Raw genomic sequence first — 72,089 nt, forward strand, 5'->3', positions numbered from 1 at the left:
TATTAATTTACTTATAAAAAAAGATGCAATATCTTTTGCATATATTGAAATTGGCAAATGATTGGCTCATTTCAGAATTTTAACAAAGTTATCTCAAATATAAGTTGTGATTAAAATGTTTAAATTGCATGCACAAAGAAATATAAGGGTAGATCAGTAAATAGAATCCTTTCATTCAAATAAAACATTAAGGGCCAGATTTCAAGTGCAATGCTAACTGTTATGCACAAATGAAAATGGGATTATTGCGGGGGTTTGAGTATGTCAGGTTTTCAAATTAAAAGTTAATAGTAAACTCAATCACTTGAGCACAATGGAAGTTAACGCTTGCTCTGGGTAACTGTTTCCACGTAACAACAAAGTTTCACAAAATACATCAAAAACACATTACAAAGTACAGTCAGTTATATATTATTTATAAAAAAAATGCACAAATCAAAGCTCAAAAATATGAGGTCTTAGGTGTAAGAAAAAAAAGGCAGGAAAAGGGCTTCAACATTGAGATACATACTGTACATATACATGTCTAAAGATGTAAACGTATATATATATATATATATATATATATATATATATATATATATATATATATATATATATATATATATATATATATATATATATATATATATATATATATTTATATAATGTAGCCAGGATGAGCAATCTCACCTTCCAATCATCTACCAGGGTGCTAGTGGTATACACAATAACAATAATAAAGCTTGCACTCACTGGATATTTTGAAACATCTAATTTACTGTGACAAATGTAACGTTTCGGGGACACTACATCCCCTTCCTCAGACCTGGTCTGAGGAAGGGGATGTAGTGTCCCCGAAACGTTACATTTGTCACAGTAAATTTGATTTTTCAAAATATCTAGTGAGTGCAAGCTTTATTATTGTTATAATATATATATATATATATATATATTATTTTTTTTTTACATATATATATACAGTATATACTGCATATATATACAGGGAGTGCAGAATTATTAGGCAAGTTGTATTTTTGAGGATTAATTTTATTATTGAACAACAACCATGTTCTCAATGAACCCAAAAAACTCATTAATATCAAAGCTGATTAGTTTTGGAAGTAGTTTTTAGTTTGTTTTTAGTTATAGCTATTTTAGGGGGATATCTGTGTGTGCAGGTGACTATTACTGTGCATAATTATTAGGCAACTTAACAAAAAACAAATATATACCCATTTCAATTATTTATTTTTACCAGTGAAACCAATATAACATCTCAACATTCACAAATATACATTTCTGACATTCAAAAACAAAACAAAAACAAATCAGTGACCAATATAGCCACCTTTCTTTGCGAGGACACTCAAAAGCCTGCCATCCATGGATTCTGTCAGTGTTTTGATCTGTTCACCATCAACATTGCGTGCAGCAGCAACCACAGCCTCCCAGACACTGTTCAGAGAGGTGTACTGTTTTCCCTCCTTGTAAATCTCACATTTGATGATGGACCACAGGTTCTCAATGGGGTTCAGATCAGGTGAACAAGGAGGCCATGTCATTAGATTTTCTTCTTTTATACCCTTTCTTGCCAGCCACGCTGTGGAGTACTTGGACGCGTGTGAGGGAGCATTGTCCTGCATGAAAATCATGTTTTTCTTGAAGGATGCAGACTTCTTCCTGTACCACTGCTTGAAGAAGGTGTCTTCCAGAAACTGGCAGTAGGACTGGGAGTTGAGCTTGACTCCATCCTCAACCCGAAAAGGCCCCACAAGCTCATCTTTGATGATACCAGCCCAAACCAGTACTCCACCTCCACCTTGCTGGCGTCTGAGTCGGACTGGAGCTCTCTGCCCTTTACCAATCCAGCCACAGGCCCATCCATCTGGCCCATCAAGGCTCACTCTCATTTCATCAGTCCATAAAACCTTAGAAAAATCAGTCTTGAGATATTTCTTGGCCCAGTCTTGACGTTTCAGCTTGTGTGTCTTGTTCAGTGGTGGTCGTCTTTCAGCCTTTCTTACCTTGGCCATGTCTCTGAGTATTGCACACCTTGTGCTTTTGGGCACTCCAGTGATGTTGCAGCTCTGAAATATGGCCAAACTGGTGGCAAGTGGCATCTTGGCAGCTGCACGCTTGACTTTTCTCAGTTCATGGGCCGTTATTTTGCGTCTTGGTTTTTCCACACGCTTCTTGCGACCCTATTGACTATTTTGAATGAAACGCTTGATTGCTCAATGATCACGCTTCAGAAGCTTTGCAATTTTAAGAGTGCTGCATCCCTCTGCAAGATATCTCACTATTTTTGACTTTTCTGAGCCTGTCAAGTCCTTCTTTTGACCCATTTTGCCAAAGGAAAGGAAGTTGCCTAATAATTATGCACACCTGATATAGGGTGTTGATGTCATTAGACCACACCCCTTCTCATTACAGAGATGCACATCACCTAATATGCTTAATTGGTAGTAGGCTTTCGAGCCTATACAGCTTGGAGTAAGACAACATGCATAAAGAGGATGATGTGGTCAAAATACTCATTTGCCTTATAATTCTGCACTCCCTGTATATATATATATATATATATATATATATATATATATATATATATATATATATATATATATATATATATATATATATATATACATATATATATATATATACATGTGTGCATATGTATTTATGTATTTATATGTGTATATATATATATATATACACATGTGTGTGCATATGTATTTATGTCTGTATATGTATATATATGCATTTATGTATTGATATGTGTATATATGTATTAACAGACATATATAGACATATATATAAGTGCATTTGAGCCCTTTGCAGTTAAGTAGATTAAAACATGTAAAAACATATTTATGCAATATTCATATTTAATAATGTGTTATACTGTGTATTTATTGTAAATATTTGACATTCCAATGTTCTGCACATAGCAGAATATGTTATATGTATTTTTAAATAGATACTCATATATATAGCTATAACTATATATAATTATATATATATATACACAGTATATATATATATATATATTTATATATATATATATTTATATATATAAATATATATGCAGCTTTGAAATGGCGCTATAGAATGCCATATACATTGAATTATATGAAGATGATTTTGACAAAGGCTTAATAAAAAGCCAAAACGTTGACTTTGATATGATGAATTTATGAATTGTTGTAGCTGCTCAATAAATGCTATTGGAAAAATACAAGACCTGTGAGTGCCCTCATACTTGGAAACATTAGATATTATTATTATACATATATATTTGTGCAAAAAAAATATCAGATATATGTAGAAATATGTATTTATGAATACATAGAACATATTCTTCTATGTGAAGAACATTAGAATCTGAAATATTCATATTTTCATGTCGGGTTAGCACACTTGAAAATATGTGATCAGGTTTGGCAGTGAGGAGCCCGGAGTAGGGTGTTAGTTTTTTTTTAACTTTTTTTGCTCTATTGACTTCTATGGGGGGATATGTTAACGGGTGTGCGATATTGTAAGTTCGGCTTTTTACACTCGTCGGGTTAGGGTGTGAGTGAAAACAGATTATTTCCAACTTGCAATATGAGTGCTACCTGACGCACGTAAAAAGCTTACTTCTAGTGGAGTTAACGCTTGAATGGGAGCGTTATATACCTCCACTTTTAAACTGGCCCTACAAGGGATATGAAACCCTAATGTTTTTCCATGATACAAATAGAGCATACATTTTTAATTAATTAAAATGGTGAAAACCATTAATGTGCTGGAAAAACACTTGGAACAACTATATATTAACACATCTACCATTCTACTATGTGCATATGCATATACAAAATGTAATTAAAAGGTCAGCAAATGAAAAGACAACGCTCAGTTTAATTGGATTTACATCTTTAGCACAGTTTAAAATGATCGCTGGAGTGAGCCTAGGGTTTACACCTCGGCCATGTTTTTTTTGGACACGTATGACTTATACATAATGCAGGGTATGCAGTGGGAAACAGCAATAGTGATTTCCAGCCTCAATATACCATATGCACACCCTGAAACATGGGTAACGCAGAACACTGCTAGTGAAACTAGTACACTGAGCAAACATCATGTTGGAGACTACTACATAAACGTGTGCGCGCATTATGATTACCTGTTAAACATTATAGTTTGCAAAGAATAAACTGTTTAGACAGCATTTGAGTGGGCAATACATTAGAATAATTTTATTAAATTGCGGATGCCAATATTACAAAATTAACATCAAGCACTTCATGCACAGAATGAAAAAAAAAATTACAAAACACATTTATAGAGATTTCTTTCAAGTGCGTGAACAATGTTCCAAACATATTCACATTACGCACACACAAAAACGTTTATGTAATCAACATGCTAATTTTGAATGGAGTTTTTACTCTTACATTTGCTATATAGCACAAAGAAATCACCTCTATGTCAATTCATAGGCCACTACTTGGGAAAGATGTGTTTAAAGGGACAGTGTACCAGAATAATTGCCCACATCAGTCTATAAATTTTAATTTTGTACTATTACATTGAATTTGATTAATTTAAAATATTTAAACATTATCCTACTGTTATGAATTACTAAAAATATTTTATTTAAATTGTCAGATATGGCCAAATATTTTTCTTTTATTAAGAAATAGATATTTACTGCAGCTGCTTTAAAACAAACTGGAAACCCATACTGCTAGATTACGAGTTTTGCATTAGCCTTAAAAAGCAGTGTTGAGAGGTCCCAACGCTGCTTTTTAACGCCCGCTGGTATTACAAGTCTGGCAGGTACAGGTGTACCGCTCACTTTTTTTCCACGACTCAAGCATACCGCAAATCCACTTACGTCAATTGCGTATCCTATCTTTTTAATGGGATTTGCCTAATGCCGGTATTACGAGTCTTGGAAAAAGTTAGCGGTAGACTCCTGTCAAGACTCCTACCGCATTTAAAAGTCAGTAGTTAAGAGTTTTATGGGCTAACGCTGTAACATAAAACTCTTAACTAAAGTGCTAAAAAGTACACAAACACCCATAAACTACCTATTAACCCCTAAACCAAGGCCCTCCCACATCGCAAACACTTAAATACATTTTTAACGCCTAATCTGCCGACCGGACATCGCCGCCACTTCAATAAATATATTAACCCCTAAACCACCGCACTCCCGCCTCGCAAACATTATTTAAATTGTATTAACCCCTAATCTGCCGTCCCTAACATCGCCGACACCTACCTACATTTATTAACCACTAATCTGCTGACCCCAACGTCGCCGCAACTATATTAAATTTATTAACCCCAAAATCTAAGTCTAACCCTAACCCTAACACCCCCCTAAATTAAATTGTATTTAAATTATATTTAAGTTAGGGGGGTGTTAGGGTTAGACTTAGATGTAGGGGTTAATAACTTTATTATAGTGGTGGCGATGTTGGCGTCGGCAGATTAGAGGTTAATGAGTGTAGTCAGGTGGCCGCGACATTGGGGGCAGCAGATTAGGGGTTAATAAATAAAAAGTAGGTGTCGGCGATGTTGGGGGCAGCAGATTAGGGGTTCATAAGTATAATGTAAGTGGCAGTGGTTTACGGAGCGGCAGATTATGGGTTAATAATATAATGTCAGTGTCGGCGATGTCGGGGGTGGCAGATTAGGGGTTAATAAGTGTAATATTAGGTGTGTTTAGACTCGGGGTTCATGTTAGGGTGTTAGGTGTAGACATAAAATTATTTCCCCATAGGAATCAATGGGGCTGCGTTAGGAGCTGAACGCTGCTTTTTTGCAGGTGTTAGGTTTTTTTCAGCCGGCTCTGCCCCATTGATTCCTATGGGGAAATCGTGCATGAGCACATTTAGGCAGCTTACCAATACCGTAAGCAGCGCTGGTATTGAGGTGAGATGTGGAGCTAAATTCTGCTCACCTTTTTGCTGCTAACGCCGGGTTTAAAAAAACCTGTAATACCAGCATTACTTTAGGTGAGCGGTGAGGGAAAACTGTGCGTTAGTCACGCACACCATTACCGACAAAAACTCGTAATCTAGCCGATAGGATGTACACTACACTGTACCTTAAGTTGTCATTAAAAATATGCCATTATAATAAACATAAACAAAAAAAAAGACAGATGTATTATCATTTGGAAAATTTATTTAAATATGTGTAGTACTGGCATATTTTAATTAAAACTCAAGAAAACAAAGTTTACACAACAGTGTTCACTTAGGAGTTCAAAGTGAGTGTTGGGATTTCTACCATCACCAAAACCAAGGTAAAATGTCCATTTAGTTCTTTAATATGCCATACTTCCTATCATAGGCCTTACAATTTACATCAACTACGCCTCTGTTACAATAATTGGATGTAACGATATCTCAAGACAGTCCCAATAATTATTATTATTATTATTATCAGGTATTTGTAGAGCGCCAACAGATTCCGCAGCTAATGCTGGATAATAATAATAATGCTAGAGATCATCATTTAATTAAACATATTTTTCCCCTTATGTGTTTGGTAATCATCTATAGTTCTTATTTTGTGGTTTTACAATCCATAAGCATCACTTGTATGGAGTATTTTGTTCTCTTCACTAATAAAGTATATGTTCAGTTTATATGTATCTGACATATGTATAATCTAATATGATTAATTTGCAATTCTAACTGTCCAACACTTTTCAACCAATCACATTTTTTTAAACAAAACACACGTCAACCATAATTCACCAAAATACAATTATAATTCGTATCAACAGCCAATGAGACTTTATAACATATTGTACCAATTGCATGACAAACAATATATAAATTGGACCACTTCCTTAAATCCCATTTGTCTTGAAAAATATTGCCATGGTGGTAACACATTTTACCCTGGGAGAAAGTTAAAAATCATAGAGCCACAATATGTCTACCTAATTAAATCATCGCAGAGGAAGAAGAACACAAATGAAAGGGATGTCACGTGGAGTGACATTGCAGTAGTTGTCAGCTTGACTGTGCAGGATAAGAAATCTGTTCCTCAATGTCTAACAAGAATTTCCAACATCAAAGGAAGGTTTTAAGGAGAAAAAAAACACAATTAGGCAAATTTAAAACAGTATGAAAAAGATTTCCTGAACTTTTGAAGTCAGAAAATCCAGTTTACGACATTTCGCAACAGATACATTTTGTACTTAGGACCCATCACATCCCTTTCATGTGGGTTATGTGTCCTCCTCCCATCCCGCAAACATTGAAAAAAAAAACGTACACAGCTAAGATGAACGTTCAACAGGTAAGAACCTTTTTTAAAATAGCAATTGTCAAATTATATACAAATCATTTGGCTACAAAAAATGTTGAATTTATATTTTAGACACAGTGGATTATGGCAATATTTTTAAGGACTCATGCCATAAATGCCAGATTTCACTATACTAATATCTGTTTTAACATTAACAATTCCAAATATAAACGTATTCACAGATATAGACATATGTTTAAATTTTTATATTTCGAATGGGAATTTTGGGAGATTAATACTTTGTTTACAAAATTATATTTACATAGATAAAAACATATCTCAGCAGAAAGAAATAACAAAGTTTGAAGGTTTGCAAAATATTAACTACAAACAACTATATCCTACTACCTATGAACTACTTATTATTAACTATTTACAAATCTAACCTACTAACTATTATTATTAATTATGAAATACTTAATTTTAACTCTTAACTATTTACTAATATCTATGAACTACTAGCTAATCTATACTACATATAGCCTCCTAAGAACAAATAATTTAGGGTACTTTTCCATTACCAGATTGCAACTGCCAGAAAATCGTGCTATAGATTTTTTTGTCCCGTTATTTCCAAAGCACAGTAGATGCTGAAGTGTCCCCATCTCCAATCTCTGGGGGATTCAAGGGGGGCAAATCATCAATCCATGAGTTTCACTTGGGCATCAGGAGGAGGTAACAAAGAGAGTGGAGATGGGGTAATTTAAGCTTTACTGTAATTTGGCAATAAATAAATAAAACTCTATTGTGCCAGAGTGATGTTCCATTAATGGAAAAGTACCCTAATGTATTTCTAATTGTACTGTATGTCACTCGATGCAAGTGAAACACATACATAGGGGCCGAATTATCAAGCTCCGAGTGGAGTTTGATGCCCCTGTTTCTGTGCTAGCCTTTAGGCTCGCCGGAAACAGAAGTTATGAAGCAGTGGTCTAAAGACCGCGGCTCCATAACTTGTCCGCCTGCTCTGAGGCAGCGGACAGAAATCAACCCAATCGAATACGATCGGGTTGATTGACACCCCCTGCTAGTGGCAGAAATCTGCAGGGGGTGGCATTGCACAAGCAGTTCACAAGAACTTCTTGTGCAATGATAAATGCCGACAAGCGTATGCTGTCGGCATTAATCGATGTGCGGAGGACATGATATGCTGCATCGTATCATGTCCGTTGGCAATATGATAAATTGGCACCATAGAGTATACTTACCGTGGTATTAAACACACAAATATATAAGTAAGGGAGCGTTAATAGGCTCAGGAGTATGCGAAGACAATAAATATTAAAAGACTTGTTAAAAGTAACTAAAATAATATTTAATAAACAGAAAAAAGATGTTTTACAATAAAATAGGGATGTCTCCCTTAATTGATTCCAATGTGTCTATCTCATAAAAGTTATACTTAGCAAGTGGTGTAATCAAAAAGTATATTCGAAAGTAAAATAAATCTAAAGTTGCGCAACAGATGGTTTTAAAATTATAAAACAAATGTTATCCACCTTAACACTGATACGAGTGTTTGAAATTTAAAATGTTCATCAACAAACTGACTGTGCCCAAAGTTCATTCAATGAGTTAATAACTTGAAGGTTGAATAGCAGATAGGCAATCCTTATACCAGGTATTTGAATATGCCACAGGTGAAAATTTCAATGTCTCTGTGTTTATATATTAGGCATTAGAAGTTATTCTCACCAATAGGTTAATGAACACTTTCATGTGTCAGTTAAAAGGAAAGAACTTAGTTTACTGGGATCTTCGGACACTTATAGTGTCAAGCACAGGCTTACTGTGTTACTTCTCCGGTGTTTCGTTCGGCTTGCATCCTCTCCTGTGAACCAAGCATAGCTGCAGTGATATTACCTTGTAATCAACTGAGTACTGGGTCTGAAACAGCTGCGCTGCCGCACGCTCCAGCATGTTTAAAGTGGATTGATTACAACAAACGGCCGTTTGTGTTCCCTGTGCCTGTTTAGCTTCAAGGTCTTGCAGGGGAAAGTGGACTTCTGTGAAACACTTTCTTCAGTTCTGTCGATTAACTTATGGTGGTCTCTGCTCAAACGTCAACGTGTTTTGCCCTAGTAGGGGCTTTATCAAGACGTGTTCCTCTGTGTGTTTAGTGGGCATTTAAATATCCCTAGAGAAAGAAGGGTGGTGTGAGTGCTAGTCAAATGGTTAATGCTTAAATCCCTTATGTTGTCTGAAAAATCTCAAATTTCAGACTATTGGTAGAAGAATAAAGATAGATGTGGGATAAGCGCTCTAAAGATAGAGCTAACCAACAGATAGTTTAGATTATACAATGAAATAACTGGAGAAACCAATGTTACTAAGAACAAAGTATTTTTATATATAATAAATTTATATAGCGGTTTAGGCAAATATCGTGTTAACACATACACAATTTACTAAGGATGCCGGCATCTAAAAACAATAATAAAACATCATAAATGTATTAAAAAATGCATTAAATGTCAAGGCACAGTACATGAAGAAAGCGTCTAATCTGTTAGGAGTGACTGTGGGTGATGAGACGTGAATTTGAACGTCACGTCACCTGACTAATAGTTTTCCTCCAATCTCTGGATTCAGTGGTTATTTGAAAACATATATTTCTTTGAAAATATGTATATATATGTCCCAGTTGAGGAGTGCACAATTGTATCAAAGTGTGATTAGAATATAGCAGTTAGTAACAATACTTGCAAGTGTCCGATATCCAATAATCTTTTCCAAATTGTAGCGAGTTGTTGTATCCGCGGCTTTAGATTATGTGAAATGTTGATCTGTTCTTTTTCATCCGTTCTTTTTCATCCGTTTTTTGTCTGTTTTTTCAGTGAAGCTCCTAAGCACTAGATCTTGATAAAGGCAGCTAACACTGCCGAAACGCATAGATTTGCTTACTTTTGTTCTCTGATATTTTTATTATCCACAGTGTTACAATTCACAGGTTCATCTCTATCTCTATGATATATATGGAGAGAAGACATATGAATAATTCCTGTGTGTAACAACTTCAACTTAACCTAAAGCTATTCATATGCTGAACTGTTTCATTGGCACTACAATCAGGTTCATTTCCATCCCCTTGATTAAAACACTGAGATGGATGTATGAGTAATTCCTGTGTGCCCCCTTGTTCCATCTCGCTCCCATCATAGCCCTAATCAAAACTACAGTACGGATAACAACTAAGTGCTTAGGAGCTTCACTGAAAAAACAGACAAAAAACGGATGAAAAAGAACGGATGAAAAAGAACAGATCAACATTTCACATAATCTAAAGCCGCGGATACAACAACTCGCTACAATTTGGAAAAGATTATTGGATATCGGACACTTGCAAGTATTGTTACTAACTGCTATATTCTAATCACACTTTGATACAATTGTACACTCCTCAACTGGGACATATATATACATATTTTCAAAGAAATATATGTTTTCAAATAACCACTGAATTTAGAGATTGGAGGAAAACTATTAGTCAGGTGACGTGACGTTCAAATTCACGTCTCATCACCCACAGTCACTCCTAACGGCTAACAGATTAGACGCTTTCTTCATGTACTGTGCCTTGACATACTAACTGTCTAATCTAAGCATTGGTAATATACATAGAGTTAAGATTATTGTGACAAAAGTCATCTGCCTTAACAAGTTTATAGATATATATTTCTACTGTCTATCTTATATTATTTAGAAATCAAGTATCGGCCGATTCCCTTTGTTTTTTAATGCATTTTTTAATTCATTTATGATGTTTTATTATTGTTTTTAGATGCCGGCATCCTTAGTAAATTGTGTATGTGTTAACACGATATTTGCCTAAACCGCTATATAAATTTATTATATATAAAAATACTTTGTTCTTAGTAACATTGGTTTCTCCAGTTATTTCATTGTATAATCTAAACTATCTGTTGGTTAGCTCTATCTTTAGAGCGCTTATCCCACATCTATCTTTATTCATTTAAATATCCCTCCTCTTCACTCTATTGGTCAGTTGTAATGTGCTGGTTTAGTCAGTTTTTTAAAGGTGGTATTGTTCCAAAGCGGATTCCACTATTCTATTCTATTGTAGTGAGGATGGTTAAGGTGGACTATTTTTATAATGAGTTTTCAGACATAATTGGATTAAAAATGTATCAGAAGCATAGTTAGAGAATACAATTTATTATTATTTAATTATTTAGTTATTATTAATTGTAGGTTTTATTTAGATTTATTTTAATTATATTTAAGTTAGTGGGTAATAGGGTTAGAGTTAGCCTTAGGTTTAGGGGTTAATAGGGACGGCAGATTAGGGGTTAATAAATGTAGATAGGTGGTGGCGATGTGAGGGAGGCAGATTAGGGGTTAATAATATTTAACTAGTGTTTGCGATGCAGGAGTGTGGCGGTTTAGGGGTTAATATGTTTATTATAGTGGTGGTGACGTTGGGGCGGCAGATTAGGGGTTAATAAGTATAATGTAGGTGAGGGCAATGTCCAGAGCTACAGATTAGGGGTTAATAAGTATAATGCAGGTGTCTGCCATGTCGGGGGCAGCAGATTAGGGGTTAATAAGTGTAAGATTAGGGGTGTTTAAACTCAGGGTTTATGTTAGGGTGTTAGGTGTAAACATAAATTTTGTTTCCCCATAGGAATCAATGGGGCTGCGTTACAGAGCTTTACGCTGCTTTTTTTGCAATCAACCAATAGAATTGAGCTCGCATTCTATTGGCTGATTGGAACAGCCAATAGAATGCGAGCTCAATCCTATTGGCTGATCCAATCAGCCAATAGGATTGAAGTTCAATCCTATTGGCTGATCCAATCAGCCAATAGGATTTTTCCTACCTTAATTCCGATTGGCTGATAGAATCCTATCAGCCAATCAGAATTCAAGGGACGCCATCTTGGATGACGTCATTTAAAGGAACCTTCATTCGTCGGGAGTCGTCGGAAGAAGAGGATGCTCCATGTCGGCTGGCTTCAATATGGACCCGCTCCGCTCCGGATGGATGAAGATAGAAGATGCCGCCTGGATGAAGCCTTCTGCCCGTCTGGAGGTCCTCTTCTGCCCGGATCAGATGAAGACTTCTGCCCCTATGGAGAACCACTTGTGCCCGGCTTGGTGAAGACGGCTCAAGGTAGGGTGATCTTCAAGGGGTTAGTGTTAGATTTTATTAAGGGGAGATTGGGTGGGTTTTAGAGTAGGGTTGGTTGTGTGGGTGGTGGGTTTTAATGTGGTGGAGTATTATATTTTCTTTTTACAGGTAAAAGAGCTGATTACTTTGGGGCAATGCCCCGCAAAAAGCCCTTTTAAGGGCTATTTGTAATTTAGTATAGGGTAGGGAATTGTATTATTTTGGGGGGCTTTTTTATTTTATTAGGGGGATTAGATTAGGTGTAATTAGTTTAAAATTCTTGTAATTATTTTTTTATTTTCTGTAATTTAGTGTTTGTTTTTTTTGTACTTTAGTTTATTTAATTTAATTGTATTTAATTGTAGTTAGTTTAGGTAATTTATTTAATTATAGTGTAGTGTTAGGTGTAATTGTAACTTAGGTTAGGATTTATTTTACAGGTATATTTGTATTTATTTTAACTAGGAAGTTATTAAATAGTTAATAACTATTTAATAACTATTCTACCTAGTTAAAATAAATACAAAGTTGCCTGTAAAATAAATATAAACCCTAAGATAGATACACATGTAACCATTCGTTATATTGTAGCTATCTTAGGGTTTATTTTACAGGTAAGTATTTAGTTTTAAATAGGAATAATTTATTTAATTGTAGTAATTTTATTTCGTTTTATTTAAATTATATTTAAGTTAGGGGGGTGTTAGGGTTAGGTTTAGACTTAGGTTTAGGGGTTAATAAATTTAATATAGTAGCGGCGACGTTGGGGGCAGCAGATTAGGGGTTAATAAATGTAGCTAGGTGTCACCGATGTTAGGGACGGCAGATTAGGGGTTAATAAAATTTAACTAGTGTTTGTGAGGCAGGAGTGTGGCGGTTTAGGGGTTAATATATTTATTGAAGTGGCGGCGATGTCCGGTCGGCAGATTAGGGGTTAAAAACTTTATTTAATTGTTTGCGATGTGCGGGGGGCCTCGGTTTAGGGGTTAATAGGTAGTTTATGGGTGTTAGTGTACTTTTTATCACTTTAGTTAAGAGTTTTATGTTACAGCGTTAGCCCATAAAACTCTTAACTACTTACTTTTAAATGCAGTAGGAGTCTTGACAGGAGAGGGTCTACCGCTCACTTCTTCCAAGACTCGTAATACCGGCGTTATGCAAGTCCCATTGAAAAGATAGGATAAGCAATTTACGTAAGGGGATTTGCGGTAAGCTCGAGTTGCGGAAGAAAAGTGAGCGGTACACCTGTACCTGCCAGACTCATAATACCAGCGGGCGTTAAAAAGCAGCGTTGGGACCTCTCAATGCTGCTTTTTAAGGCTAATGCAAGACTCGTAATCTAGCCGTATGTTTCTATGATCTGAATGAATGCAACTGATTTACTGGTACTGAAATTCACTTGCTTCTGTTGCACTATCCATTCCATTAATCTGCATTGATATTTTACCTAAAGCTTCTTGTAACCAAGTTTAGCTTGTCATTGTTTACAAATACAGAAATATAACCTCACATTTTATCCTCACTACACTGTTTTAAGCATTTTAGAAACAGAATTGTTCCCCAAAAAGATTTTGTAATGGTTATGGAAATGTTTGACACACAAATCATTTTATGGAAACTTTATTTATTTTATTAATTGTGCAGTACTATTGTTTCTTGTCTTCGGTTACTAGTGACGTATCGAAATGTTGAGCTACCATTACTGCTGTAAGATGATACCTGTGATCAAATAAATAATGACTATTATTAGTTGTTTTCTTTTATTTAAAAAAATCTAATTTTATAAAATATCTAAAGTGTAGATTGTTGTTTTCATGGGGGATGAGAATAAAAAGACTAAAAAAAATTAAAACAAGTACTGAGTTCTAATTAACAAATCTCTTCACAGGTACACTCAAACAAATGTTACGTTATACTAATCTAAGTTTTATTATTAATTTCAGCTTGTTCAGCGCATGCATATTATGCAAACAGTCTGTCAGCAAAAATAAGTCCAACGTCCCTATCAACCAGAGGTACCTAGAGCATTAACAACTTCTGCAAATATTGAACTGGTATTAGCAGTCAAACAACACAGTGCCACTGAGCAAGTTATGTCCTTTTTGTGATAAGTATACAGTTAGTACAATGGATAACTCACATCCATTATAGAAATTGATGTTTAACTGTAAATCACATAAAAAACAGGCAATCCCTTGTAAGAATAAAGGCGAACAAAGACCACAACATATCTCTGTTTCTGAAAAGAATGTCAATGCTAGTCAAAAAACTGCATAAATAATTAGAACCAGCAGAACTATCGCAGAGCTAACAAATGTATCTGGTTAATACTCCAGCACCACTAGTATTGTCAAATATTACTCTGAACCTGTAGAAGGGCCCTTGTGTTTCCAAGCTCCCTCTATTTAAATTAAGCTCTAAAGGTGTACACCTATATGGGAGCTTAGGGGAAGAAATATTATAGTGTCGCTCACCTCTGATTCCTTACTTTGTAATGCAACAAACTGTTATAGAGCAGAATAATATTATTTCAGAAACCTGAGACCCATAATAGGCCACATTTTGGTATGTGTAACAGCATATGCAATCAGAAAGAGAACTGCTCTACTAGGAATGGACAGCTCTGTAGCATAATCTATGCAAGTTACAGTACCAACGAGGAGCAGCCTCTTTTAGCCAAATTGGGCTTTTCTCAGAAGAGAAGTGTCTTTAAGTATATCAGTCTGATCTCACCAAGTAAGGTCAGTCCAGCCTCAAAACACCAGGCAGTCCTCATCTGAACAAGGAGCAGGGCAACCCTAAATGATCGTTTCAACCTTCAATGGGCCTCGTCAGTGAGGTGCAGCATATGTTGAAAAACACTTGCAAAAATGGCATGAAATTCAATGTAAATTACATAAGTGTCTGTTACACATATGGATTTCTGTATTTACCTATTTGGAAGCAAAGACAAACTTTAGAAAATCTGGTGTACATGTCTCTTGTAATTTTTAAGACCATATGGTAACATACTTCTTGAGATAAAATACAGTGTAAATTCCATCAAGTTTCACGGTAAAATTCTAAGCACACCAACTTTATTCTCTTAGAATCTAGGTACATCAAAGAACATGAATGAAGAAAACCAGACAATGGTTACATTTTTCATACTTAAAGGGATATCAGATATTCTTGAGCTACAGACTCCAGTCTTCGTGACAATTCTTTTTATTTATCTTCTCACACTTGGTGGTAACATGACTGTTCTTGTTCTTATCTGCATGGATCCTCACTTGCATAATCCCATGTATTTCTTTTTAGGGAATTTATCTCTCATGGATATGATCTCTGTCACTGTTACTCTACATAAGGTCCTTGGGAACTTCATATCTGGAGATAAGACTATGTCATTCTCTGCTTGCATGGCACAAATGTATATATATTCATCATTTACAGGTGCTGATATGTTTATGCTAACAGCAATGAGTTATGATCGATATGTGGCTATTTGTAACCCCTTACTGTATCCAGTCATTATGAGCAACATTGTTTGTGCTTTGTTGGCTGCCTTATCCTGGCTTTTGGGTTTCATAGATAATTTAATTTTTCTCTTATTTATGTTACGTGTTTCCTGTTATAGATCCAATATAATTGATCACTTTTATTGCGACCCTATGCCTCTTGTGGAACTTTCTTGCAGTGGGACTTCTACATTGGAAAGACTAGTTATCATAGAAGGAATACCTGTGACCATCATTCCTTTTTCTCTAACCTTTACTTCATACATTTACATCATCTCCACCATCTTGAGGATCCGCTCCAGCACTGGAAGACGCAAAACCTTCTACACATGTTCGTCACACCTCTCTGTTTTTACTCTTTTGTATGTAACAATTTTCTTTGTGTATTTGACACCAACTTCTTCAGACAGGATGGTATTTAAAAAAATATCTGCTCTTTGTAACACAATGGCTGTACCTTTGTTAAACCCACTTATTTATAGCTTGAAAAACAAAGATATGAAGTCTGCCTTTACACGACAGCTACGCCGTGCTAACGCTGTTATACAAAGATTAGGTTTTTGAAGTTTATTTATTTAGGTACATTTTATAGGAAAGTAACCCTTCACATGTATATATTTTTTTTAGTAGACAACCCACAGTATTGATCTACGCCCATTTTGGTATATTTCATGCAACCGTTTCATCGCCAAATGCGATCAAATAAAAAAAAATTGTTAACCCTTTTCAAAAACTTTAAGTTTCTCACTGAAATTATTTACAAACAGTTTGTGCAATTATGGCACACATGGTTGTAAATGCTTCTCTGGGATCCCCTTTGCTCAGAAATAGCAGATATATATGGCTTTGGCATTGCTTTTTGGTAATTAGAAGGCCACTAAATGCTGCTGCGCACCACACTTGTATTATGCCCAGCAGTGAAGGGGTTAATTAAGTAGCTTGTAGTTTTAATTGTAGTTTTAGTGTAGAGATCAGCCTCCCACCTGACCCCTCCATGACCCCTCTCAAATAGCTCTCTTCCCTCCCCCACCCAACAATTGTCACCCCCACATTAAGTACTGGTAGAAAGTCTGCCAATACTAAAATAAAAGGATATATATATATATATATATATATATATATATATATATATATATGAGAAAAAAAGCGGAAATATACAAAGGCGCTAGGCTGAGGGGGTTAAAAAGATATATGAGTACACAAAAGGGTATACCTATATCGTACTAGAAGGCAGTGTTCCCCTTAGAGCAAAGAACCAACCATATAGCAGCTGTCCCTTTAAGAGGAGTGTGAAAGCTGCACCAGATGAGAAAAAGAATTCCCCAGCTAGCGCAGTATTTCCCCTCCTCAAAATTATGGAAAGGACAAGAGCACGTAAAAAGGGATAAAGTAGCGCTGGTTGTATAGAAATATAATTAACACAATCAATATGTGTAAGAAAATAGCGAAGAAAATGACAAAGTATACAGGAAGTAAATCACCATTAGGTATGTAAAATAATGTTCTCTAAATGTCCCAGATGCTTAAACACTTATTTGATATATATAGATGGTTAGAGAATTCCAGACTTGAGGTATGAGTGAAGTGCAGACTTACAAGAAAGAACCTCAATCGTATGAGGTAAGTGATCAGCACATCAGGGAATCCCTCTCAGTAGAATAGGTTTGACCCCTTGGGATATAGGAGAAACTTCATACAGCAAGCTTGCCTTTTTCCTTCTGCTTTCCTGAGTATGGGTGAAACTTCAGGAGGTAAATACACCTTTTCCCTCGGCCTCTTTCAGTATGGATCCTCTCAGGATGGTGTAGAAGTACCGGCTTTTTTACTTGTAGCCTGTGGAAGTGACTATTAGACCACTGGGGAAAACAGGGAAGGACAGAGAAGCATATTCTGAGCCGACCTCACAGACAGTAGTCCAAGTATATACAGCAGCACTGTAAAATCTTCAGAAAAGTCCTTTATTTCAGCATAGGGGATAAAACAGACCACGTTTCGGGCTATACACCCTTAATCAATAATAAATAAATGATAAATGATTAAGGGTGTATAGCCCGAAACGTGGTCTGTTTTATCCCCTATGCTGAAATAAAGGACTTTTCTGAAGATTTTACAGTGCTGCTGTTTGTATATACTTGGACTACTGTCTGTGAGGTCGGCTCAGAATATGCTTCTCTGTCCTTCCCTGTTTTCACCCATACTCAGGAAAGCAGAAGGAAAAAGGCAAGCTTGCTGTATGAAGTTTCTCCTATATCCCAAGGGGTCAAGCCTATTCTACTGAGAGGGATTCCCTGATATGCTGATCACTTACCTCATACGATTGAGGTTCTTTCTTGTAAGTCTGCACTTCACTCATACCTCAAGTCTGGAATTCTCTAACCATCTATATATATATCAAATAAGTGTTTAAGCATCTGGGACATTTAGAGAACATTATTTTACATACCTAATGGTGATTTACTTGCTGTATACTTTGTCATTTTCTTCGCTATTTTCTTACACATATTGATTGTGTTAATTATATTTCTATACAACCAGCGCTACTTTATCCCTTTTTACGTGCTCTTGTCCTTTCCATATATATATATATATATATATATATATATATATATATATATATATATATATATATATATATATATAGTCTGCAGTGAAGGATACCCTCTTAGCCCCCAACCTCCCTGATCCCCCACAAACAGCTCTTTAACCCTCCCCCTCTACCTATTTGCCGCCATCTTGGGTACTGCCATCTGTCTGCCGGTACCCAGTTTGCTAAAAATTTAGCTTTTTTTATAAAAAAATTATAATAATAAAAAAAATTGCTGTAGTATAGCTGCCCCCCTCTAACCTTACCCTCCTCCCCCTCCCAGATCCCTATCCCAACACTTATTCCCCCTCACCCTCCTTTCCATTCACTAAACATTTGCCATAGTGTAGCGGTCCCAACCACTCCCACCCCCTCATGCTCGCTGGCCCTCTCTGTATCGGTTGCTTACCAGAGGATTTTACAGAATGCCTCAATATCGAGGCATCACTGCAATACTCTGAAAGCAGCTGGATACAATCACAATCGCTTCCAGTGCTTAAAAGCCCTGAGGATGTGCCAGGCACGTCCTCGATCGTTAAGGGGTTAAAGAATTTTGTTCATAAAAAAAATGTTAACAATGCTTTCAAAAATGGGGTCTCAAACCCCTGTCTTTGGTAGTTGATTGCAATATTTATGCCAATCACCTACCTAATACATTTAATGCATGGGGGACAGTGGCCACAAAGTTACCCCTTCCACTAAAGACAGTGTATAACACACAAACTCACAATACCCCTTACATGAAAGAGGAGGTTTCCCATAATCAAATGAGTGGTCTCATATCCCTTTGAAATAGTGATCACCTCTATACTTAGTGCATTTTACAGTCCTCTGAACTATAAAAGGGACACTTGCACCCCAAAATATGCACTACCACATGAAGTGACCCCTCTTTTTAAATTGAATTTTCTTTATTGTAATTATCTGTCTTAAAACACTTCTATTATTGTCAAAAAGTTATCAATCAATGTAGTATATGTCTTCCAACTAACAGGGAAACTCCTATTAAGTGAAATGTATTTATCTATAAAATTATTATGAAATTATGATGTTACAACAAATTCATTTCACATTTAGCATAAATGTTAATGGAAACAATATAATTCCTACTTCATAAATATGCTCTTTTCACAGAAATCCATAAAAAAAATAAGACAATTGTGAGTTGTAGAGATAAAAAAAATCAGCAGCCAGACAAACCTCAGTGATAGATCTCATAAAAAGTAAGCACTCCTTCAACTGGCTTGAGCATATTTATTAGATCCAATAGTTTAAAATACGCTAAGATTTATCATCACAAAGAATAAACTGTAGTTTAATTCATCACTTATTTAAAAAAGGTGTCCTAAACTCACCCTGGCTATGCTGCCACTCCTCGTTAGAGTCAGCAGCTGTGGCCAACCACGGCACAGCGCTCTTTACCAATGGGGTGATCTCAACCAGATCTAAACCAAAAGCCCTGTTAGGATGTCAGTTGCCATGCACGGCTATTGATTTAGAGATGGAAACGTCATCTCATTGAAGAAGAGCTCTGTGCCATGGGCAGCAGGATGAATGAAGCTACCATTTATTTTTAGTGTTGGTAAATCCTAGCATTTTCATTGCTCGGGTTTACCATCACTTTAATGACCAACAGTGGATCGCTATGGTCGATGGTATTAAGGCAAAGGACTGTAGTGTTAGGATCAGTCAATATTGGAACTTCTTATAAGTTGGTGACTGGCTAAGCAGAATATGGCCATATTGTATGACTAAGATCCCAATCTTATTTAAAAGAATAGATGTTTTTGCAGGCAATTTTTTGCAGCATTTAAAAATGTGTTGTTTATTTGCAAATGGATGTGCGCCAATACCCCCTGTTTTGTGTAACTACTTGGTCACATTGGCAGCACTCCCAAAGATGTGTATATAAACTTTTTGCAAGGAGTGCTAAACCAAACTTTGTATTTGTATATATATATTCCAGAGAGACAAGAGTTAGGATAAAGGAACACCTATATGACATAGATAAAAATAGGGCCACAACAGGAGTCTCAAAACATTTCATATTCGAACATGGGGGTGATATAAGAACGTTCACCTGGATGATCATTGATCTGGTAATGAAAAAACCCAGGGGTGGCAATAGGGTACATGCCCTTTTTAGAAAGGAGGCTTATTGGATCTTTACACTTAGGACACGTAAACCAAATGGCCTAAATATAGATGGAGATATTATTAACTTCTGGGAGTAAATAGACAATAAGGTAAAGCCCCTCAGAGTAACCGTTTATATTGATATTGATAATTCTCTCTTATTCAATTTCTTATTATAAGTAAATGTAAAGTACTAGGGTATGGTCAGTGTTATTCCTAAACAAGGACAAAAGAATATATCTTGCATATATATATGCACAGCACATATACAAACCTCACCATTGCTAATTCTGATACATAGTACCAAATAAGATTACAATGGATATGAAGGTATACTTATTGAAGTGCATATAATATTATAAGAAGAGATGTTACACCCCAGTCATCTAGGGGCTAAATGCACTACAAGAATGTATGTATCCCTTTTAAAACATTGCTGGTAACTATACTTGGTGCTGAACTGCTGTCCCTTTAAGTCTCCATAATTCAGTTTTCAGTGGGAAAGAGGCATCCAATAAGAATGTGAGGGAGCGTACTTAAGCTCCACAGGTGCTAGTCAGATTAAGTCTATGATTAAGGCTAGATAGCCGAAACGCGCCAGACTGACGGATTTCCTACAGAATTTTATGATATTAACATGTGTGCCGTGGATTTTAACCTAATTTGAATAAAGGAACATTTTAACTTTTTGAATGCAGTTATCGTTTGATGTCCATATATATATACATACACAAATTTAAACATATATATATATATATATATATGTATATACTGTATGTGTGTGTATATATATACAGTATATATATATATATATATATATATATATATATATATATATATATATATATATATATAAATAACAAGAGTATTGCATTGAGCAATTATACTTTTTTATTGGACTAACTATCGGCTAGATTACAAGTTTTGTCGGTAAAAATTTGCGGAGCTAACGCTCCTTTTATTTCCAGCGCACACTTTAAACAACGCTGGTATTACAAATTTTCTGAATGGCTGCGTTAGCCTCAGAAAAGTGAGCGTTGAGCAAAATTTAGCTCCACTTCTCCCTGTAATACCAGTGTTGCTTACGGTAGCGCTAAGCTGGAAAAACGTGCTTGTGCACGATTTCCCCATAGGATACAATGGGGCTGAGCTGGGTGAAAAAAAAAACTAACACCTGCAAAAAAGCAGCCACTAATCTGCCTCTCCGGACACCGCCGCCACCTACATTATCCCTCTGAACCCCTAATCTGCTGCCCCTAACATCGCCAACACCTATATTATATTTATTAACCCCTAATCTGCCGCCCCCAACGTCGCCGCCACCTACCTACAATAATTAACCCCTAATCTGCTGACCGGACATCGCCGTCACTATAATAAATGTATTAACCCCTAAACCGCCGCACTCCCACCTTGCAAACACTATAATAAATTTTATTAACCCCTAATCTGCCCTCCCTGACATCGCCGCCACTTACCTACAATTATTAACTCCTAATCTGCCACCCCCAACGTCGCTGCTACTATAATAAAGTTATTAACCCCTAAACCTAAGTCTAACCCTAACACCCCCTAACTTAAATATAATTTAAATAAATCTAAATAAAATTACTACAATTAAATAAATTAATCCAATTTAAAACTAAATACTTACCTATAAAATAACCCTAATATAGCTACAATATAACTAATAGTTACATTATAGCTATTTTAGGACTTATATTTATTTTACAGGCAACTTTGTGTTTATTTTAACTAGGTACAATAGCTATTAAAAAGTTAATAACTATTTAATAGCTACCTAGTTAAAATAATTACAAAATTACCTGTAAAATAAATCCTAACCTAAGTTACAAATACACCTAACACTACACTATCAATAAATGAATTAAATAAATTAACTACAATTATCTAACATAAAATACAATTAAATAAAATAAACTATATTACAAAAAAAACAAACACTAAATTACAAAAATAAAAAAATATTACAAGAATTTTAATCTAATTACATTTAATCTAAGCCCCCTAATAAAATAAAAAAGCCCCCCAAAATAATACAATTCCCTATCCTAAACTAAATTACAAAGTAATCAGCTCTTTTACCAGCCCTTAAAAGGGCTTTTTGCGGGGCATTGCCCCAAAGTAATCAGCTCTTTTACCTGTAAAAAAAAAGAAATACAATACCCCCCAACATTACAACCCACCACTCACACACCCCTACTCTAAAACCCACCCGATCCCCCCTTAAAAAACCTAACACTACCCCATTAAAGATCACCCTACCTGGAGCTGTCTTCAGCCAGCCGGGCACCGATGGGACAGAAGAGGACATCCGGACTGGCACAAGTCTTCATCCAATCCGGCCAGAAATCTTCATCCGATTGGGGCAGAAGAGGTCCTCTTCAAGACATCCGACGCGGAGCATCCTCTTCTTTCCGACTACTAACGACGAATGATGGTTCCTTTAAATGACGTCATCCAAGAAGGCGTCCCTTGAATTCCAATTGGCTGATAGGATTCTATCAGCCATTCGGAATTAAGGTAGGAAAAATCTGATTGGCTGATTGGATCAGCCAATAGAATTGACCTTGCATTATATTGGCTGATCCAATCAGCCAATCGGATTGAACTTCAATCCGATTGACTGATTAATTAAACCAATCGGATTTTTCCTACCTTAATTCCGATTGGCTGATAGAATCCTATCAGCCAATCAGAATTCGAGGGGTGCCATCTTGGATGATGTTATTTAAAGGAACCTTCATTTGTCTTGAAGATGGACCCGCTCCACGCCGGATGGATAAAGATAGAAGATGCTGCTTGGATGAAGACTTCTGCTGGATGGAGGACCTCTTCTGCCCGGATCGGATGAAGGCTTCTGGCCGGATCGGATGAAGACTTGTGCCGGTCTGGATGTCCTCTACTGTCCCATCGGTGCCCGGCTGGCTGAAGACGGCTCAAGGTAGGGTGATCTTCAATGGGGTAGAGTTAGGTTTTTTAAGGAGGGATTGGATGGGTTTTAGAGTAGGGGTGTGTGGGTGGTGGGTTGTAATGTTGGGGTGTATTGTATTTTTTTTTTTACAGGTAAAAGAGCTGATTACTTTGGTGCAATGCCCCGCAAAAAGTCCTTTTAAGGGCTGGTAAAAGAGCTGATTACTTTGTAATTTAGTTTAGGATAGGGAATTTTATTATTTTGGGGGCCTTTTTTATTTTATTAGGGGGCTTAGATTAGGTGTAATTAGATTAAAATTCTTGTAATATTTTTTTATTTTTGTAATTTAGTGTTTGTTTTTTGTAATATAGTTTATTTAATTGTATTTTATGTTAGATAATTGTAGTTAATTTATTTAATTAATTTATTGATAATGTAGTGTTAGGTGTATTTGTAACTTAGATTAGGATTTATTTTACAGGTAATTTTGTAATTATTTTAACTAGGTAGCTATTAAATAGTTATTAACTATTTAATAGCTATTGTACCTAGTTAAAATAAATACAAAGTTGCCTGTAAAATAAATATAAATCCTAAAATAGCTACAATGTAACTATTAGTTATATTGTAGCTATATTAGGGATTATTTTATAGGTAAGTACTTAGTTTTAAATAGGATTCATTTATTTAATTATAGTAATTTTATTTCATTTTATTTAAATTTTATTTAAGTTAGGTTAGGTTTAGGGGTTAATAACTTTATTATAGTAGCGGCGACATTGGGGATGGGAGATTAGGGGTTAATAATTGTAGGTAGGTGGAGGCGATGTTAGGGAGGGCAGATTAGGGGTTAATAAAATTTATTATAGTGTTTGCAAGGCGGGAGTGCGGCATTTTAGGGGTTAATACATTTATTATAGTGGCGGCGATGTCCGGTCAGCAGATTAGGGGTTAATAAGTGTAGTTAGGTGGCGGCGACGTTGGGGGGGCAGATTAGGGGTTAATAAATATAATGTAGGTGTCGGCGATGTTAGGGGCAGCAGATTAGGGGTTCATAGGTATAATGTAGGTGGCGGGGATGTCCGTTCGGTAGATTAGGGGCTAAATCATTTTATTATAGTGTTTGCGATGTGGGGGGGCATTGGTTTAGGGGTTAATAGGTAGTTTATGGGTGTTAGTGTACTTTGTAGCACTGTAGTTAAGAGCTTTATGTTGCGGCATTAGCCCATAAAACTCTTTAACTACTGACTTTTATATGCGGTAGGAGTCTTGGAGGTAGAGGCTGTACCGCTCACTTCTTCCAAGACTTGTAATACCAGCGTTAGCCAAATCCCATTAAAAAGATAGGATACGCAATTGACGTAAGGGGATTTGTGGTATGGAAAGGTCGCAGAAAAAAGTGAGCGGTACACCTGTACCTGCCATACTCGTAATACCAGCGGGCGTTAAAAAGCAGCGTTAGGACCCCTTAACGCTGCTAGGCGTATACATTTATAAGATGATAAGCTTTCATAAGAATGTCTTCCTTTTTCAAGTCTGAAGCAATACTGACCATTTTGATGGAATTTACAGATTATATAAGAAAACACAGGCTAAAAAGACAGAAAGTGTTACAGAGGTCTGAATGCAGGGAGAGAAGGGGGTGTTGTAAAATCATGAGGGGGGGTTTAGGAGACAGACAGCGTGAAGGATAACAGACAGGGGAAATATATGGTTATACACAAAGCATGTACTGACATAAAGCTATTTATATCAACATATAATCATTATGAATAAAGATGTGAAATAAGGTATACAGGGGAATATAATATAGACAAAAAAGGAGAAAAAAAAGGGGAATAATAATAATAACAAAAGTGTGGACATAGGCTTACCTGCATACCTATGCATAGAGAGTGTGGAATATACAATGCAATTGACTACAGTATATGAAAGTACATTACAAAAAAATCTGATAATGGGTTAATGAGTCCACATTGAATCCGGAATTTAGCAAATTGAAGTGTATTATCATTTTCATTTCAAAGGTTTTTCTTTCCATGGTGTTTTTGAAGTTGCCTCTGAGAATCTTGATTTTGAGGTTTTGAATGGAGTGGTCAGGTTGGGTGAAATGGTGACCAACAGGGGTACAGTATTTTGTTTCACAGTGGTTTTTGATTGAGTGTCTGTGTAAGTTCATCCGAAGGTGTGGACTCTGGTTTCTTAACCCATTATCAAAAAATGTTTGTAATGTACTTTCATATAATGTAGTCAATTACATTGTATATTCCACACTCTCTATGCATAGGTACACAGGTAAGCCTATGTCCACACTTTTGTCATTATTATTATTACCCTTTTTTTTCTTACTCCTTTTTTGATTATCTTATATTCCCCTGTATACCTTATGTCCCATCTTTATTCATATTGATTCTATGTTGATATATAACTTTATGTCAGTATATGCTCTGTGTATAACCATATATTTCCCCTGCCTGTTATCTTTTACTGTCACTATCTGTCTGTCTCCTAAACCCCCCTCATGATTTTACGACACCCCCTCCTCCCCCTGCATTCAGACCTCTGTAACATTTTCTGTTTTTTTAGCCTGTGTTTTAAGATATAATCTGTAAATTCCATCAAATTGGTCAGTATTGCTTCAGACTTGATAAAGGAAGGAATACTTCCGAAAGCTTGTCATCGTATAAATGTATAGTTAGCCCAATTAAAAAGTATCATTGCTTGATGCAATACTCTTGTTATTTTGATATCTAAATCTTTGGACTAACATGAATACTTCAATCAATATATTACTGTAACTAGTATTCTTACAGTATTTTATTTATCCTAGTCACTACCAGTGCAGAGTCCATGGGATAGATTTATCAAGCAGTGGATGCTGCAATCTACCCCTATAGTTTCAGGCTCCTCTGAAACTGAAGTTAAGAAGCAGTGGTCTTAAGACCACTGCTCCTTAACTTGTCCGCCACCTCTGAGGCAGTGGATAGCAATCATCCCAATTGCAGCAGGGTCACCTTCAGCATCTGCAGTAGCATGCATTCTAATATCCCCCAGGACTAGGAGATATGCAGGGCCCACCACTACCATGACTAGTTGTAGCAGCAGCTTCAGTAGCAGTAAGGGTCATCTAAGCCCACCCATAAAATAAAAGCAGACAGTATGGGGAACTGAAGGTGAAGGTGCTGCATTTAACATTGTGTTGCACAAAGCCTAGTAATAGGATTGGGAGGGGGTCTGAGGTTACCAAGCAGCCTCTGTGTACATGTCAACTCTTTCAGACAGTTTATTCCCAAAACCACCTGCACCAGTGTTCACCCAAGTGCCACCATCAGTTCTACCACTGACATTTCCACCACTCTCCTGACTCCCTCATACAAAAAGGCTGTCTCTGAGCAACCACAGCAGCAGCAGGGCAGAAGCTGCAGGAGATGTATATGATCTCATTGTGCCAAGAAGTCATGGAGAAGAGGGGAGTGTTGAGCAGTTTTCCCCAGTCTCTGTTTTGGACAATGAGGATATTACTATGACTACCAGCTTGTCTGCTATAGCCTGTACTCTGGATCAGAAGGAACTTAATTACGAGTCTGAGGAGATGGTGGAGGAGGAAGAGATTCCACCACAGCAACTGTGCGCAATGGGCAGCAGCACAACTTCCTCCCGATTTTCAGGCCAGCATTCTCCTCCTGTATTCTCCCCCTCTTCATCACCACCATACAGTGGCATCACTAGGGTTGGTGTCACCCAGTGTTGCATCTCACAATGTCACCCCCCTATTATTATATTTATATTTTATTTTTTTACTGATGTTACTCGTAAATCGTAACTTCCATATAACACTGAATGTAATGGCAATAGAAGTGACATTACCAATTACCAAAATTTAAATTACACCTTTAGGGGTCAATTTATCAAGCTCCGTATGGAGCTTGATGCCCCTTGTTTCCGGTGAAACACCGGAAACAGAAGTTATGAAGCAGCAGTCTAAAGATCGCTGCTCCATAACTTCCGCCTGCTCTGAGGTGGCAGACAGAAATCAACCCAATCGAATACGATCGGGTTAATTGACACCCCCTGCTAGCGGCTGATTGGCCGTGAATATGCAGGGGGCGGTATTGCACCAGCTTTATCAATTGGAGACTAGCAGTGTCTTTATATGAACCCTGGCCATCATCCGGTCTTTTGACATATCGAAGAATGGATCCAGCAAGTGTTTTGATTGATTTAATTCTTGCCTCTTTTGCTTTCCTATGCCGGTATCCACTCAGCCTCTTTGATTTATGCACTCCGTGTGGCATGATAGAATATTCCTGCAATAATAATCAACTATATTCTATTAAACAAACAGAATATAATTTCCCTTGCTTTTCTAAAATCTTTTAAAATGTAAACTGTTTTGTGCACTGAGGTTAATTAAGGTGGGCTCTCAAGGCTTCAGAATAGGCCTGAGAAGGCCAAGGACAATGTAAGCAAATATATACAAAGTAGCCGATTTATTAAATGTCGGGTGGACATGATTCGCTGTAGTGGCTGATTGGCCGTGAATATGCAGGGAGCGGTATTGCACAAGCAGTTCACAAGAACTGCTGGTGCAATGATAAATGCCAATAGCGTATGCTGTCAGCATTTATCGATGTGCGGCGGACATGATACACTACATTGTATCATGTCCGTCCGCACTATAATAAATATACCCCTTAAAGTATATCATATGAAAACAATAGAATTAAAGTTTGTTTTTGTTTTCAAAAATAAGTTTATTTTGACATTAAAGTTAAATAATGAATAATGAAATAATACCATAATAATAAACAGGAACAAATACACAAGTATTTAGTGAACATCTCGACTAAATCAGAAATTTGCTTTCCTGACCTTCAAAGCCGTGAAATTGTGAATCACTTTGTCAAAATCAATACCTTTCACTAACTCACTTTCGATGGATAATATTGCATGATCAGAAAGCCTTGACTGTCCCATGGTAGATCGCAGATAATTCTTTATAAGTTTTAGCTTTGAAAAAAAACTCCTCTCACATGAAGCCACAGACACACGAATCGTCAGAAATAATTTTATGCTCAGTTAAAGGGTTGGAAGAGATTCTATGAAGTCACATTTAGCTATGAAAGTCAAAACTTGCAATGTTGCCCAATCTTTGACTTGGTCAATCCGTGCTGCTTTTAGGTGCTTTCTCGGCCTTGGTATTTCTATAAACAGCTTGCTGTTGGATACCTCATCATAGATAGTGGTCAGTTTTGGAATGGACACCTTTAACTCTTCTTTAGTGGCAGATATGAGATTCTTTGTCTAAACAGCCTCAAACATGCCTGCTATTTCCATGATGGCTCTTGATCTGTTTTGAAGTTCAGAATGAAAGCGATCAATTCACTCAAACATCACCCTCTTATATTCTTCTTGCAGACTTGTGACTCTAGTTTCGCTTGCCTGCTCCCCTGCCATTCTTTTCTTGAACCTAGCTCTTCGCTCTACTGCAATTCCATATTCTTCAGATTTTAAAAGAGCCTCTTCAATTGCATGTTCCACTAGGTGACTGCGCTCCTCATACAGAAAAGTCTTAGCATCTCTAGTTTTGTCACCATCTTGTTCAGAGTTAAGCCCTTAGAAAGCAGGTACTATTGTGTATCATTAAAGGGACACTGAACCCAAATTTTTTCTTTTGTAATTCAGAAAGAGCATGCAATTTTAAGCAACCTTCTAATTTACTCCTATTATCAATTTTTCTTCATTCTCTTGCTATCATTATTTGAAAAAGAAGGCATCTAAGCTTTTTTTTGGTTTCAGTACTCTGGACAGCACTTTTTTATTGGTGGATGAATTTATCCACCAATCAGCAAGGACAACTCAGGTTGTTCACCAAAAATGGGCCGGCATCTAAACTTACATTCTTGCATTTCAAATAAAGATACCAAGAGAATGAAGAAAATTTGATAATAGGAGTAAATTAGAAAGTTGCTTAAAATTTCATGCTCAATCTGAATCACAAAAGAAAAATTTTGGGTACAGTGTCCCTTTAACTTCCTGAAATACATTACACCAGACGTACAGGTAGAACATAAAAGTGAAATCACAGAGAGCAGGCAAAAATGCTGTTCCACTTGTGACCAAATTCACAAGAATTGCTGGTGCAATGATAAATGCCGACAGCGTATGCTGTCAGCATTTATCGATGTGCGGCGGACATGATATGCTACATCATATCATGTTTGTCCGCACAATAATAAATTGACCCTGATGGGTGGAAGCAGCAAAGAAAGAAAAAATTGACTTAAGAGTTCTAAAAACTATCACACATGATGCATTTTCAGCAAAAGAGTGCTGACTGCACAAGTTAAGTGAATGGTCCACACATACATTAAACATAGCTTTCTTGTCCATTCCCTTAAGAATTGATTGTAACCTCCATGTTTTCCAGCCATAGTGGTAGCATTATCATAACCCTGAGTGCTGCACATCATTATGTCCAGTGCATCACTTTCCATTTTTTTAAGAATGTGAGAACTGAGGTCAACAATTTTTTTCCACTTTAAAAGGAAAAATCCTAGAAATACTTATTTTACTTCAACTTCCCTATTGCTAATTTGTTCATATCTGATCATTCTGACATCTGGTCTGTATGTGATATGTCAGGTGTGCTGTCAAACATGATCACAAAGTGCTTTGCAGACGTTATCTCCATGACAAGCTTCTCTCTTTATCTCCATGACACATAAACTCATACTGAGTTTTTGGCACAAGATATGAGACCATTACTTTAAGTTTACATGTGCTCTGCTTTAATCTAATTAGGTGCTCTTTCAGTACTGAAGCATATTTTGAAAGCATCTCAACCATCTCAAGAAAGTTCCCTTTATTGAATGAAAATTCATATTCCTTGTGGCCATGGAATGCCAGATTCTGTTTGGCAAGAAACATTTTGATGTCAAGCAATCTGTGCATGATGTCCCTCCATTTTTTCTTCTCAATTTCCATCAAGGCAGTAGTTTCAGCATCAATGGTTTTGTGAAGGTTCAGTCCTGCTGCCAAAGTTTTCCACTCTTAAAAGCTCTTCAGATGTTTCGTCGTTCTGTACTTTTAGGCTCAGTTTCCATCACTTCTGAAACTCAGTCACAAATTTGGATATGGTATCTGTAGCACTAATGGCAAACAGTCAGCAGCAAAAACAGGATAAATTCTTACTGATAGGTGAGTAAACTATCCAATACTGCAGAATTTTCTTGTAATTTGGTATCACCTTGTAAAACCACTTGTTTGAAAGTTGGAGCACTTCTCCCTTCAGCTTTTGCGTCTTGCCTTACTGAAAGGACTATCTTTGTTCTGAAAAGAATCACTTCCCTTTTTGAAAATTTCAACATGAAAATGGTCTGCAACTGGTATCTCCCAGAAGGAAACATCACATAAAATTTGCACATTTTTCCCCTTAATTACACTCATCTCTTTTACAGTATCACTACTATGGCTAGAGTCACTTGCAGCACTCTCTTCTGCTTCAGATTCTGTAATGTCCGCTCCTCGCTCTTCAACTTCAGATTCTACAATTTCCACTTCTTGCTCTTCTGCAGAATGCATGCTAGCAATAGCATCAGAAGAATCAGCTTTATCAATTGGAAACTAGCAGTGTCTTTTTATGAACCCTGGCCATCATCCGGTCTTTTATTTATTTTTATTTTTATTTTAATTGAGGTATTTAAAATATACAATATAAATTGAAAATCAGTTCCAATTTCAAATAGTCTACGAAGACAGATTACAATAGACATGGCAGTTCACCAACAAAATGAAATAACCTTTTAAATATCATCGCCATTACATGAACTATTAGTTTAATGAGAACTTACATTTCCAAAACTCTAGGTATTAAAAAAATTAATAGACAAAAATAATTCTAGAATTGTAATGCTTCCTATACGATCAATAGACATAGAAACTAACCTCAAATTTTTTAGGTATATAACATATAGGGCCCCTTTTGGGTCCTCATAACTATAATTGCATACATGTATTAAGGGAGGATATATCAACATAAACTATAGTTAAAGGACTAAAATTATCCCTATATATGTAAAGCTTTCAAATATATAGCATATAGGGCCATATTTGAGCCCTTGTATAAACCAATCTCCTTAAACTAAAGAGACCCCGCTCGAGTCTCTAACTACTAGGGGACATATATTTAAGAAAGGAGGAGAGCAAGACTATTATTATATAATCTAGGAGTAAGAAAATTACTAGCCGCTAGATTGAGTCAATCATATGTGTGATAGCAGAGAAATTATATGGAATCTGTGTTCCTGAGCTTACCTGGTAAACAAATAATAAGGGAAACCCTTAGGGGGGGGATCAGAGCTAGCTAACTTATAGTATAAAACTAGTCTAATGGGACTGTAAGGGAAGGAGTCTCCCAGCCAACAAATGTATCATAGCTAATAAATGCACAGCTATCAGCTGTTGAGGACTATCCATAATACTTAACAAAAATATTCACTCATACATTTAAATATTTTTTTTTTCTTGTTAACAATTTACTAAATGGGGAGAAATATAGAATGTACAATAGATCACATGTAATAAGTCAAATCCACAGTAAACCATATATTGTCCCAAGTGGGATCTAACAAGGTAGATCATAGTGCTCTAATTCTAACCTTACAGAATATCTCATCCATACAGTTTCTTTAGCGAATATAATATGACATATTATACTACAGACATCTAGATGGTCTTGATTCGTAACTACGCCACCCCAGCCACCGGTAGCACAGCCACGTAGTCAAGAAGTTATATAAATTTACTTCCCTAGGAAACCTAACCCAGTAACATTAACTGGTCCACGTATGCACAAAATGTGTACACCGGAAGACCAGTAGGGTATACCTCAAGATAATAGTAACCTGCACCTGAAAGCATATACCCATAATTCTTAGCTAGGAGAGATATCATAACTCATTGTCAAGTATAATGGTATACCCAGTCCCCCCAAACACACCTAGAACTACCGTAATATGTCCTGTATAATATATCAGCCATGCGTCCCATAACATAAAACACCATTATTATCCAACATAAGCTGGCACGCATCTAACTGGGGACAAACAATATATATAGGTAGGCACTATTAGGTCTGACCATATGTATTATATTGGAGCAGTCAGTACAGTAGTAATTTTGACTGTATGGGAAATATCTAATTAATTAAAACCCAACACAAATAAGGTAGTATATCACATAAGAGAATCTAATGTACACAGAAAGAAACCTGCTGGAATAATCATCCGGTCTTTTGACATATTGAAGAATGGATCCAGCAAGTGTTTTGATTGATTTAATTCTTGCCTCTTTTGCTTTCCTATGCTGGTATCCACTCAGCCTCTTTGATTTATGCACTCCGTGTGGCATGATAGAATATTCCTGCAATAATAATCAACTATATTCTAAAATCTTTTTAAATGTAAACTGCTTTGTGCACTGAGGTGAATTAAGGTGGACTCTCAAGGCTTCAGAATAGGCCTGAGAAGGCCAAGGACAATGTAAGCAAATATATACAAAGGGGCCGATTTATTAAATGTCGGGTGGACATGATTCGCTGTAGTGAATCATATCCACACAACATTGCTAAATGAGGGCAGTATTTAAGCAGAAATGCTTGTGCAATGCCACCCCCTGCACATTCACGGCCAATTGGCCACTAGCGGGGTTGTCAATTATTCTGATCATATCTGATCGCGGTGATTGCAGTCCGCCACGTAAAAGGTGGTGGACGAGCTAGGGAGCAGAGGTCTCGCTGGAAGGCTCACGTGGAATAAGCAGCATCTGCTTTTTGGTAAATATACCCCAAAGTATCAAGGTAGATACATGTAATGCTAAATCACTATAGCTGTATCAAAAGTTCTTTCAGGTGCAGACATGAAAAACGTCCAGTTCTTATTACTGAAGCTTGTAGTGCTTATGCACGCTCCAAAGCAAAATATAGACGTTATTGTGGCAACATAGGACCACTGGGCCCTTAGTGTACAACATGCTCCAGAGTCCTTAGATATATCTAAACAAACTTGTGGTATCTGGTGTATTCAAATCCAGTTACACAGGGCAAACAACCTTATACTGTTGCTTTCTGGAAATCCCTCTTGCTGTACATTTGCTCTCCTTGCTGCTTCCAGTTTGTACATTCAACTCCTACTGCTGCAAATAAAGGTGTACCTCTGTTCCTTGTGTGCATATAGGTAATACAAGTCCCTGCCTGATGAGCCATTCCCACATGAACTTTCAAGCCTTAGCTTATCCTTGTAGCTTACTTGCAGTCAATAATCCACACCAGGATGACGCGTTTCACCCCTCCCACAAATGCTGTCTTAGGACTTCATCAGATACTCCTCCTTCTTGCCAGTGCTTATTTATGTGTTCCACTGTTGCTAGGTTACTTATTGTGTAAGCTATACACTTGCTACTTTCATTAAAACTAATGCTGCAGTATTTCAGCTTACTAATTTAATTTATACAGTGCTTGTATCTATAAATGATCATGGCCGTACTTATTTACATATATTACAATCTTTTTTTACATCATCACTTTGAATACCAAATTTAAATTTTTCATTTAGGTCATTTGGAGACAAGGCTTTTAATTTATACATCCATCTGTTCTCATGTTGGAGTAGAAGCCTATCCAGGTCCCCCCCCCCCCTCTGTTTCTCTAATGTATATGTTCTATGCCTGTTACCTGTAGCTGTTCATGGTCAGAATTATGCAGTGTTAAAAAGTGTCTTGCAATTGAACTATTCATCTCTTTATTTTTGATGTCACTTCTATTTTCTTTTATTCTTTCATTTAACTCCCTTTTCATTTTCCCAACATAAAAACAAGGGCAAGAGCAGTTCATAAGGTATATGACTCCAATGGTTTTACGCGTAATCCATTGTTTTATTTTATAAATGTTTCCTTGCCCTGTGCTAAAGGTTTTCATCTTTCTCATGTGGCTACAATAAGTGCAGCTTCCACATGGATGACTGCCCTCTCTAGTCTGTCTTACTTCAAGCCTATTTTTGTCAGGCCTAGGTTTTTGAAATTTACTGTGGACTAGTTTATCTTTTAAGCTCGGTGATCTCCTGGATGTTAGTAATGGATATTCAGATACTATCAGTTGTAGAGAGTCATCTGTCAAAAGAATATGCCAATATTTTGTAATTTTTTCATTTTTTCCCCATTGGCTGTTTTATTTAGTCATTAGCCTAGTCCGGCTAGCTGCTTCATCCTTTTTACTACCATATAACAGTTTCTGTCTAGGGGTTTTTCTAGCTCTAACCCAGGCTTTTTTTAGCTGCCATATTAGAATAGCCTCTCTCTTTGAACCATTGGGACATTTCTTCTGCTTGCTGCTCAAATGCTGATTCTGTGGAGCACTTCCTCTTAAGATGAAGGGACTTTCCCACAGGAATACCATCTCGGAGCACCTATGGATGATGACTGTCGGCATGTAGCAGACTATTTGTCGCTGTGGTTTTCCTATAGACTTCTGTTAGCAGATTGCCATTGTGTTTCCTTATCTTATGGTCCAGAAAGAATGTATCTATGCTGTTAATTTCATAGGTTAAAAATGTATTGTGTTTTTTTTGTTTAAAAGGGTTACAAATTCTTTTACTTAATTTTCAGTGCCATCCCATAAGATTAGGTTGTCGTTCACAAATCGGGTCCAGAGTATCACATGTGCCTCCACCCACTTATCAAGGTAACCAAACACCTCAGTCTGTTCCCAAAAACCTAGGTGCAGACAGGCGTAGTTGGGAGCCCATGTGGCACCCATTGTGGTACCTCTTAGTTGCTGATAGTATTTACCATCAAATGTAAATATATTATGTTTCAAGACAAATTCCAGCAATTTCATTATAAAATTATATGCTTCATCTGAACCTTGAAAAAAAAATTGATTTTAATGTCCTTTAAATCCCTAATTCTAAATTTCTCTGTCAGGGTTTGGCTGTAAGGGCATGGTATTCCTAAGAATTCACTAAAACTTGGAGCCTAAACAAATCCAATAGTGATAGCACTACATTTATAAACATAAAATCAGGCCTCCCTATCAGGATTTACTTGGGTGAGAGCAGGTAAAAGGTTTACAAACCAGCTGATTATTTCACCTGTTCTCTAGTTTAGATAGCTGCATCTTTAATTTTTTATAAAATGAATTCACTAGGCCGTATTTTGGAGGTAAATTTGGTGGGTGTGAGTGGGGTGTTAGAAAAAAAAGAAACTAAAAAGTGCTTTTACATTGAGGTCTATGGGAACTGTGTGTTCCCAGTAAATATACTGTATATGTATATGCTTGTGCTCATATTATCATATACATATATATTTAACATTGCTGCAATCATGGCACTACTTACCCTCTTTGTTGCGTTTCGGTGTCATCTCTGATGGCATCAGAATGAGGCTCCCATTGGAGCCTATGGAAGTGCGCAACTTGTAATACCAGCGCAAATTAGCGTGTGCTGGTATTATTCAGTGGAGAGCAAATATAGCTTTCACAAAAGCAATATTTAGTGCTCCCCTTGTAATCTGGCCCTTAGTGCGGCTATCATTAAATACAGTAGAAGGCAGCATTCACAAAATATATACTATCATCCCATCTTTTTGTGGTCTTTTGTGCAGTCAGTTCTTCATCTTTTTTTTTTTTTTTTTCTTTTTCAAAAAGCTTTATTGATGTGACTAAAGAAAGATACAGTTACAGTTTGTTACTATAAACAGACATAATTTTAGAAAGACATAACCAAGATAATTTTCACATCTATAATTGTGGGATCCGTCCCTTGCTTCCATGAACGGAGCCTATAATTTTTGTATGCATTGACAAGATAAAAGAAAAGTATGTACATTCTTCATAAAGCCTTGCTATGAACCATGAGTTGAACCATAAGTTGTCTATAAAGTTTGAAGGGAGGGAATGACGGTTTGGGGGGGGAAGGAAGAAAAAAAAAAAAAGAGGAAGATCTACCAGGAGCTAGATTGTTCTGTGCCACAGAGCCAGTATCATCTTGAATTTCTCTAGTTTGTGCGTTTTCAGGTAATGGTATCTCTCCAGGAGGAGGGTGGTGTCGATTTGTGTGCGCCATTCCTCAATGGAAGGAACAGCCCGCGTCTTCCATTTTCTGGGGATCAGCATCTTGGCCCCGGAGATCATGATCAGCAGGAGCGCTAAATGTGCGTCACTTTGAGTTTTGGGGAGAGACAGGAATAAAAGTATCTCCAGAGAATTCGGGAAAGAAAAGCCGAGGATTTCGGACATTTCTTCAGTTTTTTTCTGCCAAAAATTATCTGACCCTGGCATTCGGGTTCGAATAAAGGGCAAAGACTGTGTTTAAGTAGGCGTCCCCAAAGCCCATCGTCTTCATGACCCGACGCAGAAAAAGCCAACCGACCCTGTCGAAGGCCTTCTCCGCGTCGGTCGAGAACAGCACTAATGGGGTGTTAGAGATTCTGGCATGAGAGACTAGTTGTAGTACCTTGGTGGTGTTGTCCCTGGCCTCTCTGCCAGGGACAAAGCCCACCTGGTCTTTGGAAATTAGGTCTGGGAGGTATTTATTGAGGCGGCTTGCCATAATTTTAGCTAAAAGTTTCATGTCCGCGTTGATTAGGGATATAAGCCTAAAGTTCTCTGGGATCTCTGGTGTCTTGCCCGGCTTGGGGATAACGGTTATATGGGCTTCCAGTAGGATCCCCGACAACTTCGGGTTATCTCTGAGGCTGTTGAACAGTTGAAGGAGAGGGCAAGAGATTTCCTCTATGAACTTTTTGTAGTAGGGCAGGGTGAAGCCATCTGGGCCCGGACTTTTCCCCGATGGGGAGTCTTTGATGGCTTGAGCTAGTTCCTCTTTAGTGTTTGGGGAGTCTAAATATTCCGAGGCCTCTTTGGGTAATTTAGGCAGTCCAATGTCTTGAAGGTATGAGTCGATTTCTGCAACCCTCTGTAGTTGAGGGGTCTCATCCCCATTGGACTCTGACTCTGCCCCTATATTATACAAGGAGAAGTAATAATTGTGGAACACAGAAGCGATCTGCTTACTGCTATACAGGCGATGCCCGTCTTTGGTTTTGATTGAGTGAATATAAGACTGCAGTTGTCGTCTTTTAAGGGTTCTAGCCAAAATTCTCCCAGGCTTGTTCCCTCCCTCGTAGTAGAACCGCCTCAGAGATAATGCTTTCTTTTGGTGTATTTCTTCTAGGTATTTATTTAAATCGCTCTTTATGGAGTTTAGTTTATTTTTAACATCTAGGTTTAGTGGGTCAGACTTATGTGAGGCTTCTAAGTTTTTTAGTGTCGAGAGAAAGTCGTTGTATTTGACTCTGAGGCGTTTGTTAAGTATTGCTTTATGTTTTATAAGGGCACCTCGGATTACACTTTTGTGCACTTCCCAGTCCGTCATGATTGGGGTGAGCTGGGGCGTATTGATTTCAAAGTATTATTTTAATAATTTGCGGACGTCTGCTAGGATTAAGGGGTCATCCAGTAAAGAGTCATCTAATTTCCATGTGTAGTTTGTATCTGGGATTTCAGGCCATTGGACCAAGCAAGAAACTGGTGTGCGGTCGGACCAAGTGATGTGGCCTATGTCGCAACTTTGTGTGATTGAGAGGCCGTTGGTATCAGTATAGATGTAGTCTAACCTCGAGTAGCTATTATGGGGAATAGAATAAAAGGAGTAATCTCTCGAAGTTGGGTGTAAGGCTCTCCAGGTATCGTGTAGCGCTGTGTCTCTAAGGGTGGTGTTAACCTGTTGTATTGTTGAGGAGGGGGTGCAGGTCACCCCTTTCGAGGAGTCTACAGAGGGATTAGCAACCAGGTTAAAATCTCCTGCCAGGAAGGTTATCCCCCTGGAATGCTCCAAGAGGAGGTCTGCCACCCTTTTTTTACAAAACGTCCCTGAGAGAAGCTAGGAGAGTAGACCGATGCTAGAGTGATGTGGTGGCCATATAGAGTTCCTATCACAATTATAAATCTGCCCTCTGGGTCTTTCTCGACCTGGGTCATGTGAAAGGGAACCGATTTGTGGAAGATGATCCCCACCCCTCCTTTTTTGCTCGCCCCCGAGGCGAATACAGCCCTCGGGTAAAGTGGATGGAACCATTTAGGCTCCCTCCCCTTCCGAAAATGGGTTTCTTGCACAAAAATTATCTGACTCTATAGCTTAGCAAGTTCTCTAAAAGCGATAGAGCGTTTGCCGGGACAGTTTAGCCCCTTGGCATTTATTGTTGTGATATTAATGCCGTGCTCCCGGAACCTGCTAACCTTGGGCTGCATAATTGTGGCTCCTGTGAGAGAGAGAAAAAAAAAAAGTGACGAGGAGGGAGGAGAGTAGGTAAGGGTTCAGTAGATGTTAATGGGGGAAGGAGGGGCTAGAAGAGAGAGATTAAAGAGGGTAGGCGAGGGAAGGGTTACAAGTTATATAGAGCAACCTGGTTATCCTTTAATCACTAGGTACTTAGCTTTCTTGCTCTACAATATAACAAGAATTACAGCTCAACAAAAAGTTTAGCAGTATGTGAAAACTGAAAAAGAAAAAAAAAAAACAAATAACTCTGTAGTTCAACAATTACAAACCTGTAGTAACAAAAGGGGAAAAGCCCCACAACTGGCGTTAATTATAAAAGACTTCAGTACCCCAATTACATCATTGGGGTACAATAACTTATGGCAATGGTAGTAGTAAGAAAACTGTTGAGTTGGACTATGTGGAAAACGGATTCATCTATCCGGTGTGTGTTGTGTCTTGGGGGAGGGTAAGTTAAAGTGAGCCATGGAACTAACTGAGATGGTGCATGACAGGTAGAGAAAGGTGGTGACTTGTGTCCAGTTTTTCGCGGTCAACCATTAAGATCAGTAGACATGGGGCGTGCTATTTATGTGATCTATGTGTTGGTCAGCACTTTCTGCGAGAAAATCGTTGGGAGAAGAAGTGTTTGGACGTTCAATGTATATTTAATAAGGAGTATCTACCTTGTGCTACGACTGCTGGCAGTGTGCTAATCTCCTGCTAAGTGATCGGTACCGCGTTCCATAAGTTATATTGGAGCGAGGGATTTATAAGGTGTTGGGTCATCTGCTTACTGTGTGTGCACCTGGAGCGTGTAATATATTACCTGGGTGTGTGCTGTGCCTAGTGCGTTGGCTCCCTTAAATTATAAACATGTACAGACATGCTACTGTGCGACACCAAAGTCCAACATCCTGCAATAAAAATAGCAATGTCACATTAGGCTTTCTAAACCATTTCATGTTTCCCCCCCCCCCCTTTTCACATTTGTGAGAGGCAGTCCATCAGAAGTGACATTAAACAGTTCTAGAGAGTTGGTGGGTCTCAGCCTAGGCCCTCGTGACAAGTAAAATTATTATAAGCCAAGGTTTTAACAAAAATTGGTTTGGTATACAGTACTTTACCCTGAAGGATCTTGTTCAAAGTAGTTACCCAAAGGAAGATTGAGAGGAAGGCGTCTCGGTTTCATCAGTTGCGCTCTGTGTTGTAGGTGGTCTCAGAGACAGGTTGTCGAAGAATTCTTTTTCTTCTGCTCCTGGCTTGAAAATAACAGTCCTATTATTGTTGTTTGCTATAATAGAAACTGGGAATCCCCAGCGATACTGGATCTTGTGGGATCTGAGTGTGGATGTTATGTGGCTCAGCTCTCTCCTCTTTTGAAGGGTTACCGGTGAGAGGTCCGTGAAGATCTGTATCTCTTCTCCAGCGTGGGTTATGGGATGCCTGCGCCTTGGTTCTTGGATAATACTTTCCTTATCCTTAAAGCTAAGGAATTTTAATATTATATCTCTCGGCGGGGCTTTGCTGGGAGGCTTAGGCCTAAGCGCCCTATGTGCTCTCTCAAGTGGCACATCTGGTGCAGTGGGGTTCCCTTTAATGATTCGGAAAAGAGCTTGCAAATAGCCTTCTATCCCCTGTGGGGGGACTGTTTCAGAGACGCCCCGCATTCGCAGATTATTTCTGCGGCCTCTGTTATCGAGGTCCTCGAGCTTATCATTTAAAAACTGTAGGTTATCTGTGTGATGCTGCAGTACAGTGGAATTCTGTTTTATGGTAGCAGATGCAGAGTGAAAATTAGTCTCAACCTTGAGTATCCTCTTATCTAGGGTTGATATGTCTTTTCTTAGGTCACCAAATAAAGTTTTCATCTCCTGCATAACCCCTCTGATGTCTTCTTTAGAACATAAATGTACAATGTCCTCTTTAGTAAGGTATTGTGAGTGGGGGGCTTCAGCGTGTGGGGTGGGAGACTGTGACATAGCCATTTCCTCCTTATTTATAGATTTGCCTGAGTCTATGTGCTTTAGGAATTGGGAGAGGGGCTTTGTAGGTATTGACCTGTCAGTCCTGGTCTGTCTCTTATTAGGCATTACCTGCACGTTAGCTTTATTTTTTATTTTATTTTATTTTTCCCCCCTGTCCTAGGTATACTGTGTTTATTTGTGAGCTGCAAAGTGAATTTCTAGTGATCAGGCACTGTTTATATTTGTGATTAGGCAATGTACTTGTGAAGCGCCGTCCCTTAATGATCTGGGCTCTGGGACTTATGGGCGCGAGCTTCTCACTGAGTGATCTCACTGACTGTCTTGCCTACCGCCTCACCTTTAACACTTGCGGTTCCGCTGCAGGCTGCCTTCCGCTCATGGCCGTTGTGTCTGCCTGTCTCTCTGGGGAATTCATGTGGGCTTCAGGAAATGCTCCTCTGGCCCCAGCACTCTCAGGGGTCTGAAGATCTTTGTCGGCGAGGCGTGGGAGGACCCCCACAGCAGATGCGGCTTGTGATGGCGACGGCGCACGCTGCGCGTATGAGGGCCTGATCTGACTGTCGCCCAAGAGGAAAGAGCCGCTCCTCCGTGCCCCCACTCTCCTAAATTTCCGGGAGATCTACTGCTTAGTGTCCGGATACATAGTTAACATCTTAGGAGGTCCCCTCCTCACCGGCAAGTCTCAGATGTAGATCCGGTGTTTCTAGATGTCAGGTAGGCCCCAGGGGATCTCGGGACCCGCGCTGTGTCGGGCAGTTCTTTATAAAGTAGTTGTTGCACCAAAAGTTGCTAGGGTGACACCAGTTTTGTTAGCTCTGTCCACTCTGTGTGGTATAGACCAGTTAGATGCCATATAATGCTATTTTGCCAGTTTTGGAAGCAGGAGACCTTCTAATGTGTGGCCATCTTCCAGCGCGGCCAGACTCCGCCCAGTTCTTCATCTTTTATAGTCAGAAAAGGAAATAAGAATAAAATAGAGGTTATTAATTAGATAACTCAATGATAAAAAGAAAAGAAAGAAAGAAGAGAAAACTGTGATACAGGGATTAAGAAGACAAAACAATAGTTAATGGAATATCAGGAAATTTAAAAAATGGTGAACGTTATATTGTCAAATGGGAAGAATGTCATTCTGAAATCTACATTTCAAATATCAGTGCAATCCCTGGTAGAATACATAGAATCAAACAGAAGATCTAATGAGAAGGAACCATGCGTGGTCTACAAGGTGTTTTGGAGACTACCTAGTTGAGTACCTTTAGCAGTTTTCTCTGCTTCCTCTGCTATGGCCCCTAGCAAAGACAAACAATAGCATAGTTACACAAATTTGCCAAAGCTTTATAGACACTGATAAATTAGTAACTGGTATAACCTAAGAGATATTAAAGGTATTTAACAAACATTGATTTGTGTAATCAGTGTGATGCAGTTGTGACTGTCAATATATTTTTAATAATTCAAAGAATTCTATAGTGGAAAATACATTTCTCCAATTCCTAATTTATCTTAGGTTCACTGTAGACTTATATAAAACATAGATTTTGAAGGCAGATAACAGCCAGAAGGGGTGTGTGTCTGTCCTTAATTCCTACTGAAGTGTAACCATAATACATTTTCACGATAGCCTTTTGTATATTCCTGGCATTCTTGTAATCCGGCCTTACAATACTTGTTCCTAGTAAGACATACATGGCATGTGTCAGGTTACCAGAAACCAGACAGAGACATGAAATGCTGAATTAATCACACCTTTTTTATAAAATAAGAAAAAAATATAATGAGTCCAAAAGCCAAATTACAAGCCAGGAGTCAAAGCCAGTCAGTTCAATGGAGAGTGATGACATCATCATTTTTGGACTGCAACTTGTCTCTCTCTGATGATGTTCTCCAGTTTGGCCATAAGACGGAGCCTGGGAGTAGTGAGCAGCGATACACTCTCTGCAACAGGTAAGGAAAAAGACAGGTGAGTAAAAATGGCGGCCAAGATAAAAAGCAGCAAATAACTATTGAAGTCAGAGTGAACCCTGACAGCACGCATGTATAGTAATATATGCTGCATATGTGAGTAGTGAGTTTTATTAAACTTACTGGAAATACCGGGTTACCAAAGTTCAGATGATCTCCTAAGTCCTGATAAGTCCTGTTTTTATCTCCTCCATGGCTCCTGGTGTCTTAAATTGCTGCCAATGTCTGGCATCCTGCTGTATTCCTCACTCTGTCTTGCGCAGTACTCTAGTGCTGTCTGGTCAAACAGACTTGTCATGCTGCTGCATTTCTCCTCCCCTTGACCTGTTCATCTCCAGTCACGTTCCTCCTGGTGGAGCTTTGATGTGTCTATAATGGAGTTGACGAACATGACTGGTCTAGAGGGGAGCACATGATTTGATGGGAGGGTGGGGTCATGGGGGAGCCAGCACGTGGCTTACGGGCAGCTTGTCACATGCTGTGCACAGTGAGCTTAATTTCCTGGGCCTAAGTAACTATTCCTTCCTGCTCAAGTGCTGCCTACCACCTGATGGTGTAACTCCCCCCTTAGGGTGTCACCCAGGTTGCGCCCCCACTGCAACCATCATCCCCTGTTATAGAGCAGCCAGGTCCTACAACAGCCTCACCCACTGCCCATGTTGCCAGTTCCACTAGTAGTAGTGTTTTCATTAACTGACAATATACTGAACCCTCAGCACTCACACATGTCTCATGGAGCAAATTACATTTCTCAAATTTAACATTCCAAAGCTAGGTTACCGAGTCCTTAGCTTTTACATCTATTAATTTTGAAATGTTTTCTACTCCAGGTCCTGCCCTTCCTGTAGTGGCTGCTCATCATCCATCAATGCCAAATCATCAGGGAACTGCTTGAAACTGTGTCCAATGGGCTCTAGGCATGTGTTTGCCCTCCTCCTACCCTGGAGGTGTATTTTTTAAATATATGTACTGCAAGGCCTACCTAGTTCAGTAATTCCAAATCCTCAGTGAATTGCTGGCTACTATGTTCAAGGGGCTCTAAGCACGTGTTTGCTTTCCTTCTCCCCTGGTGGTGTATTTTTGAGGTTTATGTACTGTTAGGCCTACCTACCTAGCTCAGTAACTCTGCTGCTGCTGCCACTCCTGCTCCTGCCCTTCCTTCTCTGTGGTGGTCATTATCCATCATTGCCAAACCATGATGGAACTGCTGGTCATTGTGTCAAAGGGACTCCAGGTATGTATTCCTCTAAACTTAGAGGTGTATTTTTTAGATTTATGTACTGAGAGGTCTACCTAGTTCAGTATATTTTCTGCCTGCTTCTACTCTTGCCCCTTTCCTTCCTGCTTTATGGTGGTCATCATCAGTTTAAGTTAAAGATTGTGGTGAACTATTATCCACTATGTCCAATGGACTCTAGGCATGTTTGTCCTCCTGCTTTAGAGGAGTATTTTTGAGGTTTGTGTACCAGAGGTATTCCTAGTTCAGTAACTCTGCTGCCTGCTGCAGCCACTCCTGCTCCTTCCTGCTGTGTGGTAGCCATCATCCATCAACACCAAATTCTCAGGGAACTGCTGGTCTTTGTGTCCAAGGAACTCAAAACAAATATTTGTTCTCCTCTTTTGGAGGCGTATGTTTAAGGTTTATGTAATGTAATCAGAGACCTTCTTAGTACAGTAACTCTGCTGCAAACTCGTGCCATGTCTCTCACTCTAGTCCTTTCCTTAACTCAGTTTCCAAGTATAATTAACTACAAACATGTCATGGAATTGAAGAAATTTTGTTTCAAATGTAATATCTATCCAAATATTTAACCCGAAATCGATTATGAATTCCAATGACCAGAGTCGATTAAAAATTCAAAACTCAATTTTCTGGCTAATTTAAAAAGCAAAAATGGGAGAATCGTTTGCTCTTGGCACCAAACTGTTTAAGCCCTGTACCACCACCAAAATTAGAAAATAAAAGTTGTCCTGGGTTAAACTGTTTGGCTCATAATGCAACTTACTCTCCAGATTTTGCTTTTTAATATTGCTGTGTGCTTGCTAGAGAGTGCTAGGTTATTCTAATAATAATAACTTCAAGTCTCAAGTCACTCTTACTTTTTTAGCGCTATTATATGTTGAACTCAACTTGCAATAAGTCTGATGTTTGGCACGTTCACGATATTCATTGAAAGTGTAGGGAATGCTAGAGGGATGTCAGTCACAGTAAACATTTTGTGGTAATCTTTTTGTCCAGGTACTTGTAATATCAATTTGAATGCTAATCAAACCGCGGTACCGCAACATTGATAGCGCACCCTGTTCTATCAATAGCTCTAAACTTGAATTCTAGGCTAATTTATGTCAAACTAAAAAAATTAATCTAAAGTATCTTTATGATAATTGTACTCAAATTGTTCATAATTAGAGTTTGTTTGTATTATTGTGTTCAGTACCTCTTGTGCTCAGTCTTAGCACATGTATAAAATCCTCAGTGAGTTGAGAGTCTCTAGAAACAAGTTCTCGGACATACAGACTACTAGTAAAACCTTTGGGTGTTCAGTATGTGTAGGGAAGTACTCTTGGGCTTAACCAGAATCTTATTAAAACCTCTGCTCTCTGCATAGACCATTGAAACATTTGAGGCAAGTTCCTGGAAGCTGGTATGTGTCCACAATCCTTTTATACTATAGATGAATCCTAATTTATGAATATCATATATAGTTTTGTACCTTATTCCATATTGAAAATAATATTATTTAACTTACATAAAAAGTATTAGCTTTTGCATATTTAGCTCATCTTAGATTTTTTTTACCAAAATGTCTCTTTCTTTCATCTCAATAAAATGTTGTGTTTCAAATCTTCTTTAAAAAAGGAAAGAATCTTAGATTGCACTAAAATATAAGCTAGATGAGCACTAAATGAACAGTATATTTAAAAATGCTTATTTAATAATTAAAATAATAAAAAAATTACACTCTATGTGTACAGAAATAAGACTCCACATAAAATAGCATCAAACATATCAATAAAACACGACAACAAACTTTAGCAAAAGGTGTAAAAAAATAGTCTTTCAGATTGTCTCAGTCAATGCGGTTCCAGTGGTGCAACCAGTAATTCTCTGCTTTTATCGATGTTGTGTAGGAAATCTCTTATCCAAACTTATTGGCTGTTTCCTCATTTCGGTAAGTAGTGATAGCATCTCGCTAACAAAGGCTTCTTAAATATTCCGTCTGCGACTCCGGTAAACCACGTGATACACCAACAGGCTAAAGGCTATGGAAGTCCTTCATGACCAATAGAGCAACGCTTTTCAACATCTCCAAGTCTTTTTCAAGCTTTGATGTCTTGAGACTTATTCACATGCTTTTGAAGGAATCTTAAATTGGACTACAAGAAATGAGTATGTATTTAATCCATACTCTTCTTGTATTTATTTATTGATCTTATCAAAAGACATTTTATAAACATATATGTTATTAATATTTATACTATTATTTTTTAATATATGTATCATAAATATTTATATATATATGATATAATCTTTATATAAGTGCTCTCTATAAAAGCATAGAATTGCTCAAAACAGTTACAATAAACATATCTTCAAATATAAAACATATAAACATTATAAGTCTAAATGGATTTTATTATTTATAAGTAAAAAATGAATTAATAAAATATGAATTAATTACTTTATAAAAAGTAAACTAAAATGTATAATTATAGGAGATTTTCTTTGCTATAATACATTTTTTGTTAGGTCTTAATATTTTTGTTGTTGTTTTAGTCTTAATATAATAATTTAAAGGTTAAGTTTGATATCCTTTTTAATTTTTTTGTGCTACTTGAGCATTCTATTTCTTACCTCTCTATACTATAGTTTGTTTTGTATGTTGATTTTAAATTTGTAGCCTTTCTATAGACTATTTGTTGTTTTGTTGGTAATATTGTGTTCAATTTCTCATCAGTATTCAAATATACCAATATCCTTTAATAACTCTTTCTATTAGATGCTTTTTGACTATACTGGATAATAAATAGAACGAATAATTTTTGATACTTCTAATAATTACATTTTCTCTTTTCATATTTTTTATTTCTTCTCTAGCTATTTCAATTCTTTCTTGTATATCCATACATTTTTCTTTTAATATAATTGACACAATTAATTGGAGAAGTGAAAATAAACATAATGAATTGTTAAAGTTAGAGGGTAAATTGATCTATGAACTCAGTACTTTAAAACCAAATGGATTGAATTAGGAGCTTGAGATAAATTGCTTTTTATAACAAAAATAATTTTATAATACATTTTTAAAGAAAATCTACTATATTTATTATTTTTTTAATTTATTTTTTATAAAGTTATTAATATTGTATTAAATAATACTATAATAGATTTTGACTTTGAATGTTTATATGTTTTATATTTGAAGATATGTTTACTGTAACTGATGTTTTAAGCAATTCTATGCTTATATAGAGAGCACTTATATAGAGATTATATCATCATATATATGTATGATACATGTATTACAAAAATAATAAGATAAATATGAATAACATATATGTTTATAAAATGTCTTGATAAAAATAAATAAATACAAGAAGTATCTAGTATGGATTAAATACATATGCATTTCTTATAGTCCACCTTAAAAATCTAAAGTTAAACATAGTTTCTATAAAATCCACCTTAAGATTCCTACATAAGCATGTAAATTAGTCTCAAGACATCAGAGCTTGAGAAAGACGTCGAAAAACAGCCAATAAGTTTGGATAAGAGGTTTCCCACACGACATTGCTAAAAGCGGAGAATTACTGGTTGCACCATTGGAACTTCATTGACTGAGACAATCTGACTATTGTTTTACACCTTATGCATTATGTGAACTTTTATTTGTGTACATTTAGGGGTAGATTTATTAAGCAGCGAATGCTGCAATCTACCCCCGAAGTTTCAGGTTCGCATGAAACTTAAGTTAAGAAGCAGTGTTCGTAAGACCGCTGCTCCTTAACTCATCGAGCCACCTCTGAGGATTGACACCCCTTGCTAGCAGCCGATTGGCCGTGAATGTTCAGGGGGCAGCATTGCACAAGCATTTCACCAGAAATGCTTGTGTAATGTTAAATGCCGACAGAGTATGCTGTCGGCATTTAGCGATGTCGGGCCCACATAATCCGCTACAGCAGATTATGTCCACCCAACATTTAATAAATCTACACCATAGAGTGTAATTTTTTATTATATTAATTATTAAATAAGAATTTTTTTTATATATTGCTCATTGATGCTCATTTAGCTTATATTATAGCTATCTTTCCTTTTTTGCAGTTCAGTCTTGGGAGTTTTAGAGGACCCCCTTCCTTTCTTTGATTGCTTTGGCATGGTTTTCTAGCGCATGGTATACATTTTTAGCACTATTTCAAATCTTCTTTGCATGTACAAAAAAATATAATGGTAAATTAGAAAAAAAACTATTTTTTTTCTTTTACAATACTTTCTAATTTACTATCATCATTTTTGCTGCATTCTCTTGGTATTCTTTATTGGGAGCTAGAAGAACACATCGGTAAACCAATGAGATGAGTCACCAATTAGCAGCTAACTCCCAGCTCCTGAGACTACCTAAGTATGCTTTTCAACAAAGTATAACAATATAATTAAGCAAATTAGATTATAGAAGTAAATTGGAAAGCTGTTTAAAATTGTATGCTCTATCTGAATCATTAAGAACTTTGAGTTCCATGTTCCTTTAAGAGCCCAATAGTTCATCTCTTTTCTGCAAAGTTGTAACATTTTATGACGTATTTAAAAACTGTTCTTGAATGTCCAGCCTATCATGAACAGCTGCCATCACTTCGTCATTGCTTTCAAAATTCTTTCCTTGCAGGTGATCCTTTAAACATGAGAACAAGTATTAGTCACTGGGGCGATTTGAATTCAGCTTCAGCATTGGCAGTCATGACAATTAAGGACTTTGGCATGGGAGCATTGTCTTTGTGGAGCAGAACATTCCTTCTCAAATTGCCACATCTATTCTATTTAATTGTGTGAGGTCTGAGGAAGTCACCTGTTATACTCTCTCCCCACTGCATCCCAATATACAGATGCCATAATATTACCAGCACTTGCTTGGGTGCAGGATTTCTGAGAGGGAGGAGAACCAGGGGCTTCCATTGCTTGGGTCAATTAGGGATGGGCGAATATGTAAATTTTCGAATTTCGAATGTAGAACAAATGTTATTACCGAAATTCGAATTCTAAATCCGAATGTCGATAAGAACGAATATTCTTAAAAATTCGAAAATTGAATGTTATTTACAGTTTTCGAATGTCACTTTCGAATTCGAATGTTTATAATTATATCGAATGTCCACATTCGAAATTTCGAATTTAACATTCTATTTAACAAATACTATTCAGAAGTTCAATAGTTCATGTGGTAGGGCGGGAATCTAGTAAATTGATACATAATAGATACAAATATATCATTTCGAATGTTTCCATATTGAATATTGCATAATTCGAATATTACATTTAAAGAAAGCATTAGAAATACTATTACAATCTAAATTCAAATTTTTCGAATTCGAATATTGCATAATTCGAATATTACATTTAAAGAAAAAGCATTAGAAATACTATTACAATCTAAATTCGAATTTTTCGAATTTAAATATTGCATAATTCAAATATTACATTTAAAGAAAAAGCATTAGAAATACTATTACAATCTAAATTCGAATTTTTCGAATTCGAATACTGTATTGCATAATTCAAAAATTACATTTAAAGAAAAAGCATTAGAAATACTATTACAATCTAAATTTGAATTTTTCGAATTTGAATACTGTATTGCATAATTCGAATATTACATTTAAAGAAAAAGCATTAGAAATACTATTACAATCTAAATTCGAATTTTTCGAATTTGAATACTGTATTGCATAATTCGAATATTACATTTAAAGAAAAAGCATTAGAAATACTATTACAATCTAAATTCGAATTTTTCGAATTCGAATATTGCATAATTCGAATATTACATTTTAAGAAAAAGCATTAGAAATACTATTACAATCTAAATTCGAATTTTTCGAATTTGAATATTGCATAATTCAAATATTACATTTAAAGAAAAAGCATTAAAAATACTATTACAATCTAAATTCGAATTTTTCGAATTCGAATACTGTATTGCATAATTCAAAAATTACATTTTAAGAAAAAGCATTAGAAATACTATTACAATCTAAATTCGAATTTTTCGAATTCGAATATTGCATAATTCGAATATTACATTTAAAGAAAAAGCATTAGAAATACTATTACAATCTAAATTAAAATTTTTCGAAAAGAATATTTTCAAATGTAATCGTAAAATTCGAAACCGAACATTCGAAAATCGAATGTTAGAATGTTATGTAAACATTCGAAATTCGATTCGAACGAACGAATGTGTTAAAATTCGTGCCGTTTTTCGAATGTTGCGAAACATTCGCCCATCCCTATGGGTCATGCTTTTGTCTCAAGATCAATGTGATGTACAAAGCATCCATAGTGAAAAAGTACATATATAACTCATAAGTATTCCTTTAAAATGTTGCCAGGAGTTCTTGTGAACTCACCATCCACTTTCTCTTCTGGTCAATGTTAGAGGTACCCATTATGCTGATGATTATCACATGTCCAAAATATTCACTAACATTGACTTACTGTGTCATACGACACTTACATGGACTCAGGTCATTTGTATATTGTCAATTTTTAGTTATTTATCACTATGTCATGAATTTTTCCATGGCTTCATCAGCGGCAACTGGCCAGATCAAAAGGTGTCTTTACAAGATTTGTTTCCCAGTTTCAAATCCCGTCAACACATTTTAACTGTGGGTTCGGATGGAGTGGTGTCTTCTGATGTATTAGTCATGGATTTCTAGTTTTTCATCTAGTATTTGATGACTGCAGGATATTCACTTTTCTTTATTTTCTACAAATTTCTCAACAACACACACAAAATGTCCTGTAAATAAGAATTGGCTTAATTTAGACATTTGTACACACAAAACAGCATAGAGTAATAGACATAAAACAGAATTAAAGTAAAGTTAGAGCTTTGTAATTAGGATAAGGACTTATTGTCCTTCACTCATATCTTTTAACCCATAGTTAAGTTACTCAACAGAAGCAATAAGTGATCTGATCTGAATCAATGCCTTTGATCCACTGGTAATAAACATCACTTATTAACAGATACAGAAATATAACCTCACATCTGATCAATTTTAACTTCGTACTAGTATTGAATATAGAGTAAAATCAGTCCATTGGTCAAAATGTAGATTTGCTGAAGGTATATCCTGAAATCCTCACCGTAGTATCCAAAAGACAAGAAACTAAGGTTCTGAACACTAACATAAATTGGGATATTATTATAGATATTTTATATTGCAAGTGAAAAGCCTTCATAAACTTTAACAATTCTTTCAAGGAACAACCCCCCCCCCCCCCGTCTTATGGTAGATTACTAGTGGATCGCCAATTTCCGCTCCTGCAAGTGTGTTATCTGCGCTCAACTTTTTTTTACCATTGTGCGCCCAGTTGCACACATATTACTGGTTGCAAATAACGGTCGCATCCTTGCACATAAAAAAAAACTTTGCAAAGTTGAAAACACAGGATCGTTTTCCACATAGACTTTAATGAAGCCTCGTTTTGAACAAAAAATAACAGCTGCCAGCTCATGCAAACACGAGCACAGGATACCATTGAGATATATGTATGTATTTCTATACACATGTATATTTATATTTATATGTGTATATATGTCTGTAAATACATATATATACATATAAATACATACTGTATATACACATATAAATTCATATATACATATGTATATAAATACAAATTTTTAACTTGTGTGTTGATTCGCTTTAAAACAAGCATGCCAATCGTAATTTATCCCTTAGTTGTCCAAAATAGTATCTTCACTACACTGTTTTTTTTTAAATTTTCAAAACAAGCTTTATTGACATAGGAAAGGAGAAGCATTACAAAAATGTTGCAGTTATCACAAAAGGCACATTACACTACAAAAGAAAATTACTTTCGTACAAGAGTAAAGTTACACCTTTTTCTCCATGAATAGCCAAGTGTTGTTGCTTATCTTATCTGGAGCAGGCTATTCCTATCCGCTTATTGAATGTCTTTTGCTTCTTTAATTTTGTCCTTGAGCTTGCGTCAACGAGTTAAAAGACTCGTTGCATATAGGTAGTTCACATCTTTGGAATAACATAGTCATTGAAGCTTAACATTAGTATTATATTATCTTAACAATAGAGCACTCAGCATATTTGCCAACTACTGCTGAGATGTGAAGGTTTCTGATGTTACTACCCAGATGGGCGGAAAGAAAGAGGGTAAACGAGAACATAGTGGAGGGAGAGAAGAAGAGAAGGAGAGGTAGGGGGAGGGAGAGGGAAAGAAGAAGAGGAGAGAAAAAAAAAAAAAAAAGGGGGGGGGGGAGGAGAGGAGGGTACCGTTTATATTCAGGTGGGGGGGGAGGGAGGGGCGATGTCTGGACTCAAGTGAGTGAAGGCGTGAACTGATGTGGTGGGGATACCATGTTCAAATTCAAAGCCCCCCTCTAGTTAGTTTGGGCGGTGTTCCTATTCGCTTAATTACTAGTTTCTTTAAGGTTTCATTATAACACTCTGCCCGACCATGTCAGTGTCATCATTTCGTGAGTGGCCAGCCTGCCGGTCTTAAGATAGTGATATCTTTCGAGTTTCAATATCTCCTCCACCCTAGCCCTCCACTCTCGTAAGTCTGGTACCTGAGTTGTCTTCCAGTGCCTAGGTATTAGGCCCTTTGCACTGTTCATCATGAGTAGTAGAAGTAGGTATTTATCCTCTCCCACCACCTTAGGGAGTCCATGGTAGATCAGATATGAGGGTTTTGGGGGGATAATGACCTTTAGTATTCTGCTCATGTCTCCCAACACCTCCTCACAAAAAGACTGTATTTGCAGACAGTTCCACCAGATATGTAGAAGGGTTCCCTCCCCCCGCATCCCCTCCAACAGCCCCCACTGGGGATACATTTTTTGTAGCCTATGTGGGGTCATGTACCACCTGCTTAGTAATTTATAATGGGCTTCTTGTATTCTCATCGACACTGATGCTCTCCTAGCCCTATCAAAAATCTTGAGCCATTCTCTGTGCTCAATCTCTTGGTCCAGATCTGTCTGCCAGGCCTGAGTGTAGCTTGGGAGGGAGGTTCCCCCTTTCGTTAGGAGGATTTTGTATATCTGAGAGATAAGGTAGGCCGGGGTCTGAGGCATCGTGCAAAGAGTTTCAAATAACGTCCTTTGCCTCGTGAGTGAGTTTCTGTCTTTGTGTGCTGCGAGGTAGTGCGCTATTTGTGTCGTTCTATACCAGGAAGCGAAGATTTCTGGGGCCCACTCCTGCAACTCTGCCTGTGTTTTGAGCCTACCTTGATGCAGTATGTTGGACATAGAAACCTCCTGGAGAGTGTAGTGCGCTCCCGGAACGTGTGGGATGTTTTCAATTCCCAGTTCTGGGTTGTCGCGGACTGGGGTGTTTGGTGAGTTGTGTGAAGACAGCTGCGGATTTTCGCTCAGCAGTTTGTCCCACGTCGCAAACACCTCCTCAATCAGAAGGTACCTCTGTACCGTAGGAGGGCGATTTTTAACAGAGATCCACGCTAGGGCTCCCGTATTGTTGCGTTTTAGAATCTCATTGTCCATTTGGATCCAGGCCTTACTGCGTAAGTTCTGACTCCACTCGACTATCCTCTGGAGGGAGATGGCTCTCTGGTACTCCCTCAATAGAGGCACACCCAGTCCCCCCTGTCCCTGGGCCTGTATATGGTTTGCTTTCTGATTCTGGGTTTTATCCCATTCCAGATATAGGACTCCATGGCTGTTTGTATTTGTCTAATGTATGTTGTAGTTGGAGAGACCGGCATTGTCTGCATTACATACAGCACTCTTGGCAAGATGGTCATCTTAACCACCCCCACCCGTCCCATCCAGTTATTTAAATCCCTGATTGTGTCTTCGCAAATGTGTTTGTAGTTAGTTTCCGATATTTCTCGGATGTCAGAGGAGATCAAAATCCCTAGGTACCTGATAGACTGTTTTGCAATTTTAATGGGGCAGTCTGCGTAGTGGGCAGCGAACACCTCGGGACGCTCCGTGATGTTTAATATTTCCGATTTCTGGGGGTTAAGCAAAAAGTTGGAAACCTCTCCATAGGTGGAGAACTCCGGCAGTGCCTCTTTAAGTGACCTAGGGGAGTCTGACAGCGTCAACAAAATGTCGTCAGCATACATCGAAAGCTTATGCTCCATCCCCCCGATCATTAGTCCCTTAATATTTGGGTTGGCTCTAATTTTGCTCGCCAAGACTTCGACTGTAAGGGCGAACAGCAATGGTGATAGGGGGCATCCCTGTCTAGTCCCGTTTTGGATCTTAAAGGTGTTTGATTGTGTGCCATTGACCCTAATTTTGGCATTTGGTGCCGAGTAGAGTGACATGATCATATTTATTAAGTTGGGCCCAAATCGGAACTTTTCACCCGGTCGAACGCTTTCTCTGCATCCGTTGAGAACAGGGCGAGTGGCCGTTCGTGATTGTGGGCGTATGTGATCATCTGGTGGGTTTTGAGAGTATTGTCTCTTGCCTCTCGGGCAGGTATAAACCCTACCTGGTCAGTAGAGACCAGATTTGGCAGGTGCCTGTTAATACGGGATGCTATCACTTTAGCCAGAATCTTCACATCTGAATTTAAGAGGGATATGGGTCTGTAGTTTTCGGGTTTATCGGGCTTTTTCCCAGGTTTGGGGATCACCGTAATGTATGCTTCAAGCATGGATTGCGGTAGTTTTGGGGAATTTGATAAAGTGTTAAACAGTTTCATCAGGGTTGGGGCTAGTATATCTGCGTATTTTTTGTAATACTTGAGGCCGAAACCATCCGGTCCGGGGATTTTCCCGGTGGGGAGGTCTTTGATCGCTTTTTTAATTTCCAGTATGGAAATTGGGGTATCTAGTGCATCCCTGTCTCCTTCTGTGATTTTGGGGAGGACCACTCCCTCAAGATATTCTATGATTTCACCCTCCCCCCGTTCCCCCCCTTGTCGGGCCTCCGCTACTTCATGTGCTTGTTTGATGTTGTATAATGACGCATAGTACTTTCTGAAGGCTTCTGCTATTGAGTCTGCATCTGATTTAATATTGCCCTCCCTGTCTACTATCTGATGTACATGAGACTTTAGCTTCTTGCGAGCTAGCGCCCTGGCTAACAACTTTCCTGCCTTATCCCCCTGCTCATAGTAGAGTTGCCTCAGCTTTAGAGCTTGATTTTGATACTCTTCCTGTAGGAATTGCATGTGTCTTCCTAGCTGTAGTCAGTGTTGTAGTGGATGCGCTTTGTGATTCGATTCTGCTTTTGCTACTTGCGTTAACAGAGTTTGGTAATGTTCCCTTCTAGCTCTTTTGAGCCCCGACCTCCTTTTAATAAGGAGGCCCCTGATAGTGCACTTATGCGCCTCCCAGATAGTAGTAAATGGTAATTGGTCATTAGTGTTATGGTGAAAATATTCCAAGATAGCCTTGTTCAATTCTGTTCCAAACAGAGGGTCGTCTAATAAAGTATCCTCCAGCCTCCACATGTAGGGTGTCACCGGTACCGTGGGCCACAAGATTGCACATCCCACCGGAGCATGGTCCGACCAGGTGATCTGGTATATATTGCTACTTTTTGTGATTATTAGCCCTATTGTATCCGTGAAAAGATAATCTATTCTGGTATATTTTCTGTGGGGATGTGAATAGAAGGTGTAGTCCCTGGTCGCGGGATGATGCGTCCTCCACACATCGTATAGACCTAGTTCTGTCAGTGAGGTGGCAATGTGTTTCAGTGTCTTATGGGGGTGCTGGAGAGGCCGTCAGAGGTGTCTAGTAGGGGGACAAGCGGTGCATTGAGATCTCCTCCCACAAACAAAATGCCCGTCTGAAGCTCCTGAATTTTTCGAATGACTTTTGGCAGGAAGAGGTGCTGGGAGTGGTTGGGGCAGTAGATATTTGCTAGAGTGATAGGCCTGTGATATAAGAGCCCTGTGACCACTATATATCTGCCTTCTGGGTCTTTATACGTCTGAATGACCTGAAATGGCATTCTAGCGCTAAACAGTATTCCCACCCCATTTTTTTTATTGGGGCCTGATGCGAAAAGTGCGATGGGGTAGCGGTGAGAACACCACTTTGGCTCGTGACTGGCTGAGAAATGCGTTTCTTGTAAACGTATAATATCCGCACCCATTCTATGTAAATCTTTAACGAGTATGGATCGTTTACTGGGGCTATTCATCCCTTTTACGTTTATCGTGACAAGCTCTACAGGGAGCAGCCTTTTCTGCGTCTGTACCATGGTGTGCGGATTGATTTGCAATTAGTCAGGGGTCTGGGGGGGGGAGTGGGGGTGTGGAGCAAGGAGGGGAAAAAAAAAAAAGGGATTAAATATAAGAGGGAGGGAGGAGAAAGGTGAAGTGAGTAAGAGGTGAGGCGATGGGGAGGGGAGGAGGAGACGCGCAGGGGAGGGAGTGGGTTGGTAGAGGGTCTGGAATAAAAAGGAGAGGGACTAGCAGATTAGAGGGTAAGTGTCTTCGTTCTGAAGACAAGGTTACAAGAAAAAGGAGAGAGATAGAAAGGTATTCTAGACAAAACGTCAATAAATAGTTTATTGACTCTAACTGTAACAACTACTTCAACAAGTCGGGGGTAGTTGTCCCTTTTCTTTCGCTATAAATATAAACATTTTTAATTAACTTAGTAAATTAACATTCTCTAATTACACAGTCATAAACGGTATGTAGAACTATAACAGTAAACTGCAGAAAAGAATCCTGGGCGGCAGATATTGAAACATTGCTTTGCATAACCTGGTAAATTTAAATCACACTTATAGGTTTATCCCTTCACACCAGTGTTAATTTTGACGGCAAATTTCTATTTAGTCTTAGTTTTAGTCTTTTGACTAAAATGCCATTTTAGTTTTAGTCGAGTTTTAGCCATCTGAATTGTTTTATTTTTAGTCTAGTTTTAGTCGACTGAATCTCCAATAGATTTTAGTCGACTAAAATCTAAGGAGTTTAGTTAAAGTGTAATACAATATTTAAGCATTTCTCTATTATTTGCAAACTGATTATATACTCTAGGAGTAAACATAACACCTGTTATTTATGGTATTAAGGTTTAAACATGCAATACAGACACAGATCTATCCGTTGTAATATATAACATCTTAATTAAACTTAAAATGAAATAAAACCAAGTTTCATAAACAAACAGAAGTGCAACTTTAAAATATAAAAAAACAAACTGTAAACTGTATTAGCTGTATTACACATATTACCCAATATAAAAACTTTAACAGTTCTCTGCTAATAATTAAAACAAGTATCAAGTAACTCAACACCACAAACAGTTTCTGCAGCTAGCACAGGCACAGCATAACTTAAACCCATACTGGTGGGTTATGCTTATTTCCATAGGAAGAATCAATTAATTGATAACAGATTTGAAATATTTTCGGCAACGATATTAGCACTGCTTTAGAACTTCCAAACTCATTATATACTCCTGGAGTAAAGGTTTATTAACCTGTTTTTATTTATGGTATTAAGGTTTGAACATGCAATACAGATTTAACAGATTTAACTGTTGTGTTATATAACATGTCTTTATTTATCTTAAAATCAAGTTTCGTAAATTTGCCAAAAGAGCAGTAATTAGATATGGATTGATTATAACGCCTTGCATGAAATGTTTTTGTCAGCAAATTTTGATTTAGTTTTAGTCATAGTCTTTTGACTAAAATGTCATTTTTATTTAGTTTTAGTCATAGTCTTTTGACTAAAATGCCATTTTAGTTTTAGTCGTATTTAGTCATCAGAATTTCTTTCGTTTTCTACTCATTTTAGTCTAGTTTTAGTCGACAAAATTAACACTGCTTCACACCTTGCGTTGCTCCTCCCCCACTCTGTGTTTATGTCTGTCCTCACTGGTCGATCTGCCCCCCAGCCCCCCGCGCCCGGCTCAGCGCAGGGGACCGAGAGGGCGAGTCCCCACTCTCTTTTCTTTGTGTTATGGTGGCAAGTGCGACCATGTGATGGAGGTGTGTTAGGCCTGATGCCTTCTGCCTTGTCCCTGCTGGTTAACTGTCTGTGTTGTAAGCATGTGTTCTTTCTAATAAATCCTACTCATGCTATCCAATTCTAAACATAGTTATAAATATTAAACATTAGGTAGACAGTGACAAACTTAATCAGGAATACATCATACGACCTGCAGGGAATCCAAGCAGCGCCAGTCCTGCTGCTACAGGTTGCATATGGCTAATAACTAAGAGTTCTGCCAGTCTCATTAAAGTTTGTTTACTGTGCTAGTGGTTGACGGTCTTCAAAGGGGGGACTCCTTGGAGCCCTGCACTTGTCTTCACCATTGTCCTGTGGGGGGGGTGATGTGGATGCCCAGAGCTTGGTTAAAGCTGGGTAGATCTTCTATAGACTTCAGGACGTGTGAGGTATTATTCTTTGTTGCTATCAAGCAGGTGGGGAAGCCCCACCTGTACGGGATCCTATTGTCTTTAAGGACTGCTGTGATAAACCTCATGTCCCTTCGTTTTTGCAGGGTTGTTGGGCACAAGTCGGAGTATACCTGAATTTCCGAGCCTTTGAATTCTATCAGGTGTTGTGTTCTGGCAAGCCTTAGGATGTCCTCCTTGTCTTTGAACAACAGCATTTTCATGATGATGTCCCTGGGAGGTGCTCTACTTGGTGGCTTGGGCCTTAAGGCTCTGTGAGCTCTTTCTATCTGCACCTCCGGGGCAGAGTCGTCCCTTTTCAGGTGTCTGATAAATTCCTGTATATAGCTCTGAAGGGCAGGAGGATCAACAGCTTCCAAAATCCCTCTGAGCCGGAGGTTGTTCCTCCGGCTCCTGTTCTCCAAATCCTCCACTCGGTCCATGAGAGCCTGTACCGTGCCATCTTGAGCCTGCAGGCAGCTGTTTTGGTGCTGTAGATCTGAGCTCAATGTTTCTTGTTTCTCTTCAATTATAGTGACCCGCTGATCTACAGCCTCTATGTCCCTTTTAAGTTCTCCGAACATAGATTTGAAGTCCATCATGGCCTCTTTAATATCTTCTTTCAAGGATAGGTGTCTGATATCTTCTTTTGTGAGATAGGGGGATCTGTGTGTCTGCCCTCCGGGCTCATGAATCTGTGCCAGCGCTACTTGTTTCACTGCATTCTGGCTCACTCCTCCAGCTGATGTTGTAGGGTCAGATGGGGTGAAATAATTTTCCATAGTCGAGGACTGTGCACTTTTTGGTGGCTTGGCGGATCATTTACTTGACATTTTTAATGGTGGTGCCTTGTCTTAGCCTTTGTCTTTGGTGAGGCCTAGTCCCCCATGAACCAGCGCAAGCCTGAGTTTTAAAGGCCCCAGTGCACCCCTGTGTGAATGTGGACAACCCTCACAAGAACTGTCCGTTAGGCACTGCACCCTGCCTGCTTTAGCAAGTAGTGGTCTCCTCCACCAACAGTCAGGGATGACCCCACCTGTAGTGACCAGCGGGCGGGTTATCGGGGCCTCTGAACTAGGCCTTGCAGAGCACTGTTATCCCTCCTCCCAAGTCTCTGCCAGCTAATGTTTATGAGAGTTTTGGATTTAGTTGTAGTGGCCCTAGGTATCTGTCATGTATGTTAAGTTGGCCCCTCTTACTTGTATTGCCTGTTGATGCATACCTCACTCCTCACTCCCTGCTCGCAGTCTCTGCCGTCCTCCGTGCGGCATGCTTTCACTAGGAGCTCTGTTCAGGCCACGTGGGTGCGGCCCAGCGCCGCAGTACTCAGCCGCGTCCGCGCTCGGCAGGTCTTAAGTATAGGCGGGCACAGAGTCTGCAGCCGTATGGGAGGAAGATCATCCGATGTACTGTTCAGGTGAGCTGGGAAGTGCTGCGGTACACCCGCTACGCAACGGGTACTTCAAAAGGCAGTGCTTAGGCTGTATGCCAGGGTGGGGACTGACTCCTAGCTTCACTCGTTATTCTCCTCAGCTTAGGGCCCCAGCTACCCTCTGTTTAAGGCTGCAGTTATTTGATTAAAAATAAGTCGGATTGGGAATGTTAATTTTGTGCGAAAGTCTTAAGGGACTACGGAGCTCTAGAAAGTGGCTGCCATCCTGGATCGCGGCTAAGCTCCGCCCCCCTTCACTACACTGTTTTAAGCAATTTAGAAATGGAATTGTTCCCCAAAAATGGTTATGAAAATGTTTAACTCACAAACTTTATTTGTGAAGCTTTATTTCATTCATTAAGGGCCAGATAACAAGTGGAAGGCAAGGAGTGTAAACGTGATAGTGAGATTGCTTTGTTATTTACCCTCAAATCCATATTTCACCTGGGGTGCTTTTTAAATGGACGTGGTTTTTTTTGCACAAACTCGTGGAAATTTACACTAACCATATTTTCTTTGGGCAGCATTGAGCAGCAATGTCCACTCATATTACAAGTTGAAAATAAATGCAATCATGCAATTGCGTAAAGAGTTTGGCCAGAGGAAACAGTTGCATTAAACTGTTCTATTCATCATTAAAAAAATGCCACACCCCCACATCACAGACTAACCCACCACACTATTAACCTCTAAACTACCTTACCCTTACAACACAAACTGACCCACTATACTATTAACCCCTAAACCGCCAAAAAAAACCACAAAGTAACCCCTTTACTGCCACACCCACCATCACAAAAATACCCACTAATATCTAAACCCCCTAAACAGCTAGCACCCCCTAAGTTACTCCCAAAAAACTAACCTTACCTATAAAAATAAAAAACTAACAGTACCTTAAAAATAAAAAATAAACTAACTTTATTTGAAAAATAAAAATTTTGACCTTACTTGAAAAATAAAATAACCTAACATTACTAAAAAACAAACAAACTACCATTAGAGAAAATAAAAAAAACTACAATTACAGAAAACAATAAATTACCAAAAATAAAACAAATTGTATGCCTATTATAAAACCCCACTTAAAAAAGCCCACCCAAATTAAAAAAAACTATAGTAACACTAATCTACAGCAATAGCCCATAAAAGGGCCTTTTGTAGGGCATTGCCCTAAAGTGATTTAGCTATTTTTCAAATAAAAAAAACACACTACACCAATCTACAAGTAACCCGCTACCCCCCCAAAAAAAGGCTATCTAAAAAAAAAAACATAGAAAAAAAAGATATATTTAAAAAAAAATAAAAAAAATCTAAAAAAAACCAACCCAAAAATATCCTAACTCTTAACCCAAAAGATGGACCTCACCAAAGTTGAATCCGGGTGGAAACCCTCCATCTTCTTCCCTGCGACGGACATTTTGTCTTCATCAGGGTGTTGGTCTTATCTTCATTCCTGTGGCAGTGTTTTTTTATTTTTGGTAATTTGTTTCTTTTTTCTGTAATGGTAGGTTTTTTATTTTCTGTAATGGTGGTAATTTTAAGGTAAGGTTATTTTATTTATCTTTTTAAAGGAAAGGTTAGGTTTTTATTTTTTAAGGTAAGGATTTTTTTAAAGGTACTTTTAGTTGTTTTTTTACAGCTAAGTTTAATATTATTTTTGGTTATTTATGGAGTGTTAGATTAGGGGGTAATTCGCGGTGGGAGTTGTGGCAGTTTAGGGGTTAATAGTTTTTTTTTACAGCTAAGTTTAATATTATTTTTGGTTACTTATGGAGTGTTAGATTAGGGGGTAGTTTGCGGTGGGAGTTGTGGCAGTTTAGGGGTTAATAGTGTAGTACTTTACTTTGGGGTAGGAGTTGTGACTGTTTAGGGGTTAATGGTGAAGAAGGTTACTTTGCGTTGGGGGGTTGTAGCAGTTTAGGGGTTAATAGTGTAGTGGTAACTTTGCGGTGGGCTATGTGGTGGGTTAGGGGTTAACAATGTAGAGGGGTAGTTTGTGGTGGGCTATGCAGCGGATTAGGGGTTATTATAGTAGGGGGCTATTTGGGTTAGCGCATGAGTAAGGGTTTGTTTTCAACTTTTCTCTCTCCATTGAAGTCTATGGGAGAGTACGTTAACGAGGTCACAATATTCTAACTTCTGCTCTTTTTGCTTGAGTGAAAATTATTTACTTTCAACTTGTAATAAGAGCAGAAGTCAAGCACAGTTAGCGAGCAGGAGTGGTAACCTAGCCTTAAATGTGCAGTACTTTTGTTTCTTGTCTTTGGGTACTAAAATGTTGAGCTACAGACAGTGCTTTAAGATCATAGATATCAAAAAAATAATGACTATGGACTAAATTTACTAAAGGGTCTTTTTTTTAAAAAAAGTCTAAATTTATAAACATCTAAAGTGTAGCTTGTAGTTTACACAGGGGATGAGAATAAAAAAAGCAAATAAAACAAGTACTGGAGATTGCCTTTTATTTAACACATCTCTTCACAGGTACACACAAATAAATATTACATTAGAAATATATAATTTTTGTTATTCATTTCAGCTTGTACAATGCCGGCATATTATTCAGTCTGTCAGCAAAAATAAGTTAATCCAGCAAACAAGACCCCAACATTACTTTCAACAGATTAACCAGATGTAGATAGAACATCAACTTCTGCAAATATTCAAATATAAAACATGTGCACAATGGAAAAATTTGTTTGGGTTCGATTCGGACCGATTTGGATTTTTTCGAATTTCGAATTCAGATGCATTCAAATGTATTCTTTTCGGATTCATTCGATTTTGAATAAATTCGGATGTATTCCTTTCGGATTAAATTCATTAATTCGGAAGTTCGTTATGTGTTATGTTGATTCCGATGGTTCCAAGTTACACACACGGAATTATTTCACTGTTCTATCTTACTAAATCTAACAAAATTACATTTTTATTCTGAATTGTTATTAGTCCATGGCCATTCAAATGTAACAAATAAATCCAAACTAATTCGGATTTATTCGTTACAAATGCATTCGGGTTAGCTTAGTTTCATTGCTAGGGTAATTTGGAAATTCAAATCGATTCGAATCTCCGAATTTGGAACGAAATCGGAATTTGAATCAGAATTGGAATTTGAATCAGAATTAAACGAAACGCACATGTCTATCAAATATTGAACCTGTAACAACCAAACAAGACAGTGCCACTAGGCAACTGATATCATTTTTGTGAAAAGTATACAATTAATACACAGGATAACTTCCTCTTAATCCTTATAGAAATTAATGTTCAACTGTATATCACATCAAAAAACTGACAATCGCCTAAAAGAACAATGGAGAACAAAGATCCCAAAACAAATTTGATTCTAAAGAGACTGTCAGTGCTAGTCAAACACTACATAAATAATTAGAACCTGCAGAACTATTGCAGATCCAACAAATGCATCCTGTAAATACCCCAGTGCGACTTCTAGTATTGTAACATCTTACTTTGTTCACCTGTAGAAGGGACCTTGTATTTCCAGCAGCATTCCAAGCTTTTTCCACTTAAATGAAGCACTGAAGGTGTGAACCTATATGGGAGCTTAAGGGGAAGAAGAATTATAATGCAACAAACTGTTATAAAGCAGAATAATTTTGTGTCAGAACCCTGAAACACATAATAGGCCACATTTTGGTATGTATAACAGTATATGTCACAAAACACCTGCAAAATTGTATGAAGTTCAATGTAAAGTACATAATAGTGTATTTTCCATATATGGATTTCTTTATGTTCCCACTTGCAAAGACAATTTAGAAAATATGGTGTCTGTGTCTCATTTAATTTGTAAAACCAAATGGTAACATAATTCTTGAGACCAAAATACATTACAAATTCAGAATTCCACAGTAAAATTATTTTCTTAGAATCTAGATGTATCAAAAAAACAATGAATGAAGAAAACCAGACCACGGTTACATTTTTCATACTTAAAGGGATATCAGAGATTCCTGAGCTACAGACTCCAGTCTTCATCCTAATTCTTTTTCTTTATCTTACCATTCTTGGTGGTAACATGACTGTTCTTGTTCTTATCTGCATGGATCCTCACTTGCATAATCCCATGTATTTCTTTTTAGGGAACTTATCACTCATGGATATGATCTCTGTCACTGTTACTCTACATAAGTTCCTTGGGAATTTCATATCTGGAGATAAGACTATTTCATTATCTGCTTGTTTGACACAAATGTATATATATTCAGCATTAACAGGTGCTGAAATGTTTATGCTAACAGCAATGAGTTATGATCGATATGTGGCCATTTGTAACCCCTTACTGTATCCAGTGATCATGAGCAACGTTGTTTGTGTTCTGTTGGCTTTCTTCACCTGGATTTTGGCTTTTATAGATAGCTTATTTTTTCTAATATTTATGTTACCTTTTTCCTGTTTAAAATCCAATATAATTGATCACTTTTATTGTGACACTATGCCTCTTGTGGAACTTTCTTGCAGTGGGACTTCTACATTACAAAGGCTGGTTATCATAGAAGGAATACCTGTGACCGTCATTCCTTTTTCTCTAACCTTTACTTCATACATTTACATCATCTCCACCATCGTGAGGATCCGCTCCAGCACTGGAAGACGCAAAACCTTCTACACATGTTCGTCACATCTCACTGTTTTTACTCTTTTGTACGTAACAATTTTCTTTGTGTACTTGACTCCAACTTCTTCAGACAGGAGGGTATTTAAAAAAATGTCCGCTCTTTGTAACACAATGGCTGTACCTTTGTTAAACCCACTTATTTATAGCTTGAAAAACAAAGATATGAAGTCTGCCTTTACACGACAGCTACGCCGTTTTAACGATGTTATACAAAGATTAGGGTTTTGAAGTTCATTTATTTGGGTACAATTTATAGCAAGTTCTATATGTTGCAATAGGCCATTACATTTATTGTGAATCTATTTCAAATGCTTCATAGGTATCACTGCAAAAATGTCATGAAATAAAGAACTGTGCAAAAAAATAAGACCTGAAATACAAGTGGAGCACAAAAAAAATCAAGGGGTAGAGAATGCTAATGCCCTTTATTTAAAATATCGCAGTACTAGAATTTTTGCATGTATATTACAAGTCAACAGATAAAATATATGACGTAAGTGGTAGCACAGTGCACACTACACTATTCATGTTGGATAGTGTATGTGCACAAATTCCTTTGCATAATAATTCCTGCATTAAAATTCAAGTTGGATAATCCCAATAGAGCACACAAAATCAGCTCAGATAGTGGAGTTTTTGGTTATTTTTTGCTTTAACATTTTCCTTTTATTAAATGCTTAATAGAGAAGAAAGAGAAGGCAATATGTCAGACTGCACAGGAGCACAACACTTAACTAACTACTTGTAATATGAGTGCAATGAGTGCACTACTATTGTTTTTCATTGAAAGTAGAGGATGCACTATGTAAGTGTAGGGTGTTTACCAACCACTGGTAATAACCAATCATAACCTCCATAAGGGGAGTGCAATCATTATTTCAAGAAGTGCATAATTGATTTTGAGGTCACAATATTTGTTACCATTAACCCCTTAAAAGAACGTGCCAGGAACGTCCTACAAAAAAAAACCTTAATGACCAAGGACGTTCCTGGCACGTCCTCTGGGGTTTGAAGCTCTGGAAGCAATCCTCATTGCTTCCAGCTGCTTCCAGGGTATTGCAGTGATGCCTCGATATTCAGGCATCACTGCAATATCCATTTTACCCCACCGATGCAGAGAGAGACACTCTGTGGCCCTCCCTGTATTGGTTATCGATGGGGCCGATCGTTGGTGGGTGGGAGCTGCAGTTCGTAGGCGGGTGGGCGGCCCTTCGATGGTCACATCTGTGTTTGATGTTGGTGACTGGATCCGCATGTGACGTGGTTGCGGCGGGTTGCTGCCACATTTAACCGGCAATCGGTCTGCTATTTCTGAACAAATGGGATCCCAGAGAAGCATTTACAACCATTTTTGCCATAATTGCACAAGCTGTTTGAAAATAATTTCAGTGAGAAACCTAAAATTTGTGAAAAAGTTTGTGAAAAAGTGGATGATTTTTTTTTTATTTGATCGCAATTGGGGGTGAAATGGTGGCATGAAATATAACAAAATGGGCCTAGGTCAATACTTTGGGTTGTCTACTACCCTACATTAAAGCTAAAAATTAACCATACAAGCTCCCTACAAGCTCCCCAATTAACCCCTTCACTGCTGGGCATAATACACATGTGGTGCGCAGTGGCATTTAGCGGCCTTCTAATTACCAAAAAACAACACTAAAGCCATATATATCTGCTATTTCTGAACAAAGGGTATCCCAGAGAAGCATTTACAACTATTTATGCCATAATTGCACAAGATATTTGATCGCATTTGGCGGTGAAATGGTAGCATGAAATATACCAAAATGGGCCTAGATCAATACTTTGGGATGTCTTCTAAAAATATATATATATATATATACAGGTCAAGGAATATTCAGGATTCCTGAAAGATATCAGTGTTCCAATGTAACTAGCGCTAATTTTGAAAAAAGTGGTTTGGAAATAGCAAAGTGCTACTTGTATTTATTGCCCTATAACTTGCAAAAAAAGCAAAGAACATGTAAACATTGGGTATTTCTAAACTCAGGACAACATTTAGAAACTATTTAGCATGGGTGTTTTTTGGTGGTTATAGATGTGTAACAGATTTTGGGGGTCAAAGTTAAAAAAGTGTGTTTTTTTCAATTTTTTCTTCATATTTTATAAAAAAATGTTACAGTAAATTATAAGATATGATGAAAATAATGGTATCTTTAGAAATTCCATTTAATGGCGAGAAAAACGGTATATAATATGTGTGGGTGCAGTAAATGAGTATGAGAAAAATTACAGCTAAACACAAACACTGCAGAAAAGCAAAAATAGCCAGACGGTCAACAAATTGAAAAGTGGTCTGGTCACAAAGGGGTTAAAATCCGCAGTACAAGTCACACCTAAAAAATTAATTGTGACCTTGCTTGCGTGAACTTGCAGTAACTAACACTCCCAACAATTTCAATGATAAGCGCAAAGTGGAAATCACATTAACTCTGAAAATATTAACCAGAGTGAAAAGCTCTGGTAAAGTCATTGGGGTCAATTTATCAAATGGCGGGTGGACATGATTCACTGTAGCCAATAATGTCCGTCCGACATTGCTGAAAGTGACAGCATACGCTGTCGGCATTTAACATGAAATGCTTGTGCAATGGCTCCCCTTGCACAATCCTGGCCAATCAGACGCTAGCAGGAGGTGTCAATCATCCCGATCGGATCAGGATGATTGCAGTCCGGCTCCTAAAAGGTGGCAGACGAGTTAAGGAGCAGCATTCTTATGACCACTGTTTCTTAACTTATGTTTCTGGCGAGCCAGGAACATCGCGGGTAGAAAGCAGCGTCCACTGCTTAATAAATCTACCCCATTGTGACTTCTCATAGAGAGCAAAAACTAGCTTCATAAGTTCTTTTTTCACACTTTTTGCCTTGTAAAAGGTTTACTGGTCGGTTTCTAGTAACTTAACAATAGGAATCACAGTTTACTTTCAGCTCTGGCAAGTTGCGTTAATATGCACTCACTTAGCTTGCCATATGCCATATAGTTACAGTTTCACACAAGCACAATTTACTCTGGAAATCTTGTGCAAAATACCATTCTACTTGTAATCTAGGCACGTGTTTTTTTTGTGTAAGGTCAAGCACAAAATAATGCACCATTGGTTATTAATTGTGCTCAATGCGTACTCTTGGCCTAATTGTGTGATATTTGAAAAGTGGGTTGTTCAAATTAAATTAGCAAACATTTTATCTTATGTTTTAAAATCGGGACATGGATTTTTTAGTTGTTTGGTGTTGTTCCAGTAATTTATTATATATAATCCCTAGACAAGTGCACAGGGAAAAGAATAGTTTCATCTGAAATATTTGTTTCCGATTTTCGGCAGGGTTCATTTCATCAAATCTTCGTTCATTTCATTAATGAATTTTGTACACAATGCTATTGCCAATGGGACACCAATAAAAAATAGTTTTAACTAAAAATATTTTTGAATACTATTAATTAACCTCTTAGATGCCGGTGATGAAGCATCCTCCTCCTGCAGCGCATATGACAAACACAGGTTCATAATCGAGGGGGGTTTACCTTCTGATCTGGATCCTGGATGTAATCCCTGCATTGCAGATGAGTAAAGGAGACTGCAAATCCTTTCCCCATTGCTGTCTCTTCCTTGCAAACCCTTAACCCCTTAATGACCACAGCACTTTTCCATTTTTTGTCCGTTTGGGACCAAGGCTATTTTTACATTTCTGCAGTGTTTGTGTTTAGCTGTAATTTTCCTCTTACTCATTTACTGTACCCACACATATTATATACCGTTTTTCTCGCCATTAAATGCACTTTCTAAAAATACCATTATTTTTATCATATCTTATAATTTACTATAAAAACAATTATAAAATATGAGGAAAAATGGAAAAAAACACACTTTTTCTAACTTTGACCCCCAAAATCTGTTACACATCTACAACCACCAAAAAACACCCATGCTAAATAGTTTCTAAATTTTGTCCTGAGTTTAGACATACCCAATGTTTACATGTGCTTTGCTTTTTTTGCAAGTTATAGGGCCATAAATACAAGTAGCACTTTGCTATTTCCAAACCATTATTTTTCAAAATTAGCGCTAGTTACATTAGAACACTAATATCTTTCAGGAATCTCTGAATATCCATTGACATGTATATATATTTTTTTAGTAGACATCCCAAAGTATTGATCTAAGCCCATTTTGGTATATTTCATGCCACCATTTCACCGCCAAATGCGATTAAATACAAAAAATTGTTCACTTTTTCACTAATTTTTTCACAAACTTTTGGTTTCTCACTGAAATTATTTACAAACAGCTTGTGCAATTATGGCTTAAATTATTGTAAATTCTTCTCTGGGATCCCCTTTGTTCAGAAATAGCAGACATATATGGCTTTGGCGTTGCTTTTTGGCAATTAGAAGGCTGCTAAATGCCACTGCGCACTACACATGTATTATGCCCAGCAATGAAGGGGTTAAATAGGAAGCATGTAGGAAGCTTTTAGGGGTAATTTTAGCTTTAGTGTAGTGTAGTAGACAACCCCAAGTATTGATCTAGGCCAATTTTGGTATATTTCATGCCACCATTTCACCGCCAAATGCGATCAAATTAAAAAAAACGTTAAATTTTTCATAATTTTAGGTTTCTCACTGAAATCATTTACAAACAGCTTGTGCAATTATGGCACAAATGGTTGTAAATGCTTCTCTGGGATGCCCTTTGTTCAGAAATAGCAGACATATATGGCTTTGGCGTTGCTTTGTGGTAATTAGAAGGCCGCCAAATGCCGGTGTGCATCATACGTGTATTATTGCTAGCAGTGATGGGGTTAATTATGTAGCTTGTAGGGAGCTTGCAGGGTTAATTTTAGCTTTAGTGTAGAGCTCAGCCTCCCACCTAAAACATCAGACCCCCTGATCCCTCCCAAACAGCTCTCTTCCCTCCCCCACCCCACAATTGTCCCAGCAATCTTAAGTACTGGCAGAAACTCTGCCAGTACTAAAATAAAAGCTATATTTGGGCTTTTTTTGTGGCATATTTACATATGCTGCTGTGTAGGATCCCCCCTTAGCCCCCAACCTCACTGATCCCCCACCAAACACCTTTCTAACCCTCTCCCTCTGCCTTAATGGGCGCCATCTTGGGTACTGGCAGCTGTCTGCCAGTACCCAGTTTGGTAACAAAAAGTATGTCTTTTGTTTTTTTTATTGCCCATTTCTGTAGTGTAGGTTCCCCCCCCCCCAAGACCAACCCCCCACCCCTTCCAGAACCCTTAGATGATCATTTATTTTGTTAAATATATATATATATTTTTTTTAACGTTTCTTAATTTTTTTTTCTGCAGTGTAGCGGTTCCCTCCCGCTCCCGCCCCGTCTGTCCCGCCACCGATCCCGCCCCCGTCCACTCCACTCGGCACATCGATGGCCGCCCACCCGCCTCCCAGAATTGCTCCCACCCACCAACGATACCGGCCACCGATGTCCGGTGCAGAGAGGGCCACAGAGTGGCTCTCTCTGCATCGGATGGCCAAGGGGGGTTATTGCAGGATGCCTCAATATCGAGGCATCACTGCAATAACCGGAAAGCAGCTGGAAGCGAGCAGGATCGCTTCAAGCTGCTTTCCAGACCAAGGACGTACGCCACACGTCCTCGGTCATTAACTGTATTTTTTTTGAGGACGTGTGGCGTACGTCCTTGGTCATTAAGGGGTTAAACTGCCACACCCCCACATCGTAAAATAACCCTCTACACTTTTAACCCCTAACTGCCACATAGCCCACCGCAAAGTACCCCTCTACACTATTAACCCCTAAGTGTATGTGTGTACCTCTAGATTAAAACCCTTTGTAGCGTTTTTTAATGCCTGAGTCCTCATATCTTTGAGCCCTTATAATTTTTAATAGTTAGTATTATTATGAATGTAACAGAACTTTAAAATGTATTTTTAATGTGTTTTCTGAAACTTTTTTGTCTCAGGTAGCAGTTAACCAGAGCTCTGGGATCGTGCTATCCCAAAACGCATTAAATTCAATTCTGCTCAAGTGAATTCTTTTACTTTCAACTCTAATACTGCACTACTTTTGACACGCACCTAGAGCTGAGATAAATCCCACTTGCAACAGCCTGCAACTCATAATTTAGCTCTAAGCATTTGTAGAAATTACATTTTGTTTACAGAAATATCATAATATGAGAAGAAAAAAAAGATTTTCTATTGTCTACATAGTAAAAAGCCGCATGGAAGTTATTAACACAATTTATTGTCCCACATTTAGCACCAGTTCAATGCAAAATGCATGATTTTATTTTTGTATGGTTCAATTAAAATTGACACTTGAAAGAACTGTGGTTAGTTCTCCAAGATGTTTGGAACAGCCTAGAAGAATTTATGCTATTTTGGAGCTGAATAAGGATGGGTGAATGTTTTGTTACATTCGAAAAATGAAATAAATTTTAACAAATTTGTTCGTTTGTTTCAAATTTTGAATACTTATACAACATTCTAACATTCATTTTAATGTAATAGTATTTCTAACATTGGAATTGAATTGATATATGTGTATCTATTATGTATCAATTTACTCATTTCCCTATCACATGACCTTGTGAACTTCTGAATAGTATTTGTTAAATTGAATGTTACATTTAAAGTTTCAAATGTTGATATTTGATCCAATTATGAACATTTAAAAATGAAAGTGGAGTTCTGACATCCTAATCTAATAATTAAGCTATTCAATATCTGCCTAGAATATCTTTATATTTGGTCTGCCGAAACAACATGCAATGGAAATATATCTTTCCATCCCCACTCGACAGCGTGAGTAAGTGATCTTGGAATGTTGAAAACGTGGCGAGGGCCCACTATGTGATTGATAATATTATTCTTGCTCCGCTCCACTGAGTGAAACTATTTCAGGGGACTCATCGGATCATATAACTTGGGATATCTGCTGAAAAGACCGTTAATCGCCTTTACACTATCTCTTCCCCCCGCCGCATTCAGACTTCCCGCAGCAAAATATGGAGGTGGAGATAACTACAGCACTAGCCCTCCTTGAGGATCTAGGACAACGAATGGACTTACGATATAGCCAGCTCTCTGCTGATATCCACTTGCTGCGTACTGGGGATGACATGCACACCATGGGAGCAGTGACTCCGGTGAGAGGAGACCAAGAAGAGCAAGAGGGGGATAGTCAAACACAGCACAGTGGACCCACATGCACTATCCGGTACATTCCTATGAACTCCTCCAGCTATCCAATCCTCTTATCATTGCAAGCTGTGGCCTGTATGAGGGACAAGGAAGAGGGTTTCACTTCCAAACCAACGAAGGCTACTTTGGATCTTTCCCTCTCTACGCATCTAGTTCCCGGAGTGGTGACATAACAGTATAAGCCCGGAGATAGCACTGTCACTACAGCCCAGCAATCTACTCAGCTGAATCAAGCGCAGAAGACCCCATCAAATCTAACCACCTGATTCTGCCTGCAAGTTCTCCATCTTAGAAGAACGAGATATCATAAATCATTACTCAGGAGCCATTGCCGAGCCA

The 72,089-nt window shown here is 37.8% G+C and overlaps 1 pseudogene; it reads right to left on the bottom strand.

Moving 5' to 3' along the window:
• Positions 1-28,970: 28,970 nt before the first annotated feature.
• Positions 28,971-31,172, bottom strand: LOC128636522 (zinc finger MYM-type protein 1-like; annotated as a pseudogene).
• Positions 31,173-72,089: the final 40,917 nt, after the last annotated feature.

The sequence above is a fragment of the Bombina bombina genome, chromosome 7, assembly GCF_027579735.1.
Source record: "Bombina bombina isolate aBomBom1 chromosome 7, aBomBom1.pri, whole genome shotgun sequence".
Taxonomy (NCBI): domain Eukaryota; kingdom Metazoa; phylum Chordata; class Amphibia; order Anura; family Bombinatoridae; genus Bombina; species Bombina bombina.